The following is a 60,948-nucleotide window of genomic DNA, read 5'->3' as shown; positions in this document are numbered from 1 at the left end:
GAAAACTCATCCTGCTGGCTTTTCTTTTAATGTGTGTTATTTCCTTCTTCAAAATGTCCTTTATGCATTCAACACATTGAGACTTAGTAAAAAATTGAATACATTTAGAATAAAATATCTACAATGAAAGAAGCTCTGTTGCTTTCTCTCTCTCATGATTTACAAGAGAAACAACAAAATAAAAATAAATCAATATCGATATTCAACAAATATTTAGAGCAAAGTTTACATTTCCATGCGGAGAAATATCAGTTGAGGTTAACAGAAATCCTCCTGAGCAGTGACAGCCTCCATGGCTAGACAGACAGGAAGGAGCGCAACCTGAAGAAACTCCAACATCTACAGAACAACTCATGAGAAGATGTTAAAGCACATCCCATAATGTTTGATTGACAGCTGATCTCTGTGCAGTGAAGACATGAACACTCAGCTCTCAGCAACAATGATGGACACACAAAGAGTTTAAGAAGTAGAAGAGTTCCTCAAATGACTTCAGGCTATTTCAGTTTACACAACTCAGCTGCGTCACAAACCAAAAGTCCAGCATGTAGCGGCTGAGTGAATGTGGTCTGGACTCTGTGGAGGAGAGTCATGGTTTCAGAGACGCTGTAGAAGGACAGAATACCTGCTCTGTGATCCAGGTACACTCCTACTCTGGAGGACAGAGGACCTGAGACGGGAATTTTGCTATTGTTGTAAGTAAATGAATAACTGTTTTGTTTAAACTCTAACGCCCAGGATTTGTCATTGTATCCAAATAAACATTCAGTACCATCCCCTGCTCTGCGGATATTCTTGTATGAGACTGAAACAAAAACTGCTCTCCCTCTCCGCTCCACCTCCCAGTAACAACGTCCAGTCAGACTCTCTCTACTCAGGACCTGAGGCCAATCAGTGAATCTGTCTGGATGACTAGAATAAGACTGTTCTTTCATGAATGTTACTTTTCTGCTCCCTTCAGATAATAACAGCTCTGTGTGTGCTGTGTTTGGATCCAGAGTGATCTCCTGTGAATATCTTAAGAACCCAGCTCTGGTGGTGGGCTCTGCTGCTGGCAGTAAAACATCCACTTCAGTCAATGAGACGTTGGTCCATTCCTCTCTCAGGACGTCCTGTAGTTTGTCTCTGACTGCTGACAGGGCCGCCGTCACGTCCTCAAAGTAGCTCAGAGGACGGATGTTGATGCTGGAGGAGTGTGTAGCTTCACTGAGGGCTGACAGTGAGGAGGGGTAGCTGAGCAGAAAGTGGTTGTGATCCTCTGTGTGAGAGAGCAGCTTCAGCTCAGCGTCTCTTCTCTTCAGCTCAGAGATCTCCTGCTTTAGCTTCTTCTGAAACTCTTTGGCTCGACTCATTTCTCTCTTCTGCTGGGATCTGAGCTGCTGCTTCACATCAGAGCTTCTTTTCTCCATCAGACGGATCAGCTCAGTGAACATCTTCTCACTGTCCTCCACTGCTTTATCAGCAGAGCCATTGAAGGCCTTCACCTCCTGCTGAAGCAGCTTCACCTCCTTCTCTCCGTCCTGGATTCTCTGCTGGATGTTTAGTCGACTCCCCTCCAGCTCTCTCTGCCTCTCAGTCCTCTCTGCTGCAGCTGACACCGTGTCGTGTCCTTTGTGTTCGTCCACAGAGCAGAGAGAACAGATACTCTGCTGATCAGTGCGGCAGAACAGCTTCATCACCTCTTCGTGGCGAGAGCAGATGTTCTCCTGGAGCTTCTTGGAGGGCTCCACCAGCTTGTGTTTCTTTAATTGAGCTACGTCAAAATGAGACTGGAGGTGTTTCTCACAATAAGATAAAAGACAGATGAGGCAGGACTTACAGGCTCTCAGTTTCCTCTCAGTGCAGAAATCACAGGCCACATCTTCAGCTCCAGCATAGCAGTGATCAGCATGATCTTCTTCAAGTCCAGGCTTCTTCAGCTTCTCCACTAAATCTGCTAACATGGTGTTCTTCAGCAGGACAGGCCTCGGTTTGAAGCTCCTTCTACACTGAGGGCAGCTGTAGACTTTCTTCTTATCCTCTCTATCCCAGTGGCGTTTGATACAGTCCATGCAGTAGCTGTGTCCACAAGGAATAGCCACCGGATCCTTCAGTAGATCCAGACAGATGGAACAAGAGAAGGTTTCCCGGTCCAGCTGAACTCCTTTCTGCCTCATCTCACCTCTCAGTGATAGTTACGGACTGCAGACAGAAGGTCAAATATCCACTTTCTCTGAACAGAAACAATCTCTGACGGACAACAAATCTCCTCTCCTCCTGCTTTTGCTCAGTCAATGCAAAGAATGAGGAAACAGCTTTCTCTTTTAACATGTTGCCAACCTGTGAAGGGGCGGGAATATTCAAATGCCTTGATAGGGTGCAGCTCAGTGTGTTTGGGAGCAGGAATCAAGGGGAACAGATTTAACTGCTTTCAACAAAGCTTTGTGTGAGAGGCAGGGTGTGTTTGCAAAACACATGCAAATGAAGGGAAATCTTCACAAACCTGACAAAACATGTGCAGGGTTTACTAAAAGATATTCACATTTTTTTCTGAAAATAATAGAAAATCTGAATTCATTATTATTTTCTTAATCCTAAAAATACATTTAAAATGAAAATATCTTGTTTCAGAAAAAATAATTTAGAGATATTTTTTAGATTAAAAAAACATAAGACTGAGATTTTGTCCTCTTAGCTCTTTTTTTAACAAGAAAAACCCCAACATTTTATTTTTTACAGACACGTAAAGGTGGCACTCATCTCACATCTTGAAAATAGAAACCCCATTTATTACAAACTCAACCTGCTAGCTTTTCTTTTGATGTGTTTGGTTTCCTTCTTCAAAATGTCCTTTATGCATTCAACACATTGAGACTATAGACACAAATAAAAGACCTTTAGAATAAAATATATACGATGAAAGAAGCTCTGGTGCTTTCCCTCTCTCATGCTTTACAAGAGAAACAACAACATACAAATACATCAATATCGATATTCAACAAATATTTAGAGCAAAGTTTACATTTCCATTCAGAGAAATATCAGTTGAGGTTAACAGAAATCCTCCTGAGCAGTGACAGCCTCCATGGCGAAACAGACACGGGAAGGAGCGCCGCCCGAAGAAACTCCAACATCTACAGAACAACTCATGAGAAGATGTTAACCCTGTAAAGCCCACTGTTGTAATTTTACAACATTATTTTAAGCTATCCTAAAAAAGTCAGTAAATGTTTTAGTTTTTTTAAAGACTCCATTTACACGGTCTAACGGTCCTTTGGTCAGCCTCACAATGCTATTGGGTAGTACATGTGTTTATAGGTCCTGCCCTCTGGAGCATACACTCACACAACTTCAGAATCTTCAAACAAGCAACATCTCTTTGTTTTATTCACATATAGAAATAAAACTCTAATATAAATATAATATCTTTGATAATTCACTATAACTAAGTTCTAAATGTGTCCTTTGTTAAGATTTTGAATGAACAACAGAATTGAATAAATTAATACATTATTTCTAATTAAAGTATGTGAAATTATATCTTTAGCAATATGTTAAACTCTACTTGTATCTTATCAGTTCATTACTTACAAAAATACATTTAACTCTGGTTCTTGCAGAAACAGTTTCTGAAATGTTTTGGGACACTTGGATGTATCCCTTTTAGTATGATAATTAGCCTGTTAGCATTAGCCAGACAGCATTGTGTGACTTGTTGATCTGGTTTATCTGCATGTATGGGTGTAGGTATTCCTTTTGTTATGATAAGGCTAAGCCAGGTAGTATCGTGTGACTCAAGTGTACAATGTAAATAGGATTCAGATACTTGTTGCATCGGGACACCTGGAAGGGCGTGCTGCATGCATTCCTTTTAGTATGATAATAGGCTAAGCCAGACAGAATGAACACTTGTCCCACCACCCTATTGTTATAGCAGAATGTTTAATACAGCGTATTTATGATATTCATTAGAGATCACATGGTATTCCATATGATGTGTGTTACTGAGTTGGGTCACACACGTTAGAGAGACAATGGTCGTTCTGAATTATCAATACATGTATTCATTTTAAGTGAGCTGACACCGAGGTTAGAGGAAGTTCAGAGAAGGCCTTAGGTTATAAAAACAGTTAACCTTTGTTAGTTAACTAATCCTAAGGATGTCATGAGATGTTGATGTTTAAACATATACAAGTATAGCTTTCAGAGAGAAAAACATTTGACATTTGTGTGGTAGGCTGCATGATAACATTTGTGTGCGTCAAACATGCTTAGGGAAAATGTGTGTGTGTTCATTGCAGTGGCTATATAATTATGTTGTGTGATTACTGCTACTGTTGGGGGGCATTTCCGCGATTGGTGATGCACTTCCCATTATTGTTTGTTGCAACAACTAAATAATAATTACTGATCAGCCGTTTGTGTTTGTTTCACATCGCATAAACACCATATCCCAACGTGCATTGAGGCTAAAACATCCAATCAGCGAGCTGAGGATCTTTCCTACGTCTGTTTCCGGTATTGTTCCTGTAATGAGAGTTCACATTTGTGCTACATTGAAGGGCGGAATTGACTGCACATTGTAAGAAACATAAATTGCTTCAGATATAACTCGAATTCCCCTCCAGCCCCAGTCAATCATGGTGTCCCCGAAGGCTTTATGCTTGGCCCCCTCCTGTTCACCATTTACATGGTACCCCTTGGCCAGATCATCTGCCATCACGGACTCAACTTCCACTGCTATGCTGATGATACCCAAATCTATCTCAGCACTACAGCTTCTTGGAGGGCTCCACCAGCTTGTGTTTTTTAAATGTAGCTGTGTCACAATGAGACTGGAGGTGTTTGTCACAATAAAGGCCAAACACACCACACAGGACACATCTTCAGCTCCAGCATAGCAGTGATCAGCAGGAGCTTCTTCAACTCTTCTGTTTCTCTGCTAAATCTGCTAACGTGGTGCTTTTTCAGCTCTCGTTTCAATGTCATCCCGGTTTTACGGTCTAAAAAGTGTTGAAGCAGTTTTTATCACTCTCTGAAGAACACGAAGAAATGTATTTGACATGTTATTACTTTAAACTCGATGATTAAGTTTCAGATGTACAAACTACGGTGGCCGGCAGGTGCAATCACGCCACAACGGACCAAACACTTACATCAGGAGTAACTTGCAGCTTCAATAACAATGAAACATATTAACAGCAATGTGCCAAAACACATGCAAATAAAGAAACATCTACACCAACCTGACGAAACATGTGCAGGGTTTACTCAAATATTTCCCCATGTTTTTCGGAAAATAAAATAAAATCTGAATTTAATATTATTTTCCTAAAAATAAATTTAAAAAATGCGAATATCTTGTTTCAGAAAAATAAACACAACACTGACATTTTTCCTCAGAGCTCTTTTATTAACAAGAAAAATTCCAACATGTTATTTTTTAGAGACAAGTAAATGTGGCACTCATTTCACATCTTGAATATAGAAACACAATTTATTGAAAACTCATCCTGCTTGCTTTTCTTTTAATGTGTGTTATTTCCTTCTTCAAAATGTCCTTTATGCATTCAACACATTGAGACTTAGATACAAATAAAAGACCTTTAGAATAAAATATATACGATGAAAGAAGCTCTGGTGCTTTCTCTCTCTCATGATTTACAAGCGAAACAACAAAATAAAAATAAATCAATATCGATATTCAACAAATATTTAGAGCAAAGTTTACATTTCCATGCGGAGAAATATCAGCTGAGGTTAACAGAAATCCTCCTGATCAGTGACAGCCTCCATGGCTAGACAGACACGGGAAGGAGCGCCGCCTGAAGAAACTCCAACATCTACAGAACAACTCATGAGAAGATGTTAACCCTGTAAAGCCCACTGTTGTAATTTTACAACATTATTTTAAGCTATCCTAAAAAAGTCAGTAAATGTTTTAGTTTTTTTAAAGACTCCATTTACACGGTCTAACGGTCCTTTGGTCAGCCTCACCATGCTATTGGGTATTACATGTGTTTATAGGTCCTGCCCTCTGGAGCATACACTCACACAACTTCAGAATATTCAAACAAGCAACATCTCTTTGTTTTATTCACATATAGAAATAAAACTCTAATATAAATATAATATCTTTGATAATTCACTATAACTAAGTTCTAAATGTGTCCTTTGTTAAGATTTTGAATGAACACCAGAATTGAATAAATTAATACATTATTTCTAATTAAAGTATGTGAAATTATATCTGTAGCAATATGTTAAACTCTACTTGTATCTTATCAGTTCATTACTTACAAAAATACATTTAACTCTGGTTCTTGCAGAAACAGTTTCTGAAATGTTTTGGGACACTTGGATGTATCCCTTTTAGTATGATAATTAGCCTGTTAGCATTAGCCAGACAGCATTGTGTGACTTGTTGATCTGGTTAATCTGCATGTGTGGGTGTAGGTATTCCTTTTGTTATGATAATAGGCTAAGCCAGGTAATATCGTGTGACTCAAGTGTTCAATGTAAATAGGATTCAGATACTTGTTGCATCGGGACACCTGGAAGGGCGTGTTGCATGCATTCCTTTTAGTATGATAATAGGCTTAGCCAGACAGAATGAACACTTGTCCCACCACCCTATTGTTACAGCAGAATGTTTAATACAGCATATTTATGATATTCATTAGAGATCACATGGTATTCCATATGATGTGTGTTACTGAGTTGGGTCACACACGTTAGAGAGACAATGGTCGTTCTGAATTATCAATACATGTTTTCATTTTAAGTGAGCTGACACCGAGGTTAGAGGAAGTTCAGAGAAGGCCTTAGGTTATAAAAACAGTTAACCTTTGTTAGTTAACTAATCCTAAGGATATCATGAGATGTTGATGTTTAAACATATACAAGTATAGCTTTCAGAGAGAAAAACATTTGACATTTGTGTGGTAGGCTGCATGATAAAATGTGTGTGCGTCAAACATGCTTAGGGAAAATGTGTGTGTGTTCATTGCCGTGGCTATATAATTATGTTGTGTGATTACTGCTACTGTCGGGGGCATTTCCGCGATTGGTGATGTACTTCCCATTATTGTTTGTTGCAACAACTAAATAATAATTACTGATCAGCTATATGTGTTTGTTTCACATCGCATAAACACCATATCCCAACGTGCATTGAGGCTAAAACATCCAATCAGCGAGCTGAGGATCTTTCCTACGTCTGTTTCCGGTATTGTTCCTGTAATGAGAGTTCACATTTGTGCTACATTGAAGGGTGGAATTGACTACACATTGTCAGAAACATAAATTGCTTCAGATATAACTCGAATTCCCCTCCAGCCCAAGTCAATCATGGTGTCCCCCAAGGCTTTATGCTTGGCCCCCTCCTGTTCACCATTTACATGGTACCCCTTGGCCAGATCATCTGCCATCACGGACTCAACTTCCACTGCTATGCTGATGATGCCCAAATCTATCTCAGCACTACAGCTTCTTGGAGGGCTCCACCAGCTTGTGTTTTTTAAATGTAGCTGTGTCACAATGAGACTGGAGGTGTTTGTCACAATAAGAGGCCAAACACACCAGACAGGACACATCTTCAGCTCCAGCATAGCAGTGATCAGCAGGAGCTTCTTCAACTCTTCTGTTTCTCTGCTAAATCTGCTAACGTGATGCTTTTTCAGCTCTCGTTTCAATGTCATCCCGGTTTTACGGTCTAAAAAGTGTTGAAGCAGTTTTTATCACTCTCTGAAGAACAAGAAGAAATGTATTTTACATTTTATTACTTTAAACTCGATGATTAAGTTTCAGATGTACAAACTACGGTGGCCGGCAGGTGCAATCACGCCACAACGGACCAAACACTTACATCAGGAGTAACGTGCTACAGCTTCAATAACTATGAAACATATTAACAGCAATGTGCCAAAACACATGCAAATGAAGAGAAATCTACACCAACCTGACGAAACATGTGCAGGGTTTACAAAAATATTTTCCCATGTTTTTCTGAAAATAAAATAAAATCTGAATTTAATATTATTTTCCTAAAGATAAATTTAAAAAATGCGAATATCTTGTTTCAGAAAAAATAAACACAACACTGACATTTTTCCTCAGAGCCCTTTTATTAACAAGAAAAATTCCAACATGTTATTTTTTAGAGACAAGTAAATGTGGCACTCATCTCACATCTTGAATATAGAAACACAATTTATTGAAAACTCATCCTGCTGGCTTTTCTTTTAATGTGTGTTATTTCCTTCTTCAAAATGTCCTTTATGCATTCAACACATTGAGACTTAGTAAAAAATTGAATACATTTAGAATAAAATATCTACAATGAAAGAAGCTCTGTTGCTTTCTCTCTCTCATGATTTACAAGAGAAACAACAAAATAAAAATAAATCAATATCGATATTCAACAAATATTTAGAGCAAAGTTTACATTTCCATGCGGAGAAATATCAGTTGAGGTTAACAGAAATCCTCCTGAGCAGTGACAGCCTCCATGGCTAAACAGACACAGGAAGGAGCGCCGTCTAAAGAAACTCCAACATCTACAGAACAACTCATGAGAAGATGTTAAAGCACATCCCATAATGTTTGATTGACAGCTGATCTCTGTGCAGTGAAGACATGAACAATCAGCTCTCAGCAGCAATGATGGACACACGAAGAGTTTAAGAAGTAGAAGAGTTCCTCAAATGAATTCAGGCTATTTCAGTTTACACAACTCAGCTGCGTCACAAACCAAAAGTCCAGCATGTAGCGGCTGAGTGAACGTGGTCTGGACTCTGTGGAGGAGAGTCATGGTTTCAGAGACGCTGTAGAAGGACAGAATACCTGCTCTGTGATCCAGGTACACTCCTACTCTGGAGGACAGAGGACCTGAGACGGGAATTTTGCTATTGTTGTAAGTAAATGAATAACTGTTTTGTTTAAACTCTAACGCCCAGGATTTGTCATTGTATCCAAATAAACATTCAGTACCATCCCCTGCTCTGCGGATATTCTTGTATGAGACTGAAACAAAAACTGCTCTCCCTCTCCGCTCCACCTCCCAGTAACAACGTCCAGTCAGACTCTCTCTACTCAGGACCTGAGGCCAATCAGTGAATCTGTCTGGGTGACTAGAATAAGACTGTTCTTTCATGAATGTTACTTTTCTGCTCCCTTCAGATAATAACAGCTCTGTGTGTGCTGTGTTTGGATCCAGAGTGATCTCCTGTGAATATCTTAAGAACCCAGCTCTGGTGGTGGGCTCTGCTGCTGGCAGTAAAACATCCACTTCAGTCAATGAGACGTTTGTCCATTCCTCTCTCAGGACGTCCTGTAGTTTGTCTCTGACTGCTGACAGGGCCGCCGTCACGTCCTCAAAGTAGCTCAGAGGAAGGATGTTGATGCTGGAGGAGTGTATAGCTTCACTGAGGGCTGGCAGTGAGGAGGGGTAGCTGAGCAGAAACTGGTTGTGATCCTCTGTGTGAGAGAGCAGCTTCAGCTCAGCGTCTCTTCTCTTCAGCTCAGAGATCTCCTGCTTCAGCTTCTTCTGAAACTCTTTGGCTCGACTCATTTCTCTCTCCTGCTGGGATCTGAGCTGCTGCTTCACATCAGAGCTTCTTTTCTCCATCAGACGGATCAGCTCAGTGAACATCTTCTCACTGTCCTCCACTGCTTTATCAGCAGAGCCATTGAAGGCCTTCACCTCCTGCTGAAGCAGCTTCACCTCCTTCTCTCCGTCCTGGATTCTCTGCTGGATGTTTAGTCGACTCCCCTCCAGCTCTCTCTGCCTCTCAGTCCTCTCTGCTGCAGCTGACACCGTGTCGTGTCCTTTGTGTTCGTCCACAGAGCAGAGAGAACAGATACTCTGCTGATCAGTGCGGCAGAACAGCTTCATCACCTCTTCGTGGCGAGAGCAGATGTTCTCCTGGAGCTTCTTGGAGGGCTCCACCAGCTTGTGTTTTTTTAATTGAGCTACATCAAAATGAGACTGGAGGTGTTTCTCACAATAAGATAAAAGACAGATGAGGCAGGACTTACAGGCTCTCAGTTTCCTCCCAGTGCAGAAATCACAGGCCACATCTTCAGCTCCAGCATAACAGTGATCAGCAGGATCTTCTTCAAGTCCAGGCTTCTTCAGCTTCTCCACTAAATCTGCTAACATGGTGTTCTTCAGCAGGACAGGCCTCGGTTTGAAGCTCTGCCGACACTGAGGGCAGCTGTAGACTTTCTTCTTATCCTCTCTATCCCAGTGGCGTTTGATACAGTCCATGCAGTAGCTGTGTCCACAGGGAATAGCCACCGGATCCTTCAGTAGATCCAGACAGATGGAACAAGAGAAGGTTTCCCGGTCCAGCTGAACTCCTTTCTGCCTCATCTCACCTCTCAGTGATAGTTACGGACTGCAGACAGAAGGTCAAATATCCACTTTCTCTGAACAGAAACAATCTCTGACGGACAACAAATCTCCTCTCCTCCTGCTTTTGCTCAGTCAATGCAAAGAATGAGGAAACAGCTTTCTCTTTTAACATGTTGCCAACCTGTGAAGGGGCGGGAATATTCAAATACCTTGATAGGGTGCAGCTCAGTGTGTTTGGGAGCAGGAATCAACAGATTTAACTGCTTTCAACAAAGCTTTGTGTGAGAGGCAGGGTGTGTTTGCAAAACACATGCAAATGAAGGGAAATCTTCACCAACCTGACGAAACATGTGCAGGGTTTACTAAAAGATGTTCACATTTTTTCTGAAAATAATAGAAAATCTGAATTCATTATTATTTTCTTAATCCTAAAAATACATTTAAAATGAAAATATCTTGTTTCAGAAAAAATAATTTAGAGATATTTTTTAGATTAAGAAAACATAAGACTGAGATTTTGTCCTCTTAGCTCTTTTTTTAACAAGAAAAACCCCAACATTTTATTTTTTACAGACATGTAAAGGTGGCACTCATCTCACATCTTGAAAATAGAAACCCCATTTATTACAAACTCAACCTGCTAGCTTTTCTTTTGATGTGTTTGGTTTCCTGCTTCAAAATGTCCTTTATGCATTCAACACATTGAGACTTAGATACAAATAAAAGACCTTTAGAATAAAATATATACGATGAAAGAAGCTCTGGTGCTTTCCCTCTCTCATGCTTTACAAGAGAAACAACAACATACAAATACATCAATATCGATATTCAATAAATATTTAGACTAAAGTTTACATTTCCATGCAGAGAAATATCAGTTGAGGTTAACAGAAATCCTCCTGAGCAGTGACAGCCTCCATGGCGAAACAGACACGGGAAGGAGCGCCGCCTAAAGAAACTCCAACATCTACAGAACAACTCATGAGAAGATGTTAACCCTGTAAAGCCCACTGTTGTAATTTTACAATATTATTTTAAGCTATCCTAAAAAAGTCAGTAAATGTTTTTGTTTTTTTAAAGACTCCATTTACATGGTCTAACGGTCCTTTTGTTCAACTTCACAATGCTATTGGGTATTACATGTGTTTATAGGTCCTGCCCTCTGGAGCATACACTCACACAACTTCAGAATCTTCAAACAAGCAACATCTCTTTGTTTTATTCACAGATAGAAATAAAACTCTAATATAAATATAATATCTTTGATAATTCACTATAACTAAGTTCTAAATGTGTCCTTTGTTAAGATGTTGAATGAACAACAGAATTGAATAAATTAATACATTATTTCTGATAAAAGTATGTGAAATTATATCTTTAGCAATATGTTAAACTCTACTTGTATCTTATCAGTTAATTACTTACAAAAATACATTTAACTCTGGTTCTTGCAGAAACAGTTTCTGAAATGTTTTGGGACACTTGGATGTATCCCTTTTAGTATGATAATCAGCCTGTTAGCATTAGCCAGACAGCATTGTGTGACTTGTTGATCTGGTTTATCTGCATGTATGGGTGTAGGTATTCCTTTTGTTATGATAAGGCTAAGCCAGGTAGTATCGTGTGACTCAAGTGTACAATGTAAATAGGATTCAGATACTTGTTGCATCGGGACACCTGGAAGGGCGTGCTGCATGCATTCCTTTTAGTATGATAATAGGCTAAGCCAGACAGAATGAACACTTGTCCCACCACCCTATTGTTACAGCAGAATGTTTAATACAGCATATTTATGATATTCATTAGAGATCACATGGTATTCCATATGATGTGTGTTACTGAGTTGGGTCACACACGTTAGAGAGACAATGGTCGTTCTGAATTATCAATACATGTATTCATTTTAAGTGAGCTGACACCGAGGTTAGAGGAAGTTCAGAGAAGGCCTTAGGTTATAAAAACAGTTAACATTTGTTAGTTAACTAATCCTAAGGATATCATGAGATGTTGATGTTTAAACATATACAAGTATATCTTTCAGAGAGAAAAACATGTGACATTTGTGTGGTAGGCTGCATGATAACATTTGTGTGCGTCAAAGGGAAAATGTGTGTGTGTTCATTGCCGTGGCTATATAATTATGTTGTGTGATTACTGCTACTGTTGGGGGGCATTTCCGCGATTGGTGATGTACTTCCCATTATTGTTTGTTGCAACAACTAAATAATAATTACTGATCAGCTATATGTGTTTGTTTCACATCGCATAAACACCATATCCCAACGTGCATTGAGGCTAAAACATCCAATCAGCGAGCTGAGGATCTTTCCTACGTCTGTTTCCGGTATTGTTCCTGTAATGAGAGTTCACATTTGTGCTACATTGAAGGGTGGAATTGACTACAGATTGTCAGAAACATAAATTGCTTCAGATATAACTCGAATTCCCCTCCAGCCCCAGTCAATCATGGTGTCCCCCAAGGCTTTATGCTTGGCCCCCTCCTGTTCACCATTTACATGGTACCCCTTGGCCAGATCATCTGCCATCACGGACTCAACTTCCACTGCTATGCTGATGATACCCAAATCTATCTCAGCACTACAGCTTCTTGGAGGGCTCCACCAGCTTGTGTTTTTTAAATGTAGCTGTGTCACAATGAGACTGGAGGTGTTTGTCACAATAAGAGGCCAAACACACCAGACAGGACACATCTTCAGCTCCAGCATAGCAGTGATCAGCAGGAGCTTCTTCAACTCTTCTGTTTCTCTGCTAAATCTGCTAACGTGATGCTTTTTCAGCTCTCGTTTCAATGTCATCCCGGTTTTACGGTCTAAAAAGTGTTGAAGCAGTTTTTATCACTCTCTGAAGAACAAGAAGAAATGTATTTTACACATGGGCGGCGCTAGGATGTTATTGCTGCAGTAGCTTAGCAGTTGCTATATGACAGCACGGCGTTGCTAGTTAATTTTCAAAATAAATAAACAAACAATAACAGTGGGCCAAGCACGAGCCTGTTCATATTGTAGCGTTAACCGCTTTTCAAGATCACAGATCACTCTAGCCTTCAATGTCGAAAACGTTCTCTTTATTTACAGAACCAATCAATAGTATAACACTTTTCCCCACACTCGAACACAACTCCTAGCGTCTCGTACTCCCTGCCTGCACACACCGGAAAACGCACACACACACCTGGAAGGTGTAACTCCCACAAACAACATTGCCTATATAACTTAACTTTACAATGTAATAAACTGTGCACATCTGATCACACACACACACACACACACACACACACACACACACACACACACACACACACACACACACACACACACACACACACACACACACACACACACACACACACACACACACACACACACACACACACACACACACACACACACACACACACACACACACACACACACACACACACACACACACACACAAGGAGGGGGGCAGAGCCACTTACCAAGGGGTCACATCTGTTACAGCAGGACAATGCGTCTGTTGTTGTGGTTCAAAGCAAACGCGTCTATTACCTTCTGCACATCCAGGGCTCTTGCTCGTTCTGCATTGATGGACAGCAAAGCCAAATTGCTATTCCTCAAGTCCCCGCTGTTGCTCCTCATGTAGTTTTTCACACGCCGTAAACAAGAAAAGCTGCGTTCGCAGTTTGCAGACTTGACAGGCAGTGTGACCGATATACACAAAAGTCTTTGCAAATCAATAAATGCGTCCTTGTATGGCCGGAGAAGGGAGAGAAATTTGTGCGTGGTTTTCAGTTTGTCCCTGCTGCTGCTGCTTTTTTCGGTCAAGGAGCCGTCGAACTTGGTGCAGTTCTGCAGACAGGTTGTCCGTTTTTACCCCATAATACTGGGCCATGTGTGATAGGTGCTCCAGCTCAAGGAATGACTTGTGAGTTGGATTTAAGGCAGACGTGCCCTGCAGCAAGCCACAAGATTCAGACGAAAACCGCCTTTTCATTTCATTGACAAGTCTATCAATGACAGGGTAGTAGCAGTGCTTGCGGATGTCATCAGAGGAGCTGAGAGGTGGAAGTTTTCCTGTTGGAGCATCAACTACAAACTCCTGTAGGTGGCATGCAGGCTGAGTCTGACGTCGCTCTTGTCTCAACTTGACGAGGATGCCAGTCTTGGTGGAGAGGGCGTGTGCTTTGTCCAAAATTTCCTCCCATGATTTTTCATTTCTCTTTTCGGAGAGGGATGTAATTACCGACTCAACAAGATCCGTAGCAGAGGCCAGTTGAAAATCCCCTGCTGATCTTACATTCTTGACACAGTCAACAAAAACTAAATTTCGCCGGTGGGCATGGCAATGTACATAAAGGGCCTGTGGCACCTCCTTCCGAAATCTCTCCTGCACACCATTATTACACCCCGACATGACAGCGGCACCGTCGTAGCATTGGCCAATGCACATGTTGTGATCAATGTTGCATTTACTGAGCGTCTGTTTGATCGTTGTCAAAAGTGAATCTGCGTCTAGTCCATCAGCTGGGGTGAAGTGAAGGAACTCCTCCTGTATGCCATCGTCATGTATATACCGCACTGCCAGACACCTGCTCCTTTTTACTCACGTCTTTGCTCTCATTCACCATCAGTGCAAACACTCCAGCTTCCTGTACTTCCCCGCTGATTTGATCTCTGACCATATTTGATATCAGCTCAATTAGCTCATCTTGTATGTCGTGGTGTGTGTACTTTGCATTTCTTGGATTGTCAGATCTTTTTTTTCTCCACAGTTTTGTCAAACTTGCCAATCAGGTCTAAAAGTTCGATGAGTTCCCCCTGTTGGCTGTTTCACTCTCCCTATGCCCCCGTAGTGCAATGGTTTGACACGCAGTGTCACGCAATGCTTCCACAACTGCCCGCATATATTCCCTGTTTTCACATACAGTTTTTGAATGTCCCTCGCTGAGTGCGTTGCTGATTTTTGAGCCACTCTCTTTCCTTACTTTAAATTCAGACCATGCATCCATGGCACATTTATGTCCACTGCTCACATCATGTGTAAGGAATGACTGCGTATCTTTAACCCAGGTGCTAAATCCGTCATGGGTAAAGGCGGTTTCTTTATATGGAACCGCGGCGTCCTTCGTGAGCAAAATGCCTGCAGGCAAAACAAAATACACCGTCCATAGACACTGAGTACTCGAGCCAAGTGTATTGATCGTACCATCGGCGATTGAATGACCGCATTTGCAGTCCGTACTTCTTGGTCGGGTATTTTCTAAGCATGGGACGTCTTGGTGCATCAGAGGCTGACTGGCTGATGTCAATTACGGTGTGGAGGGGTCGGGGAGCAGCGCTAGCTCCGCTGGTTCCACTGCAGCTCGCCGTAGCAGCTAGCTGTTCCTGCTGCTGCGGGGGCAGTGGGTCTGTCGGCGGGGCCGGGGGCACCTGTTCTTCGTGGTCCCAATCCTCCCTGTTATCATTAGTAATAGTAACATCGGGATATTTGTGGATAGTAGGGTTGTCCGGCTGGACCGGCTCCGTTTGAGATCGCGGTCGTTTTCGCTGGCTTGTTAGACATTTTTCCATTTTCGATCTGTGTGTTCACTTCACATACTGAGAATTCGCGCTTTAACTTACAAAGACCCCAGAAAGATCTCGCGAGAATGTGTAAATATATATAGATACATTTTTTTCATTACAAAACAATGGGGTTGCTAAGCCGTTGCTAGGCCAATTCCTGGAGTTACTATAGCAACTGCCAGCAACCCCCTGGCGCCGCCCCTGATTTTACATTGTATTACTTTAAACTCGATGATTAAGTTTCAAATGTACAAACTACGGTGGCCGGCAGGTGCAATCGCGCCACAACGGACCAAACACTTACATCAGGAGTAACGTGCTGCAGCTTCAATAACAATGAAACATATTAACAGCAATGTGCCAAAACACATGCAAATGAAGAGAAATCTACACCAACCTGACGAAACATGTGCAGGGTTTACTAAAATATTTTCCCATGTTTTTCGGAAAATAAAATAAAATCTGAATTTAATATTATTTTCCTAAAAATAAATTTAAAAAATGCGAATATCTTGTTTCAGAAAAATAAACACAACACTGACATTTTTCCTCAGAGCTCTTTTATTAACAAGAAAAATCCCAACATGTTATTTTTTAGAGACAAGTAAATGTGGCACTCATCTCACATCTTGAATATAGAAACACAATTTATTGCAAACTCATCCTGCTGGCTTTTCTTTTAATGTGTGTTATTTCCTTCTTCAAAATGTCCTTTATGCATTCAACACATTGAGACTTAGTAAAAAATTGAATACATTTAGAATAAAATATCTACAATGAAAGAAGCTCTGTTGCTTTCTCTCTCTCATGATTTACAAGAGAAACAACAAAATAAAAATAAATCAATATCGATATTCAACAAATATTTAGATCAAAGTTTACATTTCCATGCGGAGAAATATCAGTTGAGGTTAACAGAAATCCTCCTGAGCAGTGACAGCCTCCATGGCTAAACAGACACAGGAAGGAGTGCCGCCTAAAGAAACTCCAACATCTACAGAACAACTCATGAGAAGATGTTAAAGCACATCCCATAATGTTTGATTGACAGCTGATCTCTGTGCAGTGAAGACATGAACACTCAGCTCTCAGCAACAATGATGGACACACAAAGAGTTTAAGAAGTAGAAGAGTTCCTCAAATGAATTCAGGCTATTTCAGTTTACACAACTCAGCTGCGTCACAAACCAAAAGTCCAGCATGTAGCGGCTGAGTGAATGTGGTCTGGACTCTGTGGAGGAGAGTCATGGTTTCAGAGACGCTGTAGAAGGACAGAATACCTGCTCTGTGATCCAGGTACACTCCTACTCTGGAGGACAGAGGACCTGAGACGGGAATTTTGCTATTGTTGTAAGTAAATGAATAACTGTTTTGTTTAAACTCTAACGCCCAGGATTTGTCATTGTATCCAAATAAACATTCAGTACCATCCCCTGCTCTGCGGATATTCTTGTATGAGACTGAAACAAAAACTGCTCTCCCTCTCCGCTCCACCTCCCAGTAACAACGTCCAGTCAGACTCTCTCTACTCAGGACCTGAGGCCAATCAGTGAATCTGTCTGGATGACTAGAATAAGACTGTTCTTTCATGAATGTTACTTTTCTGCTCCCTTCAGATAATAACAGCTCTGTGTGTGCTGTGTTTGGATCCAGAGTGATCTCCTGTGAATATCTTAAGAACCCAGCTCTGGTGGTGGGCTCTGCTGCTGGCAGTAAAACATCCACTTCAGTCAATGAGACGTTGGTCCATTCCTCTCTCAGGACGTCCTGTAGTTTGTCTCTGACTGCTGACAGGGCCGCCGTCACGTCCTCAAAGTAGCTCAGAGGACGGATGTTGATGCTGGAGGAGTGTGTAGCTTCACTGAGGGCTGACAGTGAGGAGGGGTAGCTGAGCAGAAACTGGTTGTGATCCTCTGTGTGAGAGAGCAGCTTCAGCTCAGCGTCTCTTCTCTTCAGCTCAGAGATCTCCTGCTTTAGCTTCTTCTGAAACTCTTTGGCTTGACTCATTTCTCTCTTCTGCTGGGATCTGAGCTGCTGCTTCACATCAGAGCTTCTTTTCTCCATCAGACGGATCAGCTCAGTGAACATCTTCTCACTGTCCTCCACTGCTTTATCAGCAGAGCCATTGAAGGCCTTCACCTCCTGCTGAAGCAGCTTCACCTCCTTCTCTCCGTCCTGGATTCTCTGCTGGATGTTTAGTCGACTCCCCTCCAGCTCTCTCTGCCTCTCAGTCCTCTCTGCTGCAGCTGACACCGTGTCGTGTCCTTTGTGTTCGTCCACAGAGCAGAGAGAACAGATACTCTGCTGATCAGTGCGGCAGAACAGCTTCATCACCTCTTCGTGGCGAGAGCAGATGTTCTCCTGGAGCTTCTTGGAGGGCTCCACCAGCTTGTGTTTCTTTAATTGAGCTACGTCAAAATGAGACTGGAGGTGTTTCTCACAATAAGATAAAAGACAGATGAGGCAGGACTTACAGGCTCTCAGTTTCCTCCCAGTGCAGAAATCACAGGCCACATCTTCAGCTCCAGCATAGCAGTGATCAGCATGATCTTCTTCAAGTCCAGGCTTCTTCAGCTTCTCCACTAAATCTGCTAACATGGTGTTCTTCAGCAGGACAGGCCTCGGTTTGAAGCTCCTTCTACACTGAGGGCAGCTGTAGACTTTCTTCTTATCCTCTCTATCCCAGTGGCGTTTGATACAGTCCATGCAGTAGCTGTGTCCACAGGGAATAGCCACCGGATCCTTCAGTAGATCCAGACAGATGGAACAAGAGAAGGTTTCCCGGTCCAGCTGAACTCCTTTCTGCGCCATCTCACCTCTCAGTGATAGTTACGGACTGCAGACAGAAGGTCAAATATCCACTTTCTCTGAACAGAAACAATCTCTGACGGACAACAAATCTCCTCTCCTCCTGCTTTTGCTCAGTCAATGCAAAGAATGAGGAAACAGCTTTCTCTTTTAACATGTTGCCAACCTGTGAAGGGGCGGGAACATTCAAATGCCTTGATAGGGTGCAGCTCAGTGTGTTTGGGAGCAGGAATCAAGGGGAACAGATTTAACTGCTTTCAACAAAGCTTTGTGTGAGAGGCAGGGTGTGTTTGCAAAACACATGCAAATGAAGGGAAATCTTCACCAACCTGACGACACATGTGCAGGGTTTACTAAAAGATATTCACATTTTTTTCTGAAAATAATAGAAAATCTGAATTCATTATTATTTTCTTAATCCTAAAAATACATTTAAAATGAAAATATCTTGTTTCAGAAAAAATAATTTAGAGATATTTTTTAGATTAAGAAAACATAAGACGGAGATGTTTTCCTCTTAGCTCTTTTTTTAACAAGAAAAACCCCAACATTTTATTTTTTACAGACACGTAAAGGTGGCACTCATCTCACATCTTGAAAATAGAAACCCTATTTATTACAAACTCAACCTGCTAGCTTTTCTTTTGATGTGTTTGGTTTCCTGCTTCAAAATGTCCTTTATGCATTCAACACATTGAGACTTAGATACAAATAAAAGACCTTTAGAATAAAATATATACGATGAAAGAAGCTCTGGTGCTTTCCCTCTCTCATGCTTTACAAGAGAAACAACAACATACAAATACATCAATATCGATATTCAATAAATATTTAGAGCAAAGTTTACATTTCCATGCGGAAAAATATCAGTTGAGGTTAACAGAAATCCTCCTGAGCAGTGACAGCCTCCATGGCGAAACAGACACGGGAAGGAGCGCCGCCTGAAGAAACTCCAACATCTACAGAACAACTCATGAGAAGATGTTAACCCTGTAAAGCCCACTGTTGTAATTTTACAACATTATTTTAAGCTATCCTAAAAAAGTCAGTAAATGTTTTTGTTTTTTTAAAGACTCCATTTACACGTTCTAACGGTCCTTTTGTTCAACTTCACAATGCTATTGGGTATTACATGTGTTTATAGGTCCTGCCCTCTGGAGCATACACTCACACAACTTCAGAATCTTCAAACAAGCAACATCTCTTTGTTTTATTCACATATAGAAATACAACTCTAATATAAATATAATGTCTTTGATAATTCACTATAACTAAGTTCTAAATGTGTCCTTTGTTAAGATGTTGAATGAACAACAGAATTGAATAAATTAATACATTATTTCTAATTAAAGTATGTGAAATTATATCTTTAGCAATATGTTAAACTCTACTTGTATCTTATCAGTTCATTACTTACAAAAATACATTTAACTCTGGTTCTTGCAGAAACAGTTTCTGAAATGTTTTGGGACACTTGGATGTATCCCTTTTAGTATGATAATCAGCCTGTTAGCATTAGCCAGACAGCATTGTGTGACTTGTTGATCTGGTTTATCTGCATGTATGGGTGTAGGTATTCCTTTTGTTATGATAAGGCTAAGCCAGGTAGTATCGTGTGACTCAAGTGTACAATGTAAATAGGATTCAGATACTTGTTGCATCGGGACACCTGGAAGGGCGTGCTGCATGCATTCCTTTTAGTATGATAATAGGCTAAGCCAGACAGAATGAACACTTGTCCCACCACCCTATTGTTATAGCAGAATGTTTAATACAGCGTATTTATGATATTCATTAGAGATCACATGGTATTCCATATGATGTGTGTTACTGAGTTGGGTCACACACATTAGAGAGACAATGGTCGTTCTGAATTATCAATAGATGTATTCATTTTAAGTGAGCTGACACCGAGGTTAGAGGAAGTTCAGAGAAGGCCTTAGGTTATAAAAACAGTTAACCTTTGTTAGTTAACTAATCCTAAGGATATCATGAGATGTTGATGTTTAAACATATACAAGTATAGCTTTCAGAGAGAAAAACATTTGACATTTGTGTGGTAGGCTGCATGATAACATTTGTGTGCGTCAAACATGCTTAGGGAAAATGTGTGTGTGTTCATTGCAGTGGCTATATAATTATGTTGTGTGATTACTGCTACTGTTGGGGGGCATTTCCGCGATTGGTGATGTACTTCCCATTATTGTTTGTTGCAACAACTAAATAATAATTACTGATCAGCCGTTTGTGTTTGTTTCACATCGCATAAACACCATATCCCAACGTGCATTGAGGCTAAAACATCCAATCAGGGAGCTGAGGATCTTTCCTACGTCTGTTTCCGGTATTGTTCCTGTAATGAGAGTTCACATTTGTTTTACATTGAAGGGTGGAATTGACTACACATTGTCAGAAACATAAATTGCTTCAGATATAACTCGAATTCCCCTCCAGCCCCAGTCAATCATGGTGTCCCCCAAGGCTTTATGCTTGGCCCCCTCCTGTTCACCATTTACATGGTACCCCTTGGCCAGATCATCTGCCATCACGGACTCAACTTCCACTGCTATGCTGATGATACCCAAATCTATCTCAGCACTACAGCTTCTTGGAGGGCTCCACCAGCTTGTGTTTTTTAAATGTAGCTGTGTCACAATGAGGCTGGAGGTGTTTGTCACAATAAGAGGCCAAACACACCACACAGGACACATCTTCAGCTCCAGCATTGCAGTGATCAGCAGGAGCTTCTTCAACTCTTCTGTTTCTCTGCTAAATCTGCGAACGTGATGCTTTTTCAGCTCTCGTTTCAATGTCATCCCGGTTTTACGGTCTAAAAAGTGTTGAAGCAGTTTTTATCACTCTCTGAAGAACAAGAAGAAATGTATTTTACACATGGGCGGCGCCAGGATGTTTTTGCTGCAGTAGCTTAGCAGTTGCTATATGACAGCACGTCGTTGCTAGTTAATTTTCAAAATAAATAAACAAACAATACCAGTGGGCCAAGCACGAGCCTGTTCATATTGTAGCGTTCACCGCTTTTCAAGATCACAGATCACTCTAGCCTTCAATGTCGAAAACGTTCTCTTTATTTACAGAACCAATCAATAGTATAACACTTTTCCCCACACTCGAACACAACTCCTAGCGTCTCGTAGCCTACTCCCTGCCAGCACACACCGGAAAACGCACACACACACCTGGAAGGTGTAACTCCCACAAACAACATTGCCTATATAACTTAACTTTACAATGTAATAAACTGTGCACATCTGATCTCACACACACACACACACACACACACACACACACACACACACACACACACACACACACACACACACACACACACACACACACACACACACACACAAAGGGGGGCAGAGCCACTCACTAGTGATGTGTCGGTCGCGAACGAGCCGATTCTTTTGAACGGCTCTTTGGTATGAACGAGGGGAACCGAGTCGTACTTGGTGAGAGCCGTTCTTGTTATCGTTCAATTGTTAGTCCGCACTCACTGCCTGCCAAAATCCACTCGCCTGTTAAAAAGCTTGATTTTGTTCCCCAAACGTATTCTGTGAAGACCCGCCCCTACTCTGATTAGTAGGTTTCAGCAGGAGGAGTGAGATGGGGTGGGTCTTAACGGAATACGCGAGAGAGAGAAGTCATAACAAGTGGTAGGCTACAGGACAGGTAGACGACGTGTTTTTCGGATGGAAAATGAGCCAAAGGCGAAAACGCAGCAGCATTTTGATGCACTTCAACCAAAAAAGCGCACCATTTGTAAAGGCAAAATATCCTTTAAAGCAGGGCCAACAAATGATCTCCATCGCCACTTAAAAACACAGTATCTAATATTAAGAGTTGCGTGAATTTCATTCAAGGCAAGGCAACTTTATTTACTTAACACATACGGAGGGTAAATTCAAAGTAGTACATTCACGGACATGAATGACATGGATATGGCGCCACCTTGTGTCGTGTTTACAAAGCAGATTATTGACATTAGGTCTGGCAATACAGTCAATCATTATCCTGGTGATTATTTCACAGACAAACCAAGTAACCCCGCCAAAAAAAACGGCTCTTTTGAACGGCTCTTTGAAAGGAACGGAGCCATAAGATCCGGCTCCCTTCAAAGAGCCATAAATCCCATCACTACCACTCACCAAGGGGTCACATCTGTTACAGCAGGACAATGCGTCTGTTGTTGTGGTTCAAAGCAAACGCGTCTATTAGCTCCTGCATATCCAGGGCTCTTGCTCGTTCTGCATTGATGGACAGCAAAGCCAAATTGCTATTCCTCAAGTCCCCGCTGTTGCTCCTCATGTAGTTTTTCACACGCCGTAAACAAGAAAAGCTGCGTTCGCAGTTTGCAGACGTGACAGGCAGTGTGACCGATATACACAAAAGTCTGTGCAAATCAATAAATGCGTCCTTGTATGGCCGGAGAAGGGAGAGAAATTTGTGCGTGGTTTTCACAGTTTGTCCCTGCTGCTGCTGCTTTTTTCGGTCAAGGAGCCGTCGAACTTGGTGCAGTTCTGCAGACAGGTTGTCCGTTTTTACCCCATAATACTGGGCCATGGGTGATAGGTGCTCCAGCTCAAGGAATGACTTGTGAGTTGGATTTAAGGCAGACGTGCCCTGCAGCAAGCCACAAGATTCAGACGAAAACCGCCTTTTCATTTCATTGACAAGTCTATCAATGACAGGGTAGTAGCAGTGCTTGCGGATGTCATCAGAGGAGGTGAGAGGTGGAAGTTTTCCTGTTGGAGCATCAACTACAAACTCCTGTAGGTGGCATGCAGGCTGAGTTTGACGTCGCTCTTGTCTCAACTTGACGAGGATGCCAGTCTTGGTGGAGAGGGCGTGTGCTTTGTCCAAAATTTCCTCCCATGATTTTTCATTTCTCTTTTGGGAGAGGGATGTAATTACCGACTCAACAAGATCCGTAGCAGAGGCCAGTTGAAAATCCCCTGCTGATCTTACATTCTTGACACAGTCAACAAAAACTAAATTTCGCCGGTGGGCATGGCAATGTACATAAAGGGCCTGTGGCACCTCCTTCCGAAATCTCTCCTGCACACCATTATTACACCCCGACATGACAGCGGCACCGTCGTAGCATTGGCCAATGCACATGTTGTGATCAATGTTGCATTTACTGAGCGTCTGTTTGATCGTTGTCAAAAGTGAATCTGCGTCTAGTCCATCAGCTGGGGTGAAGTGAAGGAACTCCTCCTGTATGCCATCGTCATGTATATACCGCACTGCCAGACACCTGCTCCTTTTTACTCACGTCTTTGCTCTCATTCACCATCAGTGCAAACACTCCAGCTTCCTGTACTTCTCCGCTGATTTTATCCCTGACCATATTTGATATCAGCTCAATTAGCTCATCTTGTATGTCGTGGTGTGTGTACTTTGCATTTCTTGGATTGTCAGATTTTTTTTTTCTCCACAGTTTTGTCAAACTTGCCAATCAGGTCTAAAAGTTCGATGAGTTCCCCCTGTTGGCTGTTTCACTCTCCCTATGCCCCCGTAGTGCAATGGTTTGACACGCAGTGTCACGCAATGCTTCCACAACTGCCCGCATATATTCCCTGTTTTCACATACAGTTTTTGAATGTCCCTCGCTGAGTGCGTTGCTGATTTTTGAGCCACTCTCTTTCCTTACTTTAAATTCAGACCATGCATCCATGGCACATTTATGTCCACTGCTCACATCATGTGTAAGGAATGACTGCGTATCTTTAACCCAGGTGCTAAATCCGTCATGGGTAAAGGTGGTTTCTTTATGCAGGGTATATGCAGGAATCCTGAAGTCAAATTTAATACCTTTTAAGACCTTTTTTAAGACCCTTTCCATACATTTTAAGACCTCATCGCAACTTTGAGTTCTAACCGGTTACATTGGCAACACACTTTGCCTCACATTGACTATATTGATTGTAAGATAGTAAAACTAAACAGAGTGCAGACAGACTACTGAAGCCTCCTTTCCACATGAACTTCAACCTCTCTGTGAAGGTTTAATGCAGTATGCTGCTTTGTTGCTTCTGTACTCTGTGCTCTTTCATTCCAGTAAAACTCCTCAGAAAACATTAGAAACCAGTATTTGACCAATAAACAAAACAATTGACAAAACTTTGAACTATGAAATATGTTTAACTTTGGTGAGCTTCAGCGGGGTAATGCCATATAGGAGCACCCTCACAAATACCCAGGGGTTAAATTGGGCACACGCTTTCGATTCATTAACGTGTCCGTTCACACTAGACCACTAAACCGCTGGAAATGCTGGAAACGATGTAGTACATATGTCAGGCCTGTAAGTGGCGCTGCTGCCACCCGAAATACACCAAAAGCAGCGAAGAAGACCCCGGAGCATGGTTGCCATGGTTGCCCTTCTGTTTATTCTCCGCGGTGGACGGCGTGTTCTCCTGCTGTATCTCTCAGGTAGTCCACCAGCAGATGAAAAACACCCACCTCTCCCAAGGAACGAGGGGACCGTGCGGCAGAGCTTCCTTAAAAAAAAAGGTTCCCCCGGTCAACATGTCCTTTAAAGTTTAAATCTTCCGTACAAAATTAGGAAAGTGCCGGTCAGAGGTCTTCTTTGTTATTTATTGAGCTTTAAAACAAATTGATAACGACTCTGTTCTCTGTATAATAATATAATAATATTTAATAAACGGTGACTGCCTCTCTTTTCCTCCCCCTCTTCTGACAGCCCAGCAGCAGCAGGAGACGTGGGGAGAGGGAGGCGGGCTATTTCATCGTTATCAGAAAATGATCACATAGGGTTGGTCCCCCCAGAGCGTTGCGTATGCCGGTCTACCCAAAACTGTCTTGTGAGCTCGTGGCAGAACCATGAAACCAAAAAAACAAAAATATACAACGGTCTACCCACCTTGGGACCCGTTACCGTAGTCGTTTATAATATATATGTAAATATATATAGATACATTTTTTTCATTACAAAACAATGGGGTTGCTAAGCCGTTGCTAGGCCAATTCCTGGAGTTGCTATAGCAACTGCCAGCAACCCCCTGGCGCCGCCCCTGATTTTACATTGTATTACTTTAAACTCGATGATTAAGTGTCAGATGTACAAACTACGGTGGCCGGCAGGTGCAATCGCGCCACAACGGACCAAACACTTACATCAGGAGTAACGTGCTGCAGCTTCAATAACAATGAAACATATTAACAGCAATGTGCCAAAACACATGCAAATGAAGAGAAATCTACACCAACCTGACGAAACATGTGCAGGGTTTACTAAAATATTTTCCCATGTTTTTCTGAAAATAAAATAAAATCTGAATTTTATATTATTTTCCTAAAGATAAATTAAAGTAAATGTGAATATCTTGTTTCAGAAAAATAAACACAACACTGACATTTTTCCTCAGAGCTCTTTTATTAACAAGAAAAATCCCAACATGTTATTTTTTAGAGACAAGTAAATGTGGCACTCATCTCACATCTTGAAAATAGAAACACAATTTATTGCAAACTCATCCTGCTGGCTTTTCTTTTAATGTGTGTTATTTCCTTCTTCAAAATGTCCTTTATGCTTTCAACACATTGAGACTTCGTAAAAAATCGAATACATTTAGAATAAAATATCTACAATGAAAGAAGCTCTGTTGCTTTCTCTCTCTCATGATTTACAAGAGAAACAACAAAATAAAAATAAATCAATATTGATATTCAACAAATATTTAGATCAAAGTTTACATTTCCATGCGGAGAAATATAAGTTGAGGTTAACAGAAATCCTCCTGAGCAGTGACAGCCTCCATGGCTAAACAGACACAGGAAGGAGCGCCGCCTAAAGAAACTCCAACATCTACAGAACAACTCATGAGAAGATGTTAAAGCACATCCCATAATGTTTGATTGACAGCTGATCTCTGTGCAGTGAAGACATGAACACTCAGCTCTCAGCAGCAATGATGGACACACAAAGAGTTTAAGAAGTAGAAGAGTTCCTCAAATGAATTCAGGCTATTTCAGTTTACACAACTCAGCTGCGTCACAAACCAAAAGTCCAGCATGTAGCGGCTGAGTGAATGTGGTCTGGACTCTGTGGAGGAGAGTCATGGTTTCAGAGATGCTGTAGAAGGACAGAATACCTGCTCTGTGATCCAGGTACACTCCTACTCTGGAGGACAGAGGACCTGAGACGAGAATTTTGCTATTGTTGTAAGTAAATGAATAACTGTTTTGTTTAAACTCTAACGCCCAGGATTTGTCATTGTATCCAAATAAACATTCAGTACCATCCCCTGCTCTGCGGATATTCTTGTATGAGACTGAAACAAAAACTGCTCTCCCTCTCCGCTCCACCTCCCAGTAACAACGTCCAGTCAGACTCTCTCTACTCAGGACCTGAGGCCAATCAGTGAATCTGTCTGGATGACTAGAATAAGACTGTTCTTTCATGAATGTTACTTTTCTGCTCCCTTCAGATAATAACAGCTCTGTGTGTGCTGTGTTTGGATCCAGAGTGATCTCCTGTGAATATCTTAAGAACCCAGCTCTGGTGGTGGGCTCTGCTGCTGGCAGTAAAACATCCACTTCAGTCAATGAGACGTTTGTCCATTCCTCTCTCAGGACGTCCTGTAGTTTGTCTCTGACTGCTGACAGGGCCGCCGTCACGTCCTCAAAGTAGCTCAGAGGAAGGATGTTGAAGCTGGAGGAGTGTGTAGCTTCACTGAGGGCTGGCAGTGAGGAGGGGTAGCTGAGCAGAAACTGGTTGTGATCCTCTGTGTGAGAGAGCAGCTTCAGCTCAGCGTCTCTCCTCTTCAGCTCAGAGATCTCCTGCTTCAGCTTCTTCTGAAACTCTTTGGCTCGACTCATTTCTCTCTTCTGCTGGGATCTGAGCTGCTGCTTCACATCAGAGCTTCTTTTCTCCATCAGACGGATCAGCTCAGTGAACATCTTCTCACTGTCCTCCACTGCTTTATCAGCAGAGCCATTGAAGGCCTTCACCTCCTGCTGAAGCAGCTTCACCTCCTTCTCTCCGTCCTGGATTCTCTGCTGGATGTTTAGTCGACTCCCCTCCAGCTCTCTCTGCCTCTCAGTCCTCTCTGCTGCAGCTGATACCGTGTCGTGTCCTTTGTGTTCGTCCACAGAGCAGAGAGAACAGATACTCTGCTGATCAGTGCGGCAGAACAGCTTCATCACCTCTTCGTGACGAGAGCAGATGTTCTCCTGGAGCTTCTTGGAGGGCTCCACCAGCTTGTGTTTTTTTAATTGAGCTACGTCAAAATGAGACTGGAGGTGTTTCTCACAATAAGATAAAAGACAGATGAGGCAGGACTTACAGGCTCTCAGTTTCCTCCCAGTGCAGAAATCACAGGCCACATCTTCAGCTCCAGCATAGCAGTGATCAGCAGGATCTTCTTCAAGTCCAGGCTTCTTCAGCTTCTCCACTAAATCTGCTAACATGGTGTTCTTCAGCAGGACAGGCCTCGGTTTGAAGCTCTGCCGACACTGAGGGCAGCTATAGACTTTCTTCTTATCCTCTCTATCCCAGTGGCGTTTGATACAGTCCATGCAGTAGCTGTGTCCACAGGGAATAGCCACCGGATCCTTCAGTAGATCCAGACAGATGGAACAAGAGAAGGTTTCCCGGTCCAGCTGAACTCCTTTCTGCCTCATCTCACCTCTCAGTGATAGTTACGGACTGCAGACAGAAGGTCAAATATCCACTTTCTCTGAACAGAAACAATCTCTGGCGGACAACAAATCTCCTCTCCTCCTGCTTTTGCTCAGTCAATGCAAAGAATGAGGAATCAGCTTTCTCTTTTAACATGTTGCCAACCTGTGAAGGGGCGGGAACATTCCTTGATAGGGTGCAGCTCAGTGTGTTTGGGAGCAGGAATCAAGGGGAACAGGTTGAACTGCTTTCAACAAAGCTTTGTGTGAGAGGCAGGGTGTTGTTTGCAAAACACATGCAAATGAAGGGAAATCTTCACCAACCTGACGAAACATGTGCAGGGTTTACTAAAAGATATTCACATGTTTTTCTGAAAAGAAAAGAAAATCTGAATTCATTATTATTTTCGTAATTCTAAAAATAAATTAAAAATGAAAATATCTTGTTTCAGAAAAATAATTTAGAGATATTTTTTAGATTAAAAAAACATAAGACTGAGATTTTGTCCTCTGAGCTCTTTTTTTAACAAGAAAAACCCCAACATTTTATTTTTTATAGACATGTAAAGGTGGCACTAATCTCACATCTTGAAAATAGAAACCCTATTTATTACAAACTCAACCTGCTAGCTTTTCTTTTGATGTGTTTGGTTTCCTTCTTCAAAATGTCCTTTATGCATTCAACACATTGAGACTTAGATACAAATAAAAGACCTTGAGAATAAAATATATACGATGAAAGAAGCTCTGGTGCTTTCCCTCTCTCATGCTTTACAAGAGAAACAACAACATACAAATACATCAATATCGATATTCAATAAATATTTAGAGCAAAGTTTACATTTCCATGCAGATAAATATCAGTTGAGGTTAACAGAAATCCTCCTGAGCAGTGACAGCCTCCATGGCGAAACAGACACGGGAAGGAGCGCCGCCTGAAGAAACTCCAACATCTACAGAACGACTCATGAGAAGATGTTAACCCTGTAAAGCCCACTGTTGTAATTTTACAACATTATTTTAAGCTATCCTAAAAAAGTCAGTAAATGTTTTAGTTTTTTTAAAGACTCCATTTACACGGTCTAACGGTCCTTTTGTTCAACTTCACAATGCTATTGGGTATTACATGTGTTTATAGGTCCTGCCCTCTGGAGCATACACTCACACAACTTCAGAATCTTCAAACAAGCAACATCTCTTTGTTTTATTCACATATAGAAATAAAACTCTAATATAAATATAATATCTTTGATAATTCACTATAACTAAGTTCTAAATGTGTCCTTTGTTAAGATTTTAAATCAACACCAGAATTGAATAAATTAATACATTGTTTCTGATAAAAGTATGTGAAATTATATCTGTAGCAATATGTTAAACTCTACTTGTATCTTATCAGTTAATTACTTACAAAAATACATTTAACTCTGGTTCTTGCAGAAACAGTTTCTGAAATGTTTTGGGACACTTGGATGTATCCCTTTTAGTATGATAATTAGCCTGTTAGCATTAGCCGGACAGCATTGTGTGACTTGTTGAACTGGTTAATCTGCATGTATGGGTGTAGGTATTTCTTTTATTATGATAAGGCTAAGCCAGGTAGTATCGTGTGACTCAAGTGTTCAATGTAAATAGGATTCAGATACTTGTTGCATCGGGACACCTGGAAGGGGGTGCTGCATGCATTCCTTTTAGTATGATAATAGGCTAAGCCAGACAGAATGAACACTTGTCCCACCACCCTATTGTTACAGCAGAATGTTTAATACAGCATATTTATGATATTCATTAGAGATCACATGGTATTCCATATGATGTGTGTTACTGAGTTGGGTCACACACGTTAGAGAGACAATGGTCGTTCTGAATTATCAATAGATGTATTCATTTTAAGTGAGCTGACACCGAGGTTAGAGGAAGTTCAGAGAAGGCCTTAAGTTATAAAAACAGTTAACCTTTGTTCGTTAACTAATCCTAAGGATATCATGAGATGTTGATGTTTAAACATATACAAGTATAGCTTTCAGAGAGAAAAACATGTGACATTTGTGTGGTAGGCTGCATGATAACATTTGTGTGCGTCAAACTTGCTTAGGGAAAATGTGTGTGTGTTCATTGCAGTGGCTATATAATTATGTTGTGTGATTACTGCTACTGTCGGGGGCATTTCCGCGATTGGTGATGTACTTCCCATTATTGTTTGTTGCAACAACTAAATAATAATTACTGATCAGCTATATGTGTTTGTTTCACATCGCATAAACACCATATCCCAACGTGCATTGAGGCTAAAACATCCAATCAGCGAGCTGAGGATCTTTCCTACGTCTGTTTCCGGTATTGTTCCTGTAATGAGAGTTCAGATTTGTGCTACATTGAAGGGTGGAATTGACTACACATTGTCAGAAACATAAATTGCTTCAGATATAACTCGAATTCCCCTCCAGCCCCAGTCAATCATGGTGTCCCCCAAGGCTTTATGCTTGGCCCCCTCCTGTTCACCATTTACATGGTACCCCTTGGCCAGATCATCTGCCATCACGGACTCAACTTCCACTGCTATGCTGATGATGCCCAAATCTATCTCAGCACTACAGCTTCTTGGAGGGCTCCACCAGCTTGTGTTTTTTAAATGTAGCTGTGTCACAATGAGGCTGGAGGTGTTTGTCACAATAAGAGGCCAAACACACCACACAGGACACATCTTCAGCTCCAGCATTGCAGTGATCAGCAGGAGCTTCTTCAACTCTTCTGTTTCTCTGCTAAATCTGCGAACGTGATGCTTTTTCAGCTCTCGTTTCAATGTCATCCCGGTTTTACGGTCTAAAAAGTGTTGAAGCAGTTTTTATCACTCTCTGAAGAACAAGAAGAAATGTATTTTACACATGGGCGGCGCCAGGATGTTTTTGCTGCAGTAGCTTAGCAGTTGCTATATGACAGCACGTCGTTGCTAGTTAATTTTCAAAATAAATAAACAAACAATACCAGTGGGCCAAGCACGAGCCTGTTCATATTGTAGCGTTCACCGCTTTTCAAGATCACAGATCACTCTAGCCTTCAATGTCGAAAACGTTCTCTTTATTTACAGAACCAATCAATAGTATAACACTTTTCCCCACACTCGAACACAACTCCTAGCGTCTCGTACTCCCTGCCAGCACACACCGGAAAACGCACACACACACCTGGAAGGTGTAACTCCCACAAACAACATTGCCTATATAACTTAACTTTACAATGTAATAAACTGTGCACATCTGATCTCACACACACACACACACACACACACACACACACACACACACACACACACACACACACACACACACACACACACAAAGGGGGGCAGAGCCACTCACTAGTGATGTGTCGGTCGCGAACGAGCCGATTCTTTTGAACGGCTCTTTGGTATGAACGAGGGGAACCGAGTCGTACTTGGTGAGAGCCGTTCTTGTTATCGTTCAATTGTTAGTCCGCACTCACTGCCTGCCAAAATCCACTCGCCTGTTAAAAAGCTTGATTTTGTTCCCCAAACGTATTCTGTGAAGACCCGCCCCTACTCTGATTAGTAGGTTTCAGCAGGAGTGAGATGGGGTGGGTCTTAACGGAATACACGAGAGAGAGAAGTCATAACAAGTGGTAGGCTACAGGACAGGTAGACGACGTGTTTTTCGGATGGAAAATGAGCCAAAGGCGAAAACGCAGCAGCATTTTGATGCACTTCAACCAAAAAAGCGCACCATTTGTAAAGGCAAAATATCCTTTAAAGCAGGGCCAACAAATGATCTCCATCGCCACTTAAAAACACAGTATCTAATATTAAGAGTTGCGTGAATTTCATTCAAGGCAAGGCAACTTTATTTACTTAACACATACGGAGGGTAAATTCAAAGTAGTACATTCACGGACATGAATGACATGGATATGGCGCCACCTTGTGTCGTGTTTACAAAGCAGATTATTGACATTAGGTCTGGCAATACAGCCAATCCTTATCCTGGTGATTATTTCACAGACAAACCAAGTAACCCCGCCAAAAAAAACGGCTCTTTTGAACGGCTCTTTGAAAGGAACGGAGCCATAAGATCCGGCTCCCTTCAAAGAGCCATAAATCCCATCACTACCACTCACCAAGGGGTCACATCTGTTACAGCAGGACAATGCGTCTGTTGTTGTGGTTCAAAGCAAACGCGTCTATTAGCTCCTGCACATCCAGGGCTCTTGCTCGTTCTGCATTGATGGACAGCAAAGCCAAATTGCTATTCCTCAAGTCCCCGCTGTTGCTCCTCATGTAGTTTTTCACACGCCGTAAACAAGAAAAGCTGCGTTCGCAGTTTGCAGACGTGACAGGCAGTGTGACCGATATACACAAAAGTCTGTGCAAATCAATAAATGCGTCCTTGTATGGCCGGAGAAGGGAGAGAAATTTGTGCGTGGTTTTCACAGTTTGTCCCTGCTGCTGCTGCTTTTTTCGGTCAAGGAGCCGTCGAACTTGGTGCAGTTCTGCAGACAGGTTGTCCGTTTTTACCCCATAATACTGGGCCATGGGTGATAGGTGCTCCAGCTCAAGGAATGACTTGTGAGTTGGATTTAAGGCAGACGTGTCCTGCAGCAAGCCACAAGATTCAGACGAAAACCGCCTTTTCATTTCATTGACAAGTCTATCAATGACAGGGTAGTAGCAGTGCTTGCGGATGTCATCAGAGGAGGTGAGAGGTGGAAGTTTTCCTGTTGGAGCATCAACTACAAACTCCTGTAGGTGGCATGCAGGCTGAGTTTGACGTCGCTCTTGTCTCAACTTGACGAGGATGCCAGTCTTGGTGGAGAGGGCGTGTGCTTTGTCCAAAATTTCCTCCCATGATTTTTCATTTCTCTTTTGGGAGAGGGATGTAATTACCGACTCAACAAGATCCGTAGCAGAGGCCAGTTGAAAATCCCCTGCTGATCTTACATTCTTGACACAGTCAACAAAAACTAAATTTCGCCGGTGGGCATGGCAATGTACATAAAGGGCCTGTGGCACCTCCTTCCGAAATCTCTCCTGCACACCATTATTACACCCCGACATGACAGCGGCACCGTCGTAGCATTGGCCAATGCACATGTTGTGATCAATGTTGCATTTACTGAGCGTCTGTTTGATCGTTGTCAAAAGTGAATCTGCGTCTAGTCCATCAGCTGGGGTGAAGTGAAGGAACTCCTCCTGTATGCCATCGTCATGTATATACCGCACTGCCAGACACCTGCTCCTTTTTACTCACGTCTTTGCTCTCATTCACCATCAGTGCAAACACTCCAGCTTCCTGTACTTCTCCGCTGATTTTATCCCTGACCATATTTGATATCAGCTCAATTAGCTCATCTTGTATGTCGTGGTGTGTGTACTTTGCATTTCTTGGATTGTCAGATTTTTTTTTTCTCCACAGTTTTGTCAAATTTGCCAATCAGGTCTAAAAGTTCGATGAGTTCCCCCTGTTGGCTGCTTCACTCTCCCTATGCCCCCGTAGTGCAATGGTTTGACACGCAGTGTCACGCAATGCTTCCACAACTGCCCGCATATATTCCCTGTTTTCACTTAAAGTTTTTGAATGTCCCTCGCTGAGTGCGTTGCTGATTTTTGAGCCACTCTCTTTCCTTACTTTAAATTCAGACCATGCATCCATGGCACATTTATGTCCACTGCTCACATCATGTGTAAGGAATGACTGCGTATCTTTAACCCAGGTGCTAAATCCGTCATGGGTAAAGGTGGTTTCTTTATGCAGGGTATATGCATGAATCCTGAAGTCAAATTTAATACCTTTTAAGACCTTTTTTAAGACCCTTTCCATACATTTTAAGACCTCATCGCAACTTTGAGTTCTAACCGGTTACATTGGCAACACACTTTACCTCACATTGACTATATTGATTGTAAGATAGTAAAACTAAACAGAGTGCAGACAGACTACTGAAGCCTCCTTTCCACATGAACTTCAACCTCTCTGTGAAGGTTTAATGCAGTATGCTGCTTTGTTGCTTCTGTACTCTGTGCTCTTTCATTCCAGTAAAACTCCTCAGAAAACATTAGAAACCAGTATTTGACCAATAAACAAAACAATTGACAAAACTTTGAACTATGAAATATGTTAAACTTTGGTGAGCTTCAGCGGGGTAATGCCATATAGGAGCACCCTCAGAAATACCCAGGGGTTAAATTGGGCACACGCTTTCGATTCATTAACGTGTCCGTTCACACTAGACCACTAGACCGCTGGAAATGCTGGAAACGATGTAGTACATATGTCAGGCCTGTAAGTGGCGCTGCTGCATACACCAAAAGCAGCGAAGAAGACCCCGGAGCATGGTTGCCTGGGTTGCCCTTCTGTTTATTCTCCGCGGTGGACGGCGTGTCCTCCTGCTGTATCTCTCAGGTAGTCCACCAGCAGATGAAAAACACCCACCCCACCGCCTCTTCCAAGGAACGAGGGGACCGTGCGGCAGAGCTTCCTTAAAAAAAAAGGTTCCGCCGGTCAACATGTCCTTTAAAGTTTAAATCTTCCGTACAAAATTAGGAAAGTGCCGGTCAGAGGTCTTCTTTGTTATTTATTGAGCTTTAAAACAAATTGATAACGACTCTGTTCTCTGCATAATAATATAATAATATTTAATAAACGGTGACTGCCTCTCTTTTCCTCCCCCTCTTCTGACAGCCCAGCAGCAGCAGGAGACGTGGGGAGAGGGAGGCGGGCTCTTTCATCGTTATCAGAAAATGATCACATAGGGTTGGACCCCCCCAGAGCGTTGCGTATGCCGGTCTACCCAAAACTGTCTTGTGAGCTCGTGGCAGAACCATGAAACCAAAAAAACAAAAATATACAACGGTCTACCCACCTTGGGACCCGTTACCGTAGTCGTTTATTCCCCCCCCCCCACACACAGAGCGGAGCAAGGCAACGAAACTTAAAATAATAAGCAGCATTTTACGGCGCGCTATGCATGGGGCCGCCTTGTGGGGTTTCCCGACATGTCGTTTCAGTAAATTAAAGGGTGTTTCATGTTGTCGTTGCTGTGAACCTTCTTAATACCCTGGAAAATGCCGTTTAATACTTTTTAATACTTTTTAATAGCCTTAATTTTCGCTAAATTGATCAACTTTTAATACTTTTTAAGACCCCGCGGACACACTGTTGTGGAACCGCGGCGTCCTTCGTGAGCAAAATGCCTGCAGGCAAAACAAAATACACCGTCCATAGTCACTGAGTACTCGAGCCAAGTGTATTGCTCGTACCATCGGCGATTGAATGACCGCATTTGCAGTCCGTACTTCTTGGTCGGGTATTTTCTAAGCATGGGACGTCTTGGTCCATCAGAGGCTGACTGGCTGATGTCAATTATGGTGTGGAGGGGTCGGGGAGCAGCGCTAGCTCCGCTGGTTCCACTGCAGCTCGCCGTAGCAGATAGCTGTTCCTGCTGCTGCGGGGGCAGTGGGTCAGTTGGCGGGGCCGGGGGCTCCTGTTCTTCGTGGTCCCAATCCTCCCGGTTATCATTGGTAATAGTAACATCGGGATCCTTGTGGATAGTAGGGTTGTCCGGCTGGACCGGTTCCGTTTGAGATCGCGGTCGTTTTCGCTGGCTTGTTAGACATTTTTCCATTTTCGATCTGTGTGTTCACTTCACATACTGAGAATTCGCGCTTTAACTTACAAAGACCCCAGAAAGATCTCGCGAGAATGTGTAAATATATATAGATACATTTTTTTCATTACAAAACAATGGGGTTGCTAAGCCGTTGCTAGGCCAATTCCTGGAGTTGCTATAGCAACTGCCAGCAACCCCCTGGCGCCGCCCCTGATTTTACATTGTATTACTTTAAACTCGATGATTAGGTTTCAGATGTACAAACTACGGTGGCCGACAGGTGCAATCGCGCCACAACGGACCAAACACTTACATCAGGAGTAACGTGCTGCAGCTTCAATAACAATGAAACATTTTAACAGCAATGTGCCAAAACACATGCAAATGAAGAGAAATCTACACCAACCTGACGAAACATGTGCAGGGTTTACTAAAATATTTTCCCATGTTTTTCGGAAAATAAAATAAAATCTGAATTTAATATTATTTTCCTAAAGATAAATTTAAAAAATGCGAATATCTTGTTTCAGAAAAATAAACACAAAACTGACATTTTTCCTCAAAGCTCTTTTATTAACAAGAAAAATCCCAACATGTTATTTTTTAGAGACAAGTAAATGTGGCACTCATCTCACATCTTGAATATAGAAACACAATTTATTGCAAACTCATCCTGCTGGCTTTTCTTTTAATGTGTGTTATTTCCTTCTTCAAAATGTCCTTTATGCATTCAACACGTTGAGACTTAGTAAAAAATTGAATACATTTAGAATAAAATATCTACAATGAAAGAAGCTCTGTTGCTTTCCCTCTCTCATGCAGAGAAACAACAAATTAAAAATAAATCAATATCGATATTCAACAAATATTTAGAGCAAAGTTTACATTTCCATGCGGAGAAATATCAGTTGAGGTTAACAGAAATCCTCCTGAGCAGTGACAGCCTCCATGGCTAAACAGACACAGGAAGGAGAGCCGCCTAAAGAAACTCCAACATCTACAGAACAACTCATGAGAAGATGTTAAAGCACATCCCATAATGTTTGATTGACAGCTGATCTCTGTGCAGTGAAGACATGAACACTCAGCTCTCAGCAACAATGATGGACACACAAAGAGTTTAAGAAGTAGAAGAGTTCCTCAAATGAATTCAGGCTATTTCAGTTTACACAACTCAGCTGCGTCACAAACCAAAAGTCCAGCATGTAGCGGCTGAGTGAATGTGGTCTGGACTCTGTGGAGGAGAGTCATGGTTTCAGAGACGCTGTAGAAGGACAGAATACCTGCTCTGTGATCCAGGTACACTCCTACTCTGGAGGACAGAGGACCTGAGACGGGAATTTTGCTATTGTTGTAAGTAAATGAATAACTGTTTTGTTTAAACTCTAACGCCCAGGATTTGTCATTGTATCCAAATAAACATTCAGTACCATCCCCTGCTCTGCGGATATTCTTGTATGAGACTGAAACAAAAACTGCTCTCCCTCTCCGCTCCACCTCCCAGTAACAACGTCCAGTCAGACTCTCTCTACTCAGGACCTGAGGCCAATCAGTGAATCTGTCTGGGTGACTAGAATAAGACTGTTCTTTCATGAATGTTACTTTTCTGCTCCCTTCAGATAATAACAGCTCTGTGTGTGCTGTGTTTGGATCCAGAGTGATCTCCTGTGAATATGTTAAGAACCCAGCTCTGGTGGTGGGCTCTGCTGCTGGCATTAAAACATCCACTTCAGTCAATGAGACGTTTGTCCATTCCTCTCTCAGGACGTCCTGTAGTTTGTCTCTGACTGCTGACAGGGCCGCCGTCACGTCCTCAAAGTAGCTCAGAGGAAGGATGTAGATGCTGGAGGAGTGTGTAGCTTCACTGAGGGCTGGCAGTGAGGAGGGGTAGCTGAGCAGAAACTGGTTGTGATCCTCTGTGTGAGAGAGCAGCTTCAGCTCAGCGTCTCTTCTCTTCAGCTCAGAGATCTCCTGCTTCAGCTTCTTCTGAAACTCTTTGGCTCGACTCATTTCTCTCTTCTGCTGGGATCTGAGCTGCTGCTTCACATCAGAGCTTCTTTTCTCCATCAGACGGATCAGCTCAGTGAACATCTTCTCACTGTCCTCCACTGCTTTATCAGCAGAGCCATTGAAGGCCTTCACCTCCTGCTGAAGCAGCTTCACCTCCTTCTCTCCGTCCTGGATTCTCTGCTGGATGTTTAGTCGACTCCCCTCCAGCTCTCTCTGCCTCTCAGTCCTCTCTGCTGCAGCTGACACCGTGTCGTGTCCTTTGTGTTCGTCCACAGAGCAGAGAGAACAGATACTCTGCTGATCAGTGCGGCAGAACAGCTTCATCACCTCTTCGTGGCGAGAGCAGATGTTCTCCTGGAGCTTCTTGGAGGGCTCCACCAGCTTGTGTTTCTTTAATTGAGCTACGTCAAAATGAGACTGGAGGTGTTTCTCACAATAAGATAAAAGACAGATGAGGCAGGACTTACAGGCTCTCAGTTTCCTCCCAGTGCAGAAATCACAGGCCACATCTTCAGCTCCAGCATAGCAGTGATCAGCAGGATCTTCTTCAAGTCCAGGCTTCTTCAGCTTCTCCACTAAATCTGCTAACATGGTGTTCTTCAGCAGGACAGGCCTCGGTTTGAAGCTCCTTCTACACTGAGGGCAGCTGTAGACTTTCTTCTTATCCTCTCTATCCCAGTGGCGTTTGATACAGTCCATGCAGTAGCTGTGTCCACAGGGAATAGCCACCGGATCCTTCAGTAGATCCAGACAGATGGAACAAGAGAAGGTTTCCCGGTCCAGCTGAACTCCTTTCTGCCTCATCTCACCTCTCAGTGATAGTTACGGACTGCAGACAGAAGGTCAAATATCCACTTTCTCTGAACAGAAACAATCTCTGACGGACAACAAATCTCCTCTCCTCCTGCTTTTGCTCAGTCAATGCAAAGAATGAGGAAACAGCTTTCTCTTTTAACATGTTGCCAACCTGTGAAGGGGCGGGAATATTCAAATGCCTTGATAGGGTGCAGCTCAGTGTGTTTGGGAGCAGGAATCAAGGGGAACAGATTTAACTGCTTTCAACAAAGCTTTGTGTGAGAGGCAGGGTGTGTTTGCAAAACACATGCAAATGAAGGGAAATCTTCACCAACCTGACGAAACATGTGCAGGGTTTACTAAAAGATATTCACATTTTTTTCTGAAAATAATAGAAAATCTGAATTCATTATTATTTTCTTAATCCTAAAAATACATTTAAAATGAAAATATCTTGTTTCAGAAAAAATAATTTAGAGATATTTTTTAGATTAAGAAAACATAAGACTGAGATTTTGTCCTCTTAGTTCTTTTTTTAACAAGAAAAACCCCAACATTTTATTTTTTACAGACATGTAAAGGTGGCACTCATCTCACATCTTGAAAATAGAAACCCCATTTATTACAAACTCAACCTGCTATCTTTTCTTTTGATGTGTTTGGTTTCCTTCTTCAAAATGTCCTTTATGCATTCAACACATTGAGACTTAGACACAAATAAAAGACCTTTAGAATAAAATATATACGATGAAAGAAGCTCTGGTGCTTTCCCTCTCTCATGCTTTACAAGAGAAACAACAACATACAAATACATCAATATCGATATTCAATAAATATTTAGAGCAAAGTTTACATTTCCATGCAGATAAATATCAGTTGAGGTTAACAGAAATCCTCCTGAGCAGTGACAGCCTCCATGGCGAAACAGACACGGGAAGGAGCGCCGCCTGAAGAAACTCCAACATCTACAGAACAACTCATGAGAAGATGTTAACCCTGTAAAGCCCACTGTTGTAATTTTACAACATTATTTTAAGCTATTCTAAAAAAGTCAGTAAATGTTTTAGTTTTTTTAAAGACTCCATTTACACGGTCTAACGGTCCTTTGGTCAGCCTCACAATGCTATTGGGTATTACATGTGTTTATAGGTCCTGCCCTCTGGAGCATACACTCACACAACTTCAGAATCTTCAAACAAGCAACATCTCTTTGTTTTATTCACATATAGAAATAAAACTCTAATATAAATATAATATATTTGATAATTCACTATAACTAAGTTCTATATGTGTCGTCTGTTAAGATTTTGAATGAACAACAGAATTGAATAAATTAATACATTATTTCTAATTAAAGTATGTGAAATTATATCTTTAGCAATATGTTAAACTCTACTTGTATCTTATCAGTTCATTACTTACAAAAATACATTTAACTCTGGTTCTTGCAGAAACAGTTTCTGAAATGTTTTGGGACACTTGGATGTATCCCTTTTAGTATGATAATTAGCCTGTTAGCATTAGCCAGACAGCATTGTGTGACTTGTTGATCTGGTTTATCTGCATGTATGGGTGTAGGTATTCCTTTTGTTATGATAAGGCTAAGCCAGGTAGTATCGTGTGACTCAAGTGTACAATGTAAATAGGATTCAGATACTTGTTGCATCGGGACACCTGGAAGGGCGTGCTGCATGCATTCCTTTTAGTATGATAATAGGCTAAGCCAGACAGAATGAACACTTGTCCCACCACCCTATTGTTATAGCAGAATGTTTAATAGAGCATATTTATGATATTCATTAGAGATCACATGGTATTCCATATGATGTGTGTTACTGAGTTGGGTCACACACGTTAGAGAGACAATGGTCGTTCTGAATTATCAATAGATGTATTCATTTTAAGTGAGCTGACACCGAGGTTAGAGGAAGTTCAGAGAAGGCCTTAGGTTATAAAAACAGTTAACCTTTGTTAGTTAACTAATCCTAAGGATGTCATGAGATGTTGATGTTTAAACATATACAAGTATAGCTTTCAGAGAGAAAAACATGTGACATGTGTGTGGTAGGCTGCATGATAACATGTGTGTGCGTCAAACATGCTTAGGGAAAATGTGTGTGTGTTCATTGCAGTGGCTATATAATTATGTTGTGTGATTACTGCTACTGTCGGGGGCATTTCCGCGATTGGTGATGCACTTCCCATTATTGTTTGTTGCAACAACTAAATAATAATTACTGATCAGCCATTTGTGTTTGTTTCACATCGCATAAACACCATATCCCAACGTCCATTGAGGCTAAAACATCCAATCAGCGAGCTGAGGATCTTTCCTACGTCTGTTTCCGGTATTGTTACTGTAATGAGAGTTCACATTTGTGCTACATTGAAGGGCGGAATTGACTACACATTATCAGAAACATAAATTGCTTCAGATATAACTCGAATTCCCCTCCAGCCCCAGTCAATCATGGTGTCCCCCAAGGCTTTATGCTTGGCCCCCTCCTGTTCACCATTTACATGGTACCCCTTGGCCAGATCATCTGCCATCACGGACTCAACTTCCACTGCTATGCTGATGATACCCAAATCTATCTCAGCACTACAGCTTCTTGGAGGGCTCCACCAGCTTGTGTTTTTTAAATGTAGCTGTGTCACAATGAGACTGGAGGTGTTTGTCACAATAAGAGGCCAAACACACCAGACAGGACACATCTTCAGCTCCAGCATAGCAGTGATCAGCAGGAGCTTCTTCAACTCTTCTGTTTCTCTGCTAAATCTGCTAACGTGATGCTTTTTCAGCTCTCGTTTCAAAGTCATCCCGGTTTTACGGTCTAAAAAGTGTTGAAGCAGTTTTTATTACTCTCTGAAGAACAAGAAGAAATGTATTTGACATTTTATTACTTTAAACTCGATGATTAAGTTTGAGATGTACAAACTACGGTGGCCGGCAGGTGCAATCGCGCCACAACGGACCAAACACTTACATCAGAACGTACTGCAGCTTCAATAACAATGAAACATATTAACAGCAATGTGCCAAAACACATGCAAAAGAAGAGAAATCTACACCAACCTGACGAAACATGTGCAGGGTTTACTAAAATATTTTCCCATGTTTTTCGGAAAATAAAATAAAATCTGAATTTAATATTATTTTCCTAAAAATAAATTAAAAAAATGCGAATATCTTGTTTCAGAAAAAATAAACACAACACTGACATTTTTCCTCAGAGCTCTTTTATTAACAAGAAAAATCCCAACATGTTATTTTTTAGAGACAAGTAAATGTGGCACTCATCTCACATCTTGAAAATAAAAACACAATTTATTGAAAACTCATCCTGCTGGCTTTTCTTTTAATGTGTGTTATTTCCTTCTTCAAAATGTCCTTTATGCTTTCAACACATTGAGACTTAGTAAAAAATTGAATACATTTAGAATAAAAATATCTACAATGAAAGAAGCTCTGTTGCTTTCTCTCTCTCATGATTTACAAGAGAAACAACAAAATAAAAATAAATCAATATCGATATTCAACAAATATTTAGATCAAAGTTTACATTTCCATGCAGAGAAATATTAGTTGAGGTTAACAGAAATCCTCCTGAGCAGTGACAGCCTCCATGGCTAAACAGACACAGGAAGGAGCGCCGCCTGAAGAAACTCCAACATCTACAGAACAACTCATGAGAAGATGTTAACCCTGTAAAGCCCACTGTTGTAATTTTACAATATTATTTTTAAGCTATCCTAAAAAAGTCAGTAAATGTTTTTGTTTTTTTAAAGACTCCATTTACACGGTCAAACGGTCCTTTGGTCAGCCTCACAATGCTATTGGGTATTACATGTGTTTATAGGTCCTGCCCTCCGGAGCATACACTCACACAACTTCAGAATCTTCAAATGAGCAACATCTCTTTGTTTTATTCACATATAGAAATAAAACTCTAATATAAATATAATATCTTTGATAATTCACTATAACTAAGTTCTACATGTGTCCTCTGTTAAGATTTTGAATTAAGACCAGAATTGAATAAATTAATACATTATTTCTAATAAAAGTATGTGAAATTATATCTGTAGCAATATGTTAAACTCTACTTGTATCTTATCAGTTAATTACTTCCAAAAATACATTTAACTCTGGTTCATGCAGAAACAGTTTCTGAAATGTTTTGGGACACTTGGATGTATCCCTTTTAGTATGATAATTAGCCTGTTAGCATTAGCCAGACAGCATTGTGTGACTTGTTGATCTGGTTTATCTGCATGTATGGGTGTAGGTATTCCTTTTATTATGATAATAGGCTAAGCCAGGTAGTATCGTGTGACTCAAGTGTTCAATGTAAATAGGATTCAGATACTTGTTGCATCGGGACACCTGGAAGGGCGTGCTGCATGCATTCCTTTTAGTATGATAATAGGCTAAGCCAGACAGAATGAACACTTGTCCCACCACCCTATTGTTACAGCAGAATGTTTAATAGAGCATATTTATGATATTCATTAGAGATCACATGGTATTCCATATGATGTGTGTTACTGAGTTGGGTCACACACGTTAGAGACAATGGTCGTTCTGAATTATCAATAGATGTATTCATTTTAAGTGAGCTGACACCGAGGTTAGAGGAAGTTCAGAGAAGGCCTTAGGTTATAAAAACAGTTAACATTTGTTAGTTAACTAATCCTAAGGATGTCATGAGATGTTGATGTTTAAACATATACAAGTATAGCTTTCAGAGAGAAAAACATGTGACATTTGTGTGGTAGGCTGCATGATAACATTTGTGTGCGTCAAAGGGAAAATGTGTGTGTGTTCATTGCCGTGGCTATATAATTATGTTGTGTGATTACTGCTACTGTCGGGGGCATTTCCGTGATTGGTGATGTACTTCCCATTATTGTTTGTTGCAACAACTAAATAATAATTACTGATCAGCTGTTTGTGTTTGTTTCACATCGGATAAACACCATATCCCAACGTGCATTGAGGCTAAAACATCCAATCAGCGAGCTGAGGATCTTTCCTACGTCTGTTTCTGGTATTGTTCCTGTAATGAGAGTTCACATTTGTGCTACATTGAAGGGTGGAATTGACTACACATTGTCAGAAACATAAATTGCTTCAGATATAACTCGAATTCCCCTCCAGCCCCAGTCAATCATGGTGTCCCCCAAGGCTTTATGCTTGGTCCCCTCCTGTTCACCATTTACATGGTACCGCTTGGCCAGATCATCTGCCATCACGGACTCAACTTCCACTGCTATGCTGATGATACCCAAATCTATCTCAGCACTACAGCTTCTTGGAGGGCTCCACCAGCTTGTGTTTTTTAAATGTAGCTGCGTCACAATGAGGCTGGAGGTGTTTTTCACAATAAGAGGCCAAACACACCACACAGGACACATCTTCAGCTCCAGCATAGCAGTGATCAGCAGGAACTTCTTCAACTCTTCTGTTTCTCTGCTAAATCTGCTAATGTGATGCTTTTTCATCTCTCGTTTCAATGTCATCCCGGTTTTACGGTCTAAAAAGTGTTGAAGCAGTTTTTATCACTCTCTGAAGAACAAGAAGAAATGTATTTTACACATGGGCGGCGCCAGGATGTTTTTGCTGCAGTAGCTTAGCAGTTGCTATATGAAAGCACGGCGTTGCTCGTTAATTTTCAAAATAAATAAACAAACAATACCAGTGGGCCAAGCACGAGCCTGTTGATATTGTAGCGTTCACCGCTTTTCAAGATCACAGATCACTCTAGCCTTCAATGTCGAAAACGTTCTCTTTATTTACAGAACCAATCAATAGTATAACACTTTTCCCCACACTCGAACACAACTCCTAGCGTCTCGTACTCACTGCCTGCACACACCGGAAAACGCACACACACACCTGGAAGGTGTAACTCCCACAAACAACATTGCCTATATAACTTAACTTTACAATGTAATAAACTGTGCACATCTGATCTCACACACACACACACACACACACACACACACACACACACACACACACACACACACACACACACACACACACACACACACACACACACACACACACACACACACACACACACACACACACACACACACACACACACAAGGGGTCACATCTGTTACAGCAGGACAATGCGTCTGTTGTTGTGGTTCAAAGCAAACACGTCTATTACCTCCTGCACAGCCAGGGCTCTTGCTCGTTCTGCATTGATGGACAGCAAAGCCAAATTGCTATTCCTCAAGTCCCCGCTGTTGCTCCTCATGTCGTTTTTCACACGCCGTAAACAAGAAAAGCTGCGTTCGCAGTTTGCAGACGTGACAGGCAGTGTGACCGATATACACAAAAGTCTGTGCAAATCAATAAATGCGTCCTGGTATTGCCGGAGAAGGGAGAGAAATTTGTGCGTGGTTTTCACAGTTTGTCCCTGCTGCTGCTGCTTTTTTCGGTCAAGGAGCCGTCGAACTTGGTGCAGTTCTGCATACAGGTTGTCCGTTTTTACCCCATAATACTGGGCCATGGGTGATAGGTGCTCCAGCTCAAGGAATGACTTGTGAGTTGGATTTAAGGCAGACGTGCCCTGCAGCAAGCCACAAGATTCAGACGAAAACCGCCTTTTCATTTCATTGACAAGTCTATCAATGACAGGGTAGTAGCAGTGCTTGCGGATGTCATCAGAGGAGGTGAGAGGTGGAAGTTTTCCTGTTGGAGCATCAACTACAAACTCCTGTAGGTGGCATGCAGGCTGAGTCTGACGTCACTCTTGTCTCAACTTGACGAGGATGCCAGTCTTGGTGGAGAGGGCGTGTGCTTTGTCCAAAATTTCCTCCCATGATTTTTCATTTATCTTTTCGGAGAGGGATGTAATTACCGACTCAACAAGATCCGTAGCAGAGGCCAGTTGCAGATCTGGGGACTGTAAATGGTCGGACAAGAATTTGGTGGCTCGAAACATATCCTCAAATAGAGCGAGTTGCACAGCAAACTGACCGTCTATCAGTGCCTTCACTGCTCTGGCTTCTGTCTTCCTGCGAGCGTTTGACTGCGTGATGACCTCATCGAGTGTGGCACAGATAGCTGGCAGGGTTTTCTGAATGGCCCACAGTGCTGAATACTGACAAGCCCATCTAGTGTCCGACAGCTTTTTTAGTTCAACTGGCTTTTCTTTTGGTTCAAGTTCCTTTTGTTTTGTATGGAAAATGTTGTGCACAACAGAGCCAGAAAAGAAATTATACAGCATCTGCACAACTTCAAAAAAAATCCCCTGCTGATCTTACATTCTTGACACAGTCAACTAAAACTAAATTTAGCCGGTGGGCATGGCAATGTACATAAAGGGCCTGTGGCACCTCCTTCCGAAATCTCTCCTGCAAACCGTTATTACACCCCGACATGACACCGGCACCGTCGTAGCATTGGCCAATACACATGTTGTGATCAATGTTGCATTTACTGAGCGTCTGTTTAATCGTTGTCAAAAGTGAATCTGCGTCTAGTGACTAGTCCATCAGCTGGGGTGAAGTGAAGGAGCTCCTCCTTTATGCCATCGTCATGTATATACCGCACTGCCACAGACACCTGCTCCTTTTTACTCACGTCTTTGCTCTCATTCACCATCAGTGCAAACACTCCAGCTTCCTGTACTTCCCCACTGATTTGATCCCTGACCATATTTGATATCAGCTCAATTAGCTCATCTTGTATGTCGTGGTGTGTGTACTTTGCATTTCTTGGATTGTCAGATTTTTTTTTTCTCCACAGTTTTGTCAAACTTGCCAATCAGGTCTAAAAGTTCGATGAGTTCCCCCTGTTGGCTGCTTCACTCTCCCTATGCCCAGTGCTTGAATTGGAATAAAAAAGGTGCCAGTACTCTAAATCAGCAACAAGTATTTGGCACAAAGTCATAGTATATCCTATAATGCTGGTGGGTTTGTCTCTTTACTGTATATTTTAGAAAGGCTCACTGTACTTAAACAAAATGACTCAGGGTGCATCTGAGATTAGAGGGGGTGCAGTGGTAAAGTGCTATTTTTATAAGTGGGGAGTGGACCTGACACCCTCTAGTCTAGGGGGGTCCGGAGGCATGCTCCCCCGGGAACATTTTTTTTTTAAATATTGAAGTTAGATGCATCAATCTGGTTCAATTTGAGAGCAAAATGAAGAGATATATGGATACCTCTCAACATCCATAATGACACAACTGTAAACAGATTTACTTGTTCTTTATGGATATAAAAGAAAGTAAAGCTTGACTCCTACTGGCTGGTTAAATGACTCCTCGTCCCGGAGGCCACTACCAGTTTTTTGTGTCATTTTGCTGGATTTATTTGTCAATAGCGTTGCTGCACAAAGTGATAGCCCTCTAGTTTGAATCTACTACCCAAAAAGAAACATATGGAGATGGGTTACTATTTAAAACAATTTGCAAATCTATTTGGGAACAGTGGAGCCGGGACTCAAATCCTATAGGGGGGTCCGGGGGCATGCTCCCCCGGTAAGATTTGTTTTTGAATGTTGGAGTTAAATGCATCAATCTGGTGCATTTTGAGGGGGAAATAAAGAGACTACACCCATATGAAACAAAAATGTATACATTTAAATAATCATAAAATCATAAGTACATGGCCATAACCAATAACATACAATATCCAATATGAAAAAACATTGAAACTTGTTTATTTATTTGTTTTTGGTTCATTTATAGTTGTGAGTGTGTCTGGGCTCCTGAATCGGCCTCTCCTGTCTCACTCCTCTCCCCCCTGCTCCTCTTTGAGGCAACAGCAAAGACTAGTTTTAGCTCTCAACAAGTTTATCTTACCTTTTTTCACCTAGTTAACATTTTGTTTGTATTATTCATGCATATTTTACTAATCACTAGCCCCTCAAATGGAAATATGTGTTTACATATATGGTGACCGAACCGTTTGAGACCCACTGAGATAACTTAAACTAAGTTAACTATCTAAAGACTCAGAGAGTAATTTACCTCACCAGAGCTGTAGTTTTCAGCCTCTCAGTCTGACAGCAAAGGACTCTCCCTCCACCTTGTTGTTGAAACAGCTCCTTATATCCGTTAGCGCAGCTAGCTAGCACCAGATGCTAACAACAATACACGTAACCGGTGCGCGCGCTTTCTCGCTCGCTCGTGCCACACATACACCAACACACACCCTCCCGAGCTTGAATGACACACAGAGACCAATCGAGGGCATTAGTATGATCTGTATGAAAGTGGCAATGTCGGCAGGCCACGTCATGTAGACAGCCAGTCACCCTCTGTGAGGCAGAGTCAGACCCACATTTAGGCTGCGTTGCGTTTACAATATATACGTATATTGCCGGCGGCTGAGTACCGGCATTTTACTGAGTACCGCCACCTTGCCGGTACTCAGTAAGAAGTGCCGGTACCACATGGGTAAAAATCAGAAGTGCCGGTGTTGCAGTATAAGTTGAGTCATGACAACTGGCGACATTCTATTATTTTCGTCATAGGAATCCGGGGCGTGTACATTGAGGACCCATTGTTGACTTACAAGGAAAGAGACATAGTTTGTCGTTTACGTTCATCTTTTGCTATATCTGCCTTCCTAAGATCACTTTGCTGCACATTCAGTACTCGTATGTGAGGTTGTGGGTGAGAGGCCGATATCGTGATGCTTACAGGGAGGTATCGAACATTACAAAGTAGGTGACTGTGTGGATGCCTGTTCAAAACATTGCAAACTTCAATAAATCATTTAAATTATATATTTGTGTCCGACTTTCATTTGTTCATCGTTCTTAATGTGATGTATAGTAGCTTTGATAGCTGTCCATACCTTCAGACAGCCTAAAAGTAAAACACAAGTTGTTTATTCACAGCCCGAACGCTCATCGAGATGACTGGATCAGTCATGACAACTTGTGATCAGCTCTGATTAAATTGTGATATCAATTCTGTAGCTAACCTCCAGGGAGCACGTTTATTTTATGAAATACCTGTATCCCTCTCATCACAACAAGACTCTACACTGTGCAGGAAAAACAATTACATACATGAAAATAACCTTGATGCATGGGAATTAAACACACAAACTATCTTCCGTGGCTATACTGATATGTCACAGTAACGGTAAACCACAGAAAAGTAAGTCCAGCGGGGCACAAGTTGAATACATATAATACGGTAGTTCTATTATGCCTTTAAGCCTATACGTTTAACCCATAAGAACCCGGACCCATTTCTGCTTTTGGGGAAATTAAGGGGAACGTCATTTAGACTAAATAGACACATTTCTGACAAGTAACCTCCCTAGTGTCAAATATCTGGGCTTTAATGGTAAAGTAACTCTTATTTATAACTTAATTAACAAGGATGATGTTTTGGTTTGCATTTGTTTGAAAATACTATGAATTGAAGAATAAAGCATATGATAACTAAATATAATTGAATCAGCTAAATTAACTGACCAGACCATAATCATATTTCTAAAATTGTGCATATATGTCACTCCGGGTTTACTGTGAATGTTTAGGGTTAAAGTCCCGATGTGACACCATGTGTCACAGCAATATTTATGGCATTTGTTTCATATCAATTTCATCAAGAAATGTTTCCACAACAGGTTAAATGTAATCAGAATCAGAATACCTTTATTCGTCCCACAGAGGGGACATTTACATTTTTTACAGCAGAAAAGAGCCGAAGACAGCTTAATGTTTAACAAATGACATGTCATGTAAGCATTTTTATTCTTAAATGGCTTGAATATTAACTTTAGCAACAAAAAACCTTTCCAAATCTAGCTAGTTCTGTCACATGTTTTAGCCTGACACATAGACATCTTGGACATGTTGTTATGGGAAGACAAAAGCAAATGACAAGGACCATGACCCCAGACTGTTCAGTGTGTGTCACTTTGGGACTTCATGAGATAAAAAAGGCTAAAGCTGTATAAGGAACTTTCCAGAACATTTAAATGTCATGTGACACCCGTGTCTAAGCAATTCTGTCTGCCTTCCGTGTTCCTGTTGTTATTTACTTCCTCTCTGCCTTCTTCTGATGATTTATCTGTTAGTTTGTGTGTTTAATTCCCATGCATCAAGGTTATTTTCATGTATGTAATTGTTTTTCCTGCACAGTGTAGAGTCTTGTTGTGATGAGAGGGATACAGGTATTTCATAAAATAAACGTGCTCCCTGGAGGTTAGCTACAGAATTGATATCACAATTTAATCGGAGCTGATCACAAGTTGTCATGACTGATCCAGTCATCTCGATGAGCGTTCGGGCTGTGAATAAACGACTTGTGTTTTACTTTTAGGCTGTCTGAAGATATGGACAGCTATCAAAGCTACTATACATCACATTAAGAACGATGAACAAATGAAAGTCGGACACAAATATATAATTTAAATGATTTATTGAAGTTTGCAATGTTTTGAACAGGCATCCACACAGTAACCTACTTTGTAATGTTCGATACCTCCCTGTAAGCGTCACGATATCGGCCTCTCACCCACAACCTCACATACGAGTACTGAATGTGCAGCAAAGTGATCTTAGGAAGGCAGATATAGCAAAAGATGAACGTAAACGACAAACGATGTTTCTTTCCTGGTAAGTCAACAATGGGTCCTCAATGTACACGCCCCGGATTCCTATGACGAAAATAATAGAATGTCGCCAGTTGTCATGACTCAATTTATACTGTACCGGTGAGTACCGGCCCAATTCAAGCACTGCCTATGCCCCCGTAGTGCAATGGTTTGACACGCAGTGTCACGCAATGCTTCCACAACTGCCCGCATATATTCCCTGTTTTCACATACAGTTTTTGAATGTCCCTCGCTCGCTGAGTGCGTTGCTGATTTTTGAGCCACTCTCTTTCCTTACTTTAAATTCAGACCATGCATCCATGGCACATTTATGTCCACTGCTCACATCATGTGTAAGGAATGAATGCGTATCTTTAACCCAGGTGCTAAATCCGTCATGGGTAAAGGCGGTTTCTTTATGGAACCGCGGCGTCCTTCGTGAGCAAAATGCCTGCAGGCAAAACAAAATACACCGTCTATAGTCACTGAGTACTCGAGCCAAGTGTATTGCTCGTACCATCGGCGATTGAATGACCGCATTTGCAGTCCGTACTTCTTGGTCGGGTATTTTCTAAGCATGGGACGTCTTGGTCCATCAGAGGCTGACTGGCTGATGTCAATTACGGTGTGGAGGGGTCGGGGAGCAGCGCTAGCTCAGCTGGTTCCACTGCAGCTCGCCGTAGCAGCTAGCTGTTCCTGCTGCTGCGGGGGTAGTGGGTCAGTTGGCGGGGCCGGGGGCACCTGTTCTTCGTGGTCCCAATCCTCCCGGTTATCATTAGTAATAGTAACATCGGGATCCTTGTGGATAGTAGGGTTGTCCGGCTGGACCGGTTCCGTTTGAGATCGCGGTCGTTTTCGCTGGCTTGTTAGACATTTTTCATTTTCGATCTGTGTGTTCACTTCACATACTGAGAATTCGCGCTTTAACTTACAAAGACCCCAGAAAGATCTCTCGAGAATGTGTAAATATATATATATACATTTTTTTCATTACAAAACAATGGGGTTGCTAAGCCGTTGCTAGGCCAATTCCTGGAGTTGCTATACACAAGTTATTGAGCCGTTTCCGCTCTACATCCTGAACTCCTCCCTTCGATGCAATGCACTTCCGTTTTGGCGGACTGGGTTTGTTTTGCTAGCTAGCTCCGTTGTGCCGACAAAGCACTGATATCGCAGAGACAAAGAGGATATAACAATTACAACATGAAGAAAAGTGGTTCGGGAACTACGTGTGCGGTAGTTGGTTGCAATCACTCGAGAAAGCACCTGAACGAGTGGTTAGATAGAGAGTGCTACGACCACAAACCAGCACCCAGCACCCAGCCATGTTGTTCATTAAATACAGATAAACACAACAAATACTGCATGCATTGTATTTTTTAATATTATATATGAATATTTTCATAGTGATGTAATTGTGTGGGCTGCTTTTATATTTTAATTTGTAATACCTGTTAGGATTAAACATGTGATCTTGTTGAAGCCATTTCTTTAGTTTCCTCTAAACAATTAATTAATTCAGTGTTATTTATGTACAGTATGAGCTTAATATGAATGATGAACTGTGTTAAAAGAAATTGTAGCACTCTAAGGAACATATGAAATGCAATAATGCAATAACAGTGCAATAATGAAATTAAATTACATCAAACTTTATTTTCACTCAAACAGTACAGGCACATATGATATATTGCACAGCATAAAGAGATCATGTAAATTGTGCATTATGTAAACAACAGACAACTGTTGGCTCCTGTGGGCATGACCTAAATAAGGCAGTTTATTTTGGTTTTATGCTGGGCCACGTCGTCATGTTATCCTCCCAGTTTTGCACTGAATTCGGGTGGGGGAGAGTAACGCCATCTCCAGTCAAAGAAGTAGAATCGTGTTCCCAAGCTAGCATCACTGTTAGCATCGAAATCGCTGTGTTTACACCAGTGCCCGTCTGACTGTTTACATCGGTTTACACCGACAGACGCTGTGCAAAAGACTTCCGGCGGAAATGAAGTGCATTTGTGTAGGGTTATGGCGCTACCCGTGTTTTGGCGCGTAAACTTGTCTATAGCAACTGCCAGCAACCCCCTGGCGCCGCCCCTGATTTTACATTGTATTACTTTAAACTCGATGATTAAGTTTCAGATGTACAAACTACGGTGGCCGGCAGGTGCAATCGCGCCACAACGGACCAAACACTTACATCAGGAGTAACGTGCTGCAGCTTCAATAACAATGAAACATATTAACAGCAATGTGCCAAAACACATGCAAATGAAGAGAAATCTACACCAACCTGACGAAACATGTGCAGGGTTTACTAAAATATTTTCCCATGTTTTTCTGAAAATAAAATAAAATCTGAATTTAATATTATTTTCCTAAAGATAAATTTAAAAAATGCGAATATCTTGTTTCAGAAAAATAAACACAACACTGACATTTTTCCTCAGAGCTCTTTTATTAACAAGAAAATTCCCAACATGTTATTTTTTAGAGACAAGTAAATGTGGCACTCATCTCACATCTTGAATATAGAAACACAATTTATTGCAAACTCATCCTGCTGGCTTTTCTTTTAATGTGTGTTATTTCCTTCTTCAAAATGTCCTTTGTGCATTCAACACATTGAGACTTAGTAAAAAATTGAATACATTTAGAATAAAATATCTACAATGAAAGAAGCTCTGTTGCTTTCTCTCTCTCATGATTTACAAGAGAAACAACAAAATAAAAATAAATCAATATCGATATTCAACAAATATTTAGAGCAAAGTTTACATTTCCATGCGGAGAAATATCAGTTGAGGTTAACAGAAATCCTCCTGAGCAGTGACAGCCTCCATGGCTAAACAGACACAGGAAGGAGCGCCGCCTAAAGAAACTCCAACATCTACAGAACAACTCATGAGAAGATGTTAAAGCACATCCCATAATGTTTGATTGACAGCTGATCTCTGTGCAGTGAAGACATGAACACTCAGCTCTCAGCAGCAATGATGGACACACAAAGAGTTTAAGAAGTAGAAGAGTTCCTCAAATGAATTCAGGCTATTTCAGTTTACACAACTCAGCTGCGTCACAAACCAAAAGTCCAGCATGTAGCGGCTGAGTGAATGTGGTCTGGACTCTGTGGAGGAGAGTCATGGTTTCAGAGACGCTGTAGAAGGACAGAATACCTGCTGTGTGATCCAGGTACACTCCTACTCTGGAGGACAGAGGACCTGAGACGGGAATTTTGCTATTGTTGTAAGTAAATGAATAACTGTTTTGTTTAAACTCTAACGCCCAGGATTTGTCATTGTATCCAAATAAACATTCAGTACCATCCCCTGCTCTGCGGATATTCTTGTATGAGACTGAAACAAAAACTGCTCTCCCTCTCCGCTCCACCTCCCAGTAACAACGTCCAGTCAGACTCTCTCTACTCAGGACCTGAGGCCAATCAGTGAATCTGTCTGGGTGACTAGAATAAGACTGTTCTTTCATGAATGTTACTTTTCTGCTCCCCTCAGATAATAACAGCTCTGTGTATGCTGTGTTTGGATCCAGAGTGATCTCCTGTGAATATCTTAAGAACCCAGCTCTGGTGGTGGGCTCTGCTGCTGGCAGTAAAACATCCACTTCAGTCGGTGAGACGTTTGTCCATTCCTCTCTCAGGACGTCCTGTAGTTTGTCTCTGACTGCTGACAGGGCCGCCGTCACGTCCTCAAAGTAGCTCAGAGGAAGGATGTAGATGCTGGAGGAGTGTGTAGGTTCAATGAGGGCTGGCAGTGAGGAGGGGTAGCTGAGCAGAAACTGGGTGTGATCCTCTGTGTGAGACAGCAGCTTCAGCTCAGCGTCTCTTCTCTTCAGCTCAGAGATCTCCTGCTTCAGCTTCTTCTGAAACTCTTTGGCTCGACTCACTTCTCTCTTCTGCTGGGATCTGAGCTGCTGCTTCACATCAGAGCTTCTTCTCTGCATCAGACGGATCAGCTCAGTGAACATCTTCTCACTGTCCTCCACTGCTTTATCAGCAGAGCCATTGAAGGCCTTCACCTCCTGCTGAAGCAGCTTCACCTCCTTCTCTCCGTCCTGGATTCTCTGCTGGATGTTTAGTCGACTCCCCTCCAGCTCTCTCTGCCTCTCAGTCCTCTCTGCTGCAGCTGACACCGTTTCGTGTCCTTTGTGTTCGTCCACAGAGCAGAGAGAACAGATACTCTGCTGATCAGTGCGGCAGAACAGCTTCATCACCTCTTCGTGACGAGAGCAGATGTTCTCCTGGAGCTTCTTGGAGGGCTCCACCAGCTTGTGTTTTTTTAATTGAGCTACGTCAAAATGAGGCTGGAGGTGTTTCTCACAATAAGAGGCCAAACACTGCAGACAGGACTTACAGGCTCTCAGCTTTCTCCCAGTGCAGATCTCACAGGCCACATCTTCAGCTCCAGCATAGCAGTGATCAGCAGGAGCAGCTTGGAGTCCAGTCTTCTTCAGCTCCTCCACTAAATCTGCTAACATGGTGTTCTTCAGCAGGACAGGCCTCGGTTTGAAGCTCCTTCTACACTGAGGGCAGCTGTGGACTTTCTTCTTATCCTCTCTATCCCAGCGGCGTTTGATACAGTCCATGCAGTAGCTGTGTCCACAGGGAATAGCCACCGGATCCTTCAGTAGATCCAGACAGATGGAACAAGAGAAGGTTTCCCGGTCCAGCTGAACTCCTTTCTGCCTCATCTCACCTCTCAGTGATAGTTACGGACTGCAGACAGAAGGTCAAATATCCACTTTCTCTGAACAGAAACAATGTCTGACGGACAACAAATCTCCTCTCCTCCTGCTTTTGCTCAGTCAATGCAAAGAATGAGGAAACAGCTTTCTCTTTTAACATGTTGCCAACCTGTGAAGGGGCGGGAATATTCAAATGCCTTGATAGGGTGCAGCTCAGTGTGTTTGGGAGCAGGAATCAAAGGGAACAGGTTGAATTGCTTTCAACAAAGCTTTGTGTGAGAGGCAGGGTGTGTTTGCAAAACACATGCAAATGAAGGGAAATCTTCACCAACCTGACGAAACATGTGCAGGGTTTACTAAAAGATATTCATATGTTTTTCTGAAAAGAAAAGAAAATCTGAATTCATTATTATTTTCGTAATTCTAAAAATAAATTAAAAATGAAAATTGTTTCAGAAAAATAATTTAGAAATATTTTTTAGATTAAAAAAACATAAGACTGAGATTTTGTCCTCTTAGCTCTTTTTTTTAACAAGAAAAACCCCAACATTTTATTTTTTATAGACATGTAAAGGTGGCACTCATCTCACATCTTGAAAATAGAAACCCCATTTATTACAAACTCATCCTGCTAGCTTTTCTTTTGATGTGTTTGGTTTCCTGCTTCAAAATGTCCTTTATGCATTCAACACATTGAGACTTAGACACAAATAAAAGACCTTTAGAATAAAATATATACAATGAAAAAAGCTCTGGTGCTTTCCCTCTCTCATGCTTTACAAGAGAAACAACAACATACAAATACATCAATTTCGATATTCAACAAATATTTAGACTAAAGTTTACATTTCCATGCGGAGAAATATCAGTTGAGGTTAACAGAAATCCTCCTGAGCAGTGACAGCCTCCATGGCGAAACAGACACGGGAAGGAGCGCCGCCTAAAGAAACTCCAACATCTACAGAACAACTCATGAGAAGATGTTAACCCTGTAAAGCCCACTGTTGTAATTTTACAACATTATTTTAAGCTATCCTAAAAAAGTCAGTAAATGTTTTTTTTTTTTTAAAGACTCCATTTACACGGTCTAACGGTCCTTTTTTTCAACTTCACAATGCTATTGGGTATTACATGTGTTTATAGGTCCTGCCCTCTGGAGCATGCACTCACACAACTTCTGAATCTTCAAAAAAGCAACATCTCTTTGTTTTATTGGACTGGGTTTGTGAGATTCAAGTAAATAAAATGCAAGTTTTTTTTTGTAATTATTACAATGTCTAGAACATGTACATATGTATTGTGGAATACATTCATCAAATGTGGTTTTGAGGAACTTATATCTTTGTTGTACTATTACAACACTGGGTCAGTGCGGTAGTCAAAATAATATGAGCACCTGTCACGGAGATTTCCCTTCTTATATATTCACATATAGAAATAAAACACTTATAGAAATATAATGTCTTTGATAATTCACTATAACTAAATTCTAAATGTGTTTTGAATTAAGACCAGAATTGAATAAATCAATACATTATTTCTAATAAAAGTATGTGAAATTATATCTGTAGCAATATGTTAAACTCTACTTGTATCTTATCAGTTAATTACTTACAAAAATACATTTAACTCTGGTTCTTGCAGAAACAGTTTCTGAAATGTTTTGGGACACTTGGATGTATCCCTTTTAGTATGATAATTAGCCTTTTATCATTAGCCAGACAGCATTGTGTGACTTGTTGATCTGGTTCATCTGCATGTGTGGGTGTCGGTATTCCTCTTGTTATGATAATAGGCAGGATTGTGTGACTTGTTGAAATGGTTTACCTGCATGTATGGGTGTAGGTATTCCTTTTAGTATGATAATACAACCTGATCTCACCAGAATGCGTACAAATGACACGACTTTGCAAAGTCGTGCAATAGATAAGCAGAAGTCCGTTTTTGCGTGCATATGATACGCTGATATTGCACCTCAAACATTAAAACAAAGAGCTCTGTGGCTTCAGGCTTGATCGCCGTTCCAAAGACAGTTTTAATGTTTGCGGTGCAACAAATGACACAGCAGTTTATTGGGTTATGGATGGTTATGGTTAGGCTTAAATAAATGGCAAAGATATGTAGAAAATAAACGCATTTAAGATACGTTCTTAACAAACGTAACGTGGGCGTATCATATGCACGCAAAAACGGACTTCTGCTTATCTATTGCACGACTTTCCAAAGTGGTGTCATTTGTACGTATTCTGGTGAGATCGGGCTGGATAATAGGCTAAGCCAGACAGAATGAACACTTGTCCCACCACCCTATTGTTATAGAAGAATGTTTAACACACACACACACACACACACACACACACACACACACACACACACACACACACACACACACACACACACACACACACACACACACACACACACACACACACACACACACACACACACACACACACACACACACACACACACACACACACACACACACACACACACACACACACACACACGTGACAGGTAGAGGACATAAGAAAGAATAAATGATGAAAAAGATGACTTCTGAAGGGACTGAGTGTCCCCAGCCATGCAAAAACACAGTATGTATAATCAGCTATTATGACAGAAGAAGAAGTCTTAATGTCCTCGCAAGTTTAAAATACTCAGGAAATGGTTGTGTTATCTTGCTTAACGAACCCTAAACCCTACTACAATGCTGGTTATCATTTCTTAAGTTAAACTGGAGACTCTCTGTATGGCTATGGGCGATTTCACATAAAAGGAGCAGAGTTAGAAATGGAAGATGCTAAACACACAATCCCGGCTGAAGGCAACATAGTTGAAACTGCCAAATTCGGAAGAGCAAATGGCGAACACATCCTCAGACTGTTTGTTAACATATTAACAGCAATGTGCGAAAACACATGCAAATGAAGGGAAATCTACAGAGTCTAGACTCTGGAAAGAGTAGTCGCCGGCCAACACCATCTGCACATGTCCAACTGTGAGCTCTATGAGCCCCTCCAATCCGGCTTCAGACTTCATCACAGCACGGAGACCACCCTCATCAAGTTCATCAACGATCTCCTCATTGCTGCTGACTCTGGCCGCCTCAGCATCCTCATCCTCCTGGACCTCTCTGCAGCGTTTGACACCATCTCCTAGACCATCCTACTCACCCGCCTATCTGACCTCCTAGGTCAATCAATCAATCAATGTTTATTTATATAGCCCAATATCACAAATGTTACATTTGTCTTAGTGGACTTCACAGTTTGTACAGAATATCAGTATGACAATACGACACCCTCTGTCCTCAGACCCTCACATCGTACAAGGAAACACTTCCAGAGAAAACCCCACAGTTTAAAGGGAAAAATGGGAGAAACCTCAGAGAGAGCAACAGAGGAGGGATCCTCTCCCTGGACGGATGGACGTGCAATAGATGCTGTGTGTAAATCGAAGAGATAATATATTTTACAGCATAGGTAGACCAAATGTTTGGAAATGCATGTGTCTATAATAAGAGGATGAATCCACGAGGATATCAAAAATCCTGTGAGAGCCATCAGGGAAGTTGAGTCTGGGTGTCACTAGGTGTCACTGGCACCGCCCTCTCCTGGTTCGCATCCTCCCTCCACAACAGGGAACAGTTTGTTACCATCAATGGCTCGAATTCCCCCCCAGCCCCAGTCAATCATGGTGTCCCCCAAGGCTCTGTGCTTGGCCCCCTCCTGTTCACCATTGACATTCTCCCCCTCGGCCAGATCATCTGTCATCACGCACTCAACTTCCACTGCTATGCTGATGATACCCAAATATATCTCAGCACTACAGCTTCTTGGAGGGCTCCACCAGCTTGTGTTTTTTAAACGTAGTCGCGACACAATGAGGCTGGAGGTGTTTGTCACAATAAGAGGCCAAACACACCAGACAGGACACATCTTCAGCTCCAGCATAGCAGTGATCAGCAGGAGCTTCTTCAACTCTTCTGTTTCTCTGCTAAATCTGCTAACGTGATGCTTTTTCTTTTTCAGCTCTGGTTTCAATGTCATCTGAAAACATTAAGTCAAATCTGTATTCCTATTTACAAATCACTTCATACTGTTTAACTTATTACGATTATTAAATACAATTATATAAAAATAATCTCTGCATTGTTTAGTTAGTTCTAAGCAGTGCAGTTTGAGAATGTACAATTGGCCCAGTCTCCTCTGATGTTACACTGCAACCTGCCTGAGAGACACAGTCCAACCACACATCTCCAACACATAGGCCTAATAATAATAATAATAATAATACATTATATTTATAGCCTAAGGTCTAGCGCTTTTCTACAACTCAAAGATGCTTGCACATGTCCTGCAATACACATGCTACAGCTGCTCACTGTTTCTAAAAGTAAATAAATAGTATTTTCATTTCAATAATGTACTTTCTATACCCTGCTTCATAAACAATACTGACATCCCTGTGCTCCTCCGAGTCTGGGGGTCCGGGGATTTGAGGACAGCACGAGGACACAGACAGGGATGCTGCTTTACTTCATAAAGGAAATGGCGGTCAATATTAACAACATAGGAGCTAAAACGCTTAATAACCTTCATTACGTGTTAGAGAAAGAACATAAGAAAGTTTGACAAAGATGAGGCTGTTAAACGAGCAGCGGATCCGTTGTGTTTAGAACGGACAGAAAGACAGAGACACGCTGAGCGGCACCGATCAGCTGATCCGGATTATAGAGAGAGAGCTGCGGTCCGCGGGGCTCAGCCTCGCCTCCTGTCCTCACAACTCTTATTAATCCCGGGACCGGACAATTGTTATTTATTCCTACTCGGAACCGAGTTTTGCTTCCCAACCCAGCCACTGTGCTACACTTCCCGCCCCGCCCCCGTCTATAACAGTGCAGAAAGCTACGAGATGCATTTCCTTAGGAATCGACAAGCAGAACCGAAACTAACATTTCTAAACGAACAATGGCGGACACGGACAATTTGCGAATGAGTTCTGCCTTTTGTAAACTGAATTTATCAATAATTTGTCAATAAATGAGGGCGAAAAAAGTCACTTGTCCACCGGACAAGTCAATCGAAAGATGTACTTGTCCGATATTGTAAATGAATAATGCTTTTTCGCACACTGGGGACTACAAATCAGCCCGGGACTCTCGACCGGCCAGCTTCGGTACCGCCGGCCCACCTCGGTAAATTGTCAACGTGGGGGGGGTGCTAGTGACTTATCTGACCGGCCCACATCGTCCGACCGGCCCACTTCAGTACAAGCCCATCGGGTTTCGTCCCGAACGTCCCGGTGGCCAGTCCGCCCCTGTTTGTAGCTCAACGGCAGGATTTAATCTGTTTATTTGGAAACAATCCACCACAAAAGCATTTATCTATGCTCATTTCTATGAGGCAAAAAGATTTAGATAATAATGAGGCAAAAACATTTAGATAATAACGATGACATCATGGTCAAAATGCAACAGAAATGTACAATAAAATCATTACACTCAGAACTCACTGTTATCCTCAAACTCAAATTCCAATACAATACACACACACTTCAAAGAAACATAGCCTATATAACCGATATGCATAAACACAATATACCTCTCACAGTCATTTACATCATACACCAAGCAACACGTGTTTACATAGTAGGCTACTGTTTCACCTTCACCTTAGCTCCGCTAGCCACTAACCACTAGTGTCACATTGCACATAACAAAGTATACACAAATGCAAAAATACAACGATTACAAAAGATCACACTCAATCACAACACACTCACAACACTTATACTGGGAAACTAAGGTGTCGTTTGAAGGACTTAAAACCAACCTGTATGACGAACACACGAGGCATACAGGCT

The 60,948-nt window shown here is 41.7% G+C and overlaps 5 protein-coding genes across 5 annotated transcripts; all 5 read right to left on the bottom strand.

Moving 5' to 3' along the window:
• Nucleotides 1–332: 332 nt before the first annotated feature.
• Nucleotides 333–10,354, bottom strand: LOC307019963 (uncharacterized protein; the record flags this gene model as incomplete). Its single annotated transcript, XM_079651059.1, has 2 exons — nucleotides 333–2,161; nucleotides 8,710–10,354. The coding sequence occupies 2 exons, from the start codon at nucleotides 10,352–10,354 to the stop codon at nucleotides 498–500; spliced, it is 3,309 nt and encodes a 1,102-aa protein (XP_079507185.1). The 3' UTR covers nucleotides 333–497.
• Nucleotides 10,355–16,968: 6,614 nt separating this feature from the next.
• Nucleotides 16,969–18,728, bottom strand: LOC307017519 (tripartite motif-containing protein 16-like). The gene has a single exon (XM_079647119.1). The coding sequence runs from the start codon at nucleotides 18,709–18,711 to the stop codon at nucleotides 17,053–17,055; it is 1,659 nt and encodes a 552-aa protein (XP_079503245.1). The 5' UTR covers nucleotides 18,712–18,728; the 3' UTR covers nucleotides 16,969–17,052.
• Nucleotides 18,729–26,718: 7,990 nt separating this feature from the next.
• Nucleotides 26,719–28,377, bottom strand: LOC307020579 (tripartite motif-containing protein 16-like; the record flags this gene model as incomplete). The annotated part of the gene is made up of 1 exon (XM_079652031.1): nucleotides 26,719–28,377. One exon carries the CDS (start codon nucleotides 28,375–28,377, stop codon nucleotides 26,719–26,721), a length of 1,659 nt encoding a protein of 552 aa, XP_079508157.1.
• Nucleotides 28,378–37,102: 8,725 nt separating this feature from the next.
• LOC307019640 (tripartite motif-containing protein 16-like) lies at nucleotides 37,103–38,808 on the bottom strand (the record flags this gene model as incomplete). The annotated part of the gene is made up of 1 exon (XM_079650640.1): nucleotides 37,103–38,808. One exon carries the CDS (start codon nucleotides 38,806–38,808, stop codon nucleotides 37,150–37,152), a length of 1,659 nt encoding a protein of 552 aa, XP_079506766.1. The 3' UTR covers nucleotides 37,103–37,149.
• Nucleotides 38,809–53,407: 14,599 nt separating this feature from the next.
• Nucleotides 53,408–55,086, bottom strand: LOC307020741 (tripartite motif-containing protein 16-like; the record flags this gene model as incomplete). The annotated part of the gene is made up of 1 exon (XM_079652266.1): nucleotides 53,408–55,086. One exon carries the CDS (start codon nucleotides 55,084–55,086, stop codon nucleotides 53,428–53,430), a length of 1,659 nt encoding a protein of 552 aa, XP_079508392.1. The 3' UTR covers nucleotides 53,408–53,427.
• Between the last annotated feature and the right edge of the window lie 5,862 nt (nucleotides 55,087–60,948).

This window comes from Notothenia rossii (assembly GCF_949606895.1).
Source record: "Notothenia rossii genome assembly, chromosome: 9".
Classification (NCBI taxonomy): Eukaryota; Metazoa; Chordata; class Actinopteri; order Perciformes; family Nototheniidae; genus Notothenia; species Notothenia rossii.
The sequence above is the reverse complement of the archived record's forward strand: the minus strand, read 5'-3'. Positions and strand labels throughout refer to the sequence as shown.

Bases quoted from the DNA above. Each gene is read 5' to 3' on its own strand.
- LOC307017519 (XM_079647119.1), bottom strand. From the start codon at position 18,711: ATGGCGCAGAAAGGAGTTCAGCTGGACCGGGAAACCTTCTCTTGTTCC.